This window comes from Peromyscus californicus, unplaced genomic scaffold (assembly GCF_007827085.1).
Source record: "Peromyscus californicus insignis strain IS unplaced genomic scaffold, ASM782708v3 Scaffold_3__1_contigs__length_106647218, whole genome shotgun sequence".
In the NCBI taxonomy this organism is placed as follows: Eukaryota; Metazoa; Chordata; class Mammalia; order Rodentia; family Cricetidae; genus Peromyscus; species Peromyscus californicus.
Genome location: NW_026294551.1, coordinates 2,005,441 through 2,062,594, shown reverse-complemented (window position 1 = coordinate 2,062,594; position 57,154 = coordinate 2,005,441). Strand labels below are relative to the sequence as shown.

Below are 57,154 nucleotides of genomic sequence, written 5' to 3'. Positions count from 1 at the left end.
TCTTCCCGTGGACTAGTGTTAGTGAAGTCTCGGTCCCCAGCTAGTGGTTCTATTTTGAGAGGTTCTAGAAACTTCAGGAAGTAGGTCATTGCAGGCATTCTTTTGAAGGTTGTGCCTGATCCCCAGTTCTTGTCCAACAGGATATGGAAAACCTCTACCATATGCTAGTATGCTCCAGCTGCTGTAACAAACATCCTGATCACATGGGCCAAGCATCACAATACTGAAACTGAGCAAAATAAATCAAGTTGTTCTCAGGTACTCAGGCCACAGCTGTGCCGGTGCCTTTGGCCTTTGGACCTACGTTATTCTCTGGTTTCCAGACTCAGTCTCAGGAACACTTCCACTGGCTACGGTAGAGACAGTCTCTGCTGCTGTGTCAGCCGCACAGCGCTGACCGCTCAAGCATGCTGTCAGTCCACTTGGGCTGTTGGGGTGGAATACTGAACCAGGGGATTTACAAAGAGTGCAAATGTATTCCCCACAGCCTGGAAGCCCAGAGGTTAAAGGTCAAGGTTTTGTACCGTGAGGGCCCTCCTGCTGAATTTTCATGGGGCAAGAGACCACAGTACAAAAGTTGCCTCAGCAAGGATCCTACCTTTGTATCCTAAGCACTTTAAACTTCCTCCTGGTACTCTTACTTGGAACCCCCGGTTTTTAGAGGGGCCACACTGAACCACAGCAAATGTCTTGGCCTCAGATGAGATCTGTTATTCCTTTTTGTTGTTTTTTTCTCAAGAAAAGGTTTCTCTGTGTAGCCCTGGTGGAACTCCCTATGTAGACCAGGGTGCCTTGAACTCAGATCTGCCTGTCTCTGCCTCCTGGAGTGCTAGGATTGAAGGTGTGCACCACCACAGCCTGGGCTATCTGTTGTTCCTTTGAGAACCTGAGCTCCACTGTTTTTTCTGCCTTGCTCTGCTGCTCCAGGGGCAGAAGCATGCATCCTGGCCTGGCAGCCCTGCGAACAAGCATAGCAGTGCTACAGCAGAACCCTTGTGGACAGGCACCATGTTCCAGTAGCCTGTACCAGGTGATCGACACCTACTAAAAGCAGCAGCTCAATTGGCAGGTGGAGGTACTGTCTGCCTCAGCACTTCTGCAGCTGAGTAGCAAAGCCCCCCTCCCGCAGGTCTGTGCCTTCTGCTGGAAGACGTCCCTTATCTGAAGGCTGTTGACAGAAGGGTTAGGGGGTTAGCTAGGAGGAAGGGCTGGGGGCAGGGACAGCCCTGCCTGCTCAAGAACACAAGTCAAGGGAGGGTATTCAAGAATATCAAGCTGTGCGAAAAACCCAGTTCCAGCAAGGTGATAAGAGTTCCAATCCAAGAGGATGGCCATCTAACCATCTAACCGCCAAATAATAGCTTGTTTGGAACTGTTTTTAGAAAGAAAGGCTGGGAGGAAGCCCGAGAACTGCCTTTCACTGGCACATCCCTTCTTTGAGCCTGTGGAAGCTTCCACTGCTGTCATTTTCTGGCTTTTCAAGCTGTCCAACGACATCTTTTTAAAAATTGTAACAAGGGCCTGGGAGATGGCTCAGTGTTTAAGGGCACTCATAGAGGATCCAGGTTTGATGCCCAGCACCCATATGGCAGCTCAAAACCATTTGTAACTCCTGTTCCAGGGTATTTGACGCCCTCTTTGGACCTCCAAGGGCACTGCATGCATCTGATGGCATACATCTGTGTGGCACTCATACACATAAATTTTAACTTTTTTTTGGTTTTTCGAGATAGGGTTTCTCTGTGTAGTTTTGGTACCTGTCCAGGAACTCGCGCTGTAGCCCAGGCTGGCCTCGAACTCACAGAGATCCACCTGGCTCTGCCTCCTGAGTGCTGAGATTAAAGGTGTACACCACTGCTGCCCAGCCTAAATCTTAACTTCTTAAAAAATGTAATAAAATATATTTCAAGAGGTGCAGAGAGAGCACACAGTGGGGTGTGGCCTGGTTCACATGACTCCACTGAGACTCCTGGGCCTTCCAAGTCCTTCATAGCAGGGCTTGGGGACAAACCAGGTTCTTGTCCCTTAATCTCACAAGTGCCTTACTTGGTAAGCGAATGAAGACAACTCAACCTCCCTACAACAGGGGTCAGCGTGACACACAGAACCAAGCTGCCTGTAGAGTCCCCAACTGTACTTACCATCTGAATCCAGCGATGATGGCTGGGGAATGTACCCCATGACCTGTAGGCCCTGTTTGGTACCAGGATCTTGAAGTAAGTTTATCCTTTAGGTAAATCAACTTGACCCACTAGATGTTAGTGATGTTTTATTTTTTGTTTCATAATCAATTTCAAAGAATGTGTATGATAGGAAACCAGGAAGGCCATGTACCTCCTTCCCCAACCCAAGTCAAGTTATACCCAACCCTGGGCCTCCCCAGGGGGTTTCCCACACCGTGGAGAACATGGGACAGTCAAGTCAGAGTTGTCAGTGCTGACCAGACAAGAGCTGTGGCGGTGCAGCAGCAGAGCTGGACCTCGGCACTACCTTTCCTGGGCTGGCTCAAGGCCCAAACCATACTTGGGCTGGCGAGTGCCTTGGCGAAGCCTTGGAGCAAGTGACACCACTGAGTGACAAGATGTCTGGGTTAGGCTTTCCCAGCTCATCGTGAGGACACAAGAGTGTGGCCTCCAGTCAATGCTGCTGTCCAATGCTGGTTCTCACGCCTCCTCCAGGTCTCCAGGCAACTGTTTAATCTGCCGGCTGTGTACCACCTGTAACGCGGCCCCTGCAGCCTGACGGAGCTGGGTGTCCAGGGCACCGCGGAGGTCGTTCCCCTGTACATTAGGCAGGGAGTTAAAGCTAATGATGACTCCATCCTTCGGAGCCAGCTCCTGCTCTGGATGAGAGGCAAGGTCCCGCCGTCTCCTCCGGAGGTCAGAGCCAGCCTGCACTTTCAGGTCTCGGTTGGGTTTGGCATTCTCTGGCTTCTGACCCCCAGGCACAGCTCGTCTGGGCCCAGAATTAGGATCTGGCCTCTTCTTTGCCTCCAGGACGGTGTCCTCCTCCTTCCCTGTGTGCTGCCCCTCGGCAGGTGTGCGAACCCCTCGGGGAGCCTCACTTCTTACCTCTGGGTGAGAATCCTGACCTTTATCAGAGATGGCCTGGGGTTCTTGCTGAAACCTAGCTTGGGGCTGAAAGCCTGTATCTGCTGGCCTAGCTGGGACCATGGTGGGTCCTGATTGCCTGGACTTTGCGCGAGAGTCCTCAGCCTCTGCCCCTGCCAAGGGCTGGGCAGCCTCTTTGGGAATATTGGCACCAGTGGCCATTGCTTCCTTTACAGTTTCCTTCCTTTCTTGGGAACCTCCACCAAAGGCATGTTGGTGCTGCCTGGCTACTTTCTCTGCAAACTGCTTCTCTGGACTCTTGGGTGCCAGAGCAGGGTCTGGCTTGAGCACTGGTTCCAAGTCCCCGGGGGCCAGCTTCCCCCCAGCTCCAGCCACCTTAAGCACAGCACCCTTCTGGTCTTCTCTTAGCTTAGTCTGGACCCCCTGGGGCTCTGTATCAGAGCCACCAACAGGAAGGTCAGCAAGGTCTCTGCCTGGCCCTGCCTTGGCTTCCTCCAGGGGTTGCTGGCCCATCTCTTGGGGTGAAGCAGGGCGACCTCTAGGAGCTCCAAGCACAGGTTGCAAAGGCTGTGGAGGTTCCTCTTCCACTGTCTCCCCAGCATGCTCATTCCAGGTCTCCTCCTCTGGTCCTCTGAGTGCTGCCATCCCAGGCTCTGGCTGCATGTCTGCTGCAAATGAAGGTGAGCATCAGTTTGGTCACAGAAATGAACACAAGCTGCTGATTTACTGACTGAAAAGAATCTTTCAAACATTTAAGACTGACTAAGAGCCGGGCAGTGGTGGGGCACGCCTTTAATCCCAGCACTCGGGAAGCAGAGCCAGGCGGATCTCTGTGAGTTCGAGGGCAGCCTGGTCTACAGAGTGAGAGATCCAGGACAGGCACCAAAACAACACAGAGAAACCCTGTCTCGAAAAACAAAAACAGAAAAAGAATGACTAAGAGCTGGAGAGATGGCTCAACAGTTAAGAATACTTGCTCTTCTTGCTGAAGACCAGAGCTACATTCCCAGCACCTATTCAGGCAGCTCACAACTGTCTGTAACTCCAGATCTAGGGGCTCTGACATCCTCTTCTAGCCTACACACACACACACACACACACACACACACACACACAATAAAACTACATAAATCTAAAAATAAATAAAAAGGATCACTCATCAAGACCAAAACTCTCCTTCCACACTTCCTGCCACCAAGCCTCAGCTCTAGCCCCAGGCCTGGCCTGTCTGGCCGTCTGCTCCCCGGGACTCTACCTACCAGGCTTAGCCTTGTCCTCCTCGTCCTCCTGCCGCTGCTGCCGGATCTCCTTGTGCTGCTCCTCGATCACAGCCAGCAGCTTCTCCTGCTGGTCCAGGAGGCGCTTCTGCTGCACCTGCTGCTCTTTGATCACCTGCAGCAGCACGGCATGGTCCAGCATCTCCGCCCTCCCAGCTTCTGGGGGGACACACACAATCAGATGGACTCCAGATAGGGTTGCCAGAAACCCGCCGTACCGATGGCCTTGTAAGGCACACAGTGACCCGTGGGGGAATTGGTCCTGCCATGCCCATATCAGCACCACTGTCTGCATCACCTCAGTCCCACTGGCACAGCAGTGAAGCACTGAGCTAAGGCTAGAGGCATAAGCCCTAATCAGGATGAGCCTCCAGGGCAGCCTTCCCGGGCAGCAACAGTGCCGCCCGCTTCTACTCTTACCTCAGTGGTTCAGACACACTGGCAGATGCAAGCTCCCTGTCTGTTGCTGGCTGAAAGTGCACGTGTAGACAAAAATTAAGAAGGAATGTACCAAAAAGTTACAGGTTCTCTGAGCTGGGTGATTCTCCCCTACTACCTCACATAGTTGTTCTAGGACTAACACAAGGGAAAATAAAACCTAAAAGCTATTTTTTTTTTAAAGTGTTAATATTTTAAGAAGATTTCTTCCAAGATGTAGAGAATCTTAAAAACAAAAAAAGTCTTCAAGTGGAGCATGCAAACCTATCACTGTGGCCCAGACACTTAGTGGCAGCCTCAGGAAAGAAGGGAGCTCCAGGTCAGCAGGGGTGAGATCAGGGGGTTAAGACACTGGACAGACAGGGAAGACGAAGGCCTGCCTATGCTATGTCCCATCCACGTGACACTGGTGGGTACGGCCCAGTCTCACCCCAGCTGCTGCTGGGGGCCACCAACAAGTGCAGCAGGGGCTGGCTGGCCTCTCACTACAAGCACCTCAGCACTGGGCCAGTTATCCACAGCAAGCAGCTAAGGCAGGTTAATTTTCACAAGTCATACATTTTAAAATTAGGCATCTTTAGAAGATGGTGGGTGAAGGACCAGGTGTCAGAGCATAAAAACATGTTGTTTAGGGGTGAGAACGGAGCACACCTTTAATCCTAGCACACAAGAGATATAGGCAAGCAGAATCTGTGAGCTAGCCAGGGCCACATAGCTCCCAGGTGCAGGGCAGGGCACACACTCACAGGCTCCGCACCAGTAACTAGCTGAAGCAGTTCATGGTCAGTGTCCTTTCAGGAGCAGTGACGAATGCCCATGAACACCTCTAGGGTCTCCCCAAAACCCTCAGTAGCTAATGCAAGGAAAGAAAGGCAAGTCGAACAGAGGTGAGGGTACTGGGGCCCACCATGAGGAGAACAGAGTTGACCAACAGGACAGTGCTATCCCTTTTGCCGATATCTAAGGTTCAGACACTGGCTTGGGAAGGAAAGGCCTCCTTTCTTCTCCCTTCACATGAAAAAACTCAAAGCAGTCTCCCCAACAGGCCACACCTCACCCTGACTGAATGATCATAAAACTACCAGTTATATAAAGACAAAGTTACACACGTTGCTGGCACTTCCCAACCACTAAAGCAAGGTTCTGCAAGAGCAGACCCCATGTCTCATGTACTCCTTAGTGGACTAGCTGAGTTGGTTCTGGGACAGAAAGAATGGTACCATGTCCAGCTGGAAGCCCCATGTGGCAAAGGTGAGACACCATAGGGACTGGCTTTTCCCAGCCAGAATCTGCCAGGACCAGATGGGATGGAAACCCCCATACTAGACACCGTGGGATACATGGATGCAAGCCACACACAGCATCAGCAGGTACATGCAGTCCCAACCCTGTCTCTAGCTCAGGTGGTACCTTAAGTTACTTATAGACACCATTTGGCTGTCCTCTGAGGACAAGGCCACAGGGGCTGAGAAGAAGTAAAGTTGAAAGGAGGGAGCTGGAGTGTCAGAGATGCCACCTGGGGGCTGTGCTGCATCTGGAAGGGTACCACTTCCTCGGGACTGACACATATTCATGCAGGGCCCTCACAAGTGGAGTATGCCACCTAGGTGCTGTTCCCACACTGTCAGAACCTCCACACACATGCTTCCCTTGCAACACAGTCCTGAGCCATACCTGCTACTAGCTTTTTAATCTCAGCTGTCCATCCCATTGAGAGGCACATGGAAGAGAGGCACAATAGGGAATAATGAAAAGTCTCTTCTTCAGAAAGAAAAAGAACAAAGAATCAAACATGTTTAAGTGATAGATTACAGAAACTACAACCAACAAATACAGTCAGACTAAAACCACAGAGAAAAACAGCAAGCGTGGGGGGTTTACCAAGCCACTTGTAAGCTCCAGTGAGGCAGAGGGAGCCTGTGAGCTCCGCCTCCCAGGCCCACACTGACGGTCAGCCTGGAGCAGTCCCATCTCAGCTGCAGTTGCTGGGCAGCTGCTGGAGTCTGGCCTGCAGGGCCACGTGAGAAGCAAACCCTGGATCTTTTCACACCCATTGCGAGGTAGGGTATGAACACTCAAGGCAGGCCCGGTTCAGAGATGGCCTGGGCAGTACAGAGAGTTTGATCCAGGAGAGTCACGCAGCCCACTGTCTGCTCCTCATGCCAGACCAGGGGTCAGACTTCAGGTGGGCTTTGTCACTGGAGGGCCCCTGGGAGGGCCACCACCACCACCTTCCCTGTACACTAAATACTGTGGGATCGACCATAAAAAGTCAAAATGAACACGGAAGTTTAGAGAACTCCGGGCGAGTCAGCCACAGTGAACTTCAGATGCCAGCGCAGGCCTTTACTTGAGGACACAGGGCATGCTGCTGACCACCAACGCTGCCCCAGCCCACTAATGCACAGCTCCACCTAAGGCACAGCTTTCAGATGAGTCTTCACACCTGGTGTCCTAGGGCCTCACCCCCAGCTGGCTTTACACACCCTGAGTTGGGGAAATAGCAGCATACATGCTTTAAGATGAAATAAAAATGGTAATCAAAAACCACATAAAACAAGCCGGGCGGCAGTGGCGCACACCTTTAATCCCAGCACTTGGGAGGCAGAGGCAGGCGGATCTCTGTGAGTTCAAGGCCAGCCTGGGCTACAGAGCTAGTCCAGGACAGGCTCCAAAGCTACACAGAGAAACCCTGACTTGAAAAAAACAAAACAAAACAAAAAACAAACAAAGAAAAGCCATGTAACTACGCGACACTTTTTAAGGGGAAAAAGGGAGATAAAAACGGTCCTGAAGAGGTGCCAGAGGAAAGCTACTGGTAGGAAATAGCCGGGGGTCACTGAAGGTGCTTCCTTGGCATAAAAACCAAGGAACAGGAATTGTGGAGCAGGAGGGATCCAGGAGCACCCACCCCATCCCACCTCACTCTGGGGCTCCTTCTGAGGGTCGGAGGCAGCCTCACCTTCCAGCTTGCTCCCTGCCTGGTCTCCACCTGGCTGCTCGGCCTCCTCCTGCTCCTTCTCCGCTGCAGCCTCTGGCCTGTGTGCAGGGAGGCCCGCCTTCCCACCTGCACACAGGGAGACTCAGCTGGTTTGTGGGAAGTCAGAAAGTCAGGGGTGGGGTGAGGGGCTGGCAGAGGTTCCCTGCAGTGACTCCATAGCTAGCCCCCACCCCCAGCACAGTTTATATTCAACCTGATGATTACCAGGGAAGTAATAAAAAAATATTTAACAATCTCACAAGCTGATGGCAGTGAGCCAATGTTAACTACCTTCGCCAATTAAAATGCAAGCACCGTCCTAACCAGCTCTTAGACAGCACTTAACAATGTGTTACCTGTCAAGCGTTCCTGCACTGTCCCCCGTGTGCGCCCAGACACAGGAGAACAGCATGGCACCTGACATTTAGTGGTCTGGCAAACAACTGTGCGACAGATATTACAGAAGCTGTCAGGCCACCAGGCTCTTCTTTACTCCACCAGCTGCTGAAGGGGCTACGACACTCACATGCTAATCTTGTGAAATGAGAGCTGGGGACTGAGGACGACTAACGGGTTCCTGCAGCACCTACCAAGGGAGCTTCCTCTGAGAAAATCTCCAGGAGGCTGGCACTCACCAATGTTGCTCTCCAGGTCACTCTCCACAGGCTTCTGTGGGACCCCTGCGGCCTTCTGCACGGCCTGGACACCTTCACCAGCCTCCAGAGCATTCTGCTCCACAGAGAGCCTGGACTGGGGGGCCGGATGCAGATCCCTATTGTCTGCTCTGGAATCTTCCTTCCTGGGCTGGACAGGTGGCTGGTCATTTGCTTCTGGAACTTTCTGGGGATGGTCATCTTCCCCCATTGCCAGGGCTTGCTCAGGTCTTTTCCCTTCTTCTCCTCTCTCAGGTTCCTGCTTTTCCTTCTCTGACTCAGGTGGAGGTGGTGCCACCTGCCCCCTGTCCCCAGGGTCCCCTTCATCTGTGAGCCTGGGAGGTGGCTTTTTCTCTTCTGGCCCTTCTTGGTCTTGACCTTCATCCACCACCACTTTGTCATGAGGAATGGGAGGCTCATGGCGGTGGGCCTCGCCCACAGGGACAGCAATACCTGGAAGGACACAAGGACAGGCTGAGATCAGGCTGAAGAGAGGTCCCACTTTAGCCTCCTAGGGAATTGGTCTCTGGCTCCCACGAGTGTGACATGGGCCACTGCCTCAGATCCCTCCACAGCTATCTGAGGACTGGCAGGATTCCTAGAATGTTAACGCTACAAGGGGGACAGCAGTGGGCAGTTGTATGGGCTGAGGGAAGACACGCAGGCCACACAGGGCTGCTGAAGCCTTTCTCTGTCAAGGCAGCTAGCGCCACTTACCTTGAGCAGGGCGGTCCAGCTGTGCAGCTTCCTGCTTCTCCTCAGGGATCTCCCCTCCAGGCACATCTACAGGACCCTTAATCTGGGCCTGCTCCAGTACCTCTTTGTCCTCTGGAAGCTTTGGCTTCTCCCGACTATCCTCAGCAACAACCACAACGGGATCCTGGACTGCAAGCACAGCACAGTGAGCCTCTAGCAACCAGTCCAGACTGGGTCATCCTCCTAAGATCAGAACCACATATCAAAGCCGAATGGCAGAGTGGGGGTGAGTCTCTTCCTGTCCAATCGTTATTACCAGCGAAGGAGCACAGAAAACATTCTTTCATTCATAATATAAAAAAATGTCAAAATTCAATTTATAGCTATAGGCAGATGACCACGCTATGTAATACTTGTCCAAAACCACCAGGTGGCAGTATGAGCACACAGCCAATGCCTGTCCCTTGGGTCTCCCAACAGGCACCAAACTGCCTGCCCTACTGCCTAGACTGAGGCCTTTAAGGAAGAGTACACCGGATGTGGTTGGGCAGGCCTGCCAACCTCTTGCTGTTGGTGAAGAAATGCACACCACAGGTGAGAACAAAAGGGGAGGCCACCAGCATCGCCCTTCACACACCCACACATGCATGGGATCCATGCTCCATCAAGAACAGTAGTGTCACAGAACTGGAGAACACTAGCTTCGTAGACTACCTTTGAGAGCTGGGGATGGGGATCTAGCACAGTTGGTAGCATGCATAGGCCCTGGTCAGGGCTCAGGCTCAGCAGGGCATAAACTAGTATCATCTTAGTACTTTGGAGGTAGATTCAGGAACATTATAAATTCAAGGTCATCCTCAGCTATATAGAGTTGGAGGCCAGCCTGGGCTATGTGAGATCCTATTTAAAAAAAAACAAAAAACAACAACAACAACAACAAGCTGGCAGTAGTGGCGCACGCCTTTAATCCCAGCACTCGGCAGGCAGAGGCAGGTGGATCTCTGTGAGTTCAAGGCCAGTCTGGTCTACAGAGCGAGTTATAGGACAGCCAAGGCTACACAGAGTAACCTTGTCTAGAAAAACAAACAGAAACAAGGAGATGCTGCTGGCCTCTAAGCTGTTTAGCACATCCAGCTCCAGACAACATGGGGCCCAATTGTACACAGTTCTGAGGTTCTGCTTCCCCAAACTCAACTGTCAGTTTGGCCACACAAGGCTGATTAACGCAGGTGGCTTTCCTCATTGTCCTCTTCCAAGGGAGGTGATCCTACCACATCACTATTCTGATGGGCCATTGTGTGATACCCTGCCCCCTGCCAAACACCGCCCGCCCCCACAGTCTTCATCCCATGGTAACTCCCTGGTACAAGAAAGATGCACCCATAAATCAGGGGGGAGAAAGAAATAGAAGCTCCCTGTCCAAATCACAGTCTACTCTGAGTGGTGTCTTCTTCATTTTCAGGTGAGGGGTAGCCTGCGCTCACTGTCTGGAGCCCCGGGGGAAGTACCACGGTATAAGTGACCATGCAGGTATGGAGTGGCCCTGAAGCTCCTCTGGGAGGCCTTCCAGGAACGCCATACCTGCCTGTAGTCTAGGACAGGAACTGGATGGACAAGGAGAGGCTGTCGAGGTTTTCTAGACCACACTACTAGCAGACGGGCCCCGCCAGATGGGCATGGCTTCTCCAAGACGGAACCAGACCTTTCATCATGGATGGATACTGACAATGCCCTCGGCCACAACCAAACAAACTTTCAAAGCTGGCAGCTCTGAGGAGCAAGAACACCCCCCTACCCCCGGCAATCTGCTTCCAATTTCAAGGCAACCACAGGGTGGAAACAGGAAACAAGGCAGTGGTGACTGGCTCACCTGCCCCATAGGCCAATTGACAACCAAAAAGTGAAGGTCTAGTATGGCTCCAAGGAAGCACACCAATGCTTCCTGCCCACCAATGCAATACCCTGTCCACCACAGACCCCTCACACAGTCTACAGGCTATCCCCATAGTCACCAGGCCTGCAAATAGCACTAGTAATTGGAGCCAGCAAAGAATCTCCTATGGTAGCTACTTGCTGCCACATTCCAGCCAGGTCTCGGGCTCCTCCTACACACAGGAATGGACCAATGAGGTGACAGGTCATGTGCTCACCTGCTGCAGTACTTCCCTAGGGGTCAGACAGGAGTCTTGCCTCATAGATAGCAGATGACAGCTTCATCAAAAGTGTCCTTCATTCAGTGAGAAGAGGGCCCAAAGGCCTGCCTCATGAGGCCTTGCTCATGAAGCAAGGCCTGCTGCGGGCTGTAAGCCTTCCCCTTGTCGTCCCCCTCCCTGTCCTCCTGCCCTCTTGGAGACAACCTCTACCAGTCCACCTGACTGCCTGGCTTGAGGCTGCTTCCATCTCTCAGGGCAACCAGGAGCTGGAGAGCAGGCTCTGCATCCCAGTGCAGCTCTGCCGGCCTCACCTGTTCTCCCTGGATGTCTTCTTGTTGGTAGAGATGGGAATGTTCACCCCTGGATGCTGGCATCCACCCCAGATGCTAGAACATTGTGTCCTAGAACATCCCCTCATCCCACCAGGGGATGAGCCCTGGTGGTGCAAGAGCAGCCCCACCTTTAGGGGCTCAGCGACCAGGGTTCCTGAAGAAGTAAGAGAAATGGCCTAACACTTTTCTGAAAGCCAGACCCTGCTCCAGAGAGCTTCTGCTTTGTTCTCCAGGCTCCAGTGAGGAAAATGTCACTTGCTGAGGTCTGACTTACAGCCCAATCTTCTGGGCTTAGCTGGATGGCTCCATAGCTCACCTTTCCAAATATGGCTCACACCATAAGCTCCTGGGAGCTGGAGGGCTGGGCTGATGGCCGGGACCAGCACTGTGGAGCCTTGGCATCAGCAAGAAGTCTCCCCTGTTCTTCATTGCTGGTTCTTCCTCAAACTGGCGTGTGTGGTGGGTGGCAAGGGAGAGCCAGCACTGTGCCTCTCGAGCAGCACCACAGCCCTAGACACTTGGATTTGACACAGGCCAGCAGCTACCCAAGGGGAGTCCTTCTAATCCAGCAGGTCCCATGAGTACCATCACCTCAGAGGAAGCTAGCGAAATGAGCCCATTGATGTCTCCTGGCACACCAGCAGAAAAACTGAACAAGATCATAGCAAGATGGTGGTGCAAGCCTTTAATCCCAGCACTCGGGAGGCAGAGGCAGGCGAATCTCTGTGAGTTCAAGGCCATCCTGGTCTACAGAGTGAGATCCAGGACTGCCATTTCAAAAAAAAAAAAAAAAAAAAAGATTATCGTATGAGCAAGGAGCAGGCGACGCAAAGAATTTTTAAAACCTCATCACAGCACAAGGGAGAGGTGACAGGACCCCCTTGTCAAGGAGTCAGCCCAGGAGAGGGGCATACAGTGGCAGGGTCTCTCCAGGACACATCTTGATACTATCAAAGGTGCTGGGGCCTCTGTCACCTCCACAAGAAGAGTGGCCAAGACAGGCAGCAACAGAAACCACGGAAGGTCCCAGAGAGGGAGTGACGACAAGACAGAGGGAAGGTCTACCACAGGAGGACTCCTCAAGTCACCGATACCCCATGGCTGTACAGCATGCCCCCCTAACTTCGACTTCCCACTAACCAGTGCTGCCCCCATGCTGCAGGAGAAAGGGGACCGGGATGTGGACTTGAGCTGTGCTGCCCCATGGTGCACGAGGTGGGTGGGCAAGAGGAAGAAAGGAAGCAACCACGGCGCAGCAGGGAAGGAGCCGCAACACCACAAAATCCAAATCCATCCCCAGGACCATCCAGGGAACCATCAGGCACAGAGATAAATGGCCTAATTAGACTTTTTAAATGGATAATTGTCTTCTTAGCTTTCACAGGGACTCGGCCAGGCTCACCAAAGGCCCACAAGACCAAGCATGGGGCCCCAGGCTGCACCTGATGGTCACGTGTGCCATGTGAGGGTACGACACAGTCACAGCACATGCTGGGCTCTCACCAGAGCAAGCAGATTCTGTCTGTGACCCCACAAGATCAAAGAGACCAATTAACGAGGCTCTCCTACCCTGATGGTGCAGCTGGCAGGACAGTCAGAGAAGCCCTTAGCCCTAGCCCTGCCCAAATGAGGCAAGCCCTCAATTAAGAGAGGCTGGGTGGCTAGAAAACAGAACTAGCTAAAAACAGACAGCATGTGGTTCTGAGAGGAGCATGTGTGTTGTTATAGCCTCGTGAAGAAATGGAAACCAGATGTGGCCTTGGAGAGCACAGGTGAGGAGCAGGCGGCCTGTACATGCTGTAGAGACGGGACACAGCTGCTGGCTATGACTTGAGGCTCCACACATAGGAGCCTGAGTTTGGACTGAAGAGAAACTCATTACTGCCCTAGTGAGACAGAACTGCAGAGTTCTGCTGGGGTGACCTCAAGGTACACAGGGTCATGATGTCCTTGCTACCCACAGGGCACCACAGCACAGCAGGGCACCACAGCAGCTCACCAGACACCACCCTCACCACCACACACCCCTTCCCTCTCATGCTGCCATTCTCATGTCAACATCTGTTCTTGGCCTGGTGGCACGGGCAGCGGCATCAGACTGGCTCTTCTGGAAGGAAGTGTCCATTAGCTAGGATGGGCATACATGGGCACCTCCTTCCTCAAGCAGACTTCTTTTCAATCCAAATTACCCAATCTACTGCCACCTAAGACATGGCCCCTGCAGCTTCTCAACATTCCATCTTCAACCTCTGAGAACCCAGCTGTGCCCAGGGTCCCCCAGTGACCTTGTCTGTCCTTCGCCTCTGGATTCCTGGGAGCTGGGAAAGGAGGACTCTTCTCTGCCTTTGCCAATCCAAGAAGACAGAGGACAGCATCAGCAGCTACTTCCAAGCCCTGGGCTGAATGAAGAGGGCGGCCCAGGAGAGCACCTTGGGGCACAGCTACCAAGGCGATGGCACTGGATGTGGAGCCCTGACAGAGATGACAGAAATCTGAGGACCTCTGTATCAAAGGTGCTAAGAGCTCCCAGCAAGTGCATCAGGTTGTGCCCTTCTCTTCTGTACACTACAGGCAATGTCTCCGGGATAAGTGACTGGCCAGCACCTACACAACAGCCCAAACTTCGCCAGGGAGGATGGGGCTCTTCCCTACCCATGCCTCCCCAGAGCCAGAGCTAGTCAGACGCTCCATAAATCTAGACCCAAACCTCACTGACTTTTAGTCTAATGTGTTACCCTTACAGCTATACCTGGGAAGGCCTGGGGGTGCATCAACCACCCCAAACAGACATACACAGAGAATGACACTCTGAAAACACACATCCTGTACCCCATCCCACCCACCCACCGCCCCGCCCCGTGGCACGGCCACAGATGGGAGTAATGGAACACCACAGATTCTTGCTGAGGTCGCCTGCCACTGTGTGACGAACTTGTAATTCTGCCAAGAGTGAAAAACATAAAACAGCAAACAACGCTGAGATAGACTAGCTGGTTTGTCAAGGGGAACACTGGCTCAAATTTACATCCTCAAAAAAAACCCCAAAAAACAAAAAACCCAGATGTGGGCAACACCCATAAATTTACATACCTTTCAGTGTCCACAATGGCCAGGCATGGAGATCTGAGCACAAGCTGGCACTGTGCCATCCCCCATGTCACCTGCACAGAGGTGGCAGCACACTGGCCAGCCTCCATGTAGACAGCACACCTTCACGGAATGGAGTTGGTGGGGCCCAAGGCTAGAACCTCCCACTAGCTCCGTCACTCACAGGACAGAGGCAAAATCCTTAAAGCAGAAATAAGGGGTTTCTTGGAAAGCACTACCCGTGACCCTGAGTTGATGCTGTGGACACTCACACCAGGAAAGTTCAGGGGATTTAGGGTGGGGTCTGTGTACATACCTGACAGCCGGGCAGACTCCACTTTCACCCCGCCCTCGGCATCTCCTCGGCGGCCACTTCGAGCTTCTGGTGTCAAGTCCAGAGGGGCTTCTTCGCTCACAGACAGGGTAGTGAGTGTGCTGACCACCAGGACGCCCAGGCCGACCCAGAGCACCACCTGGACCAAAGACCCCAAGACAGGAGGAATGATGACAGGCCTTGTAGCCAGCTGTAAGCTATGGAGATCGAAGCTTCCTCTCTTTTTCTTCTTCTGACACAGTCCAGGCTAGCCTCAAACTCACAATCTTCCTGCCTCAGCCTCCTGAGTGTTAGCGTTAGTTGTGTACCACAAGGCCAGGCTGAGGTCAAGTTTCTCAACTACTGTGGCAAGAGAAACAAGAACTCGCAGTGACCCCTGTGCATACCATTATTTAGGTGCATGCTCCCATACAACCCCAAAGAGTAGGGCTGTGCAGGGCATTTGGGTCACAGACTGGATATGCTGCCCCCATGTGACCCACAGCAATGCCAAATAATGGCTGGGCACATCTGAGCTGGCAAGGCAGGATGCCCTGTTGGGCTGCACAGGAATTCAGGGCCTCACCTCTCATCTGAGGTGGGGGTGATCATTGGCAACCCAGAGCTTCATTCGACCTGCTGCTGACTTTCCTGGGGCCTTTTCTTCCTGAAGGGCCCTACAAGTGATGATAAATTCTGTGGTACTACAACCCCTCATCATACCACCAGATACTGCCTGAATCACCTCTCCACTGTGCGTTTGGGATGATCCCAGTACTGCTGCTATTTCTAACTCGGCCTGGCCTCCTCAAGTTTCCTGAGAGGCAGTAGTTCCTGGTTCCACAGTTCTGTGACAGGAAACAGCGAGGTGGCCTCTTGCCTGGCCAGAGGACCTTTACTGGTTCCCTGCCTTGATGTCTAAGAGCCAAAACTCAAAAAGCTTTTCTGAATGGCTTCTGACTTGTAATATTTATTTATATATGTATGTGTGAGTGTCTACACATACATGTATGTGTGTAGCACATGCATGCCTGGTACCTGCAGAAGACAAAAGAAAGTACCAGATAGCTCTGGACTGAAGTTACAAGCAATTATGAGCCACCAGGGAATGGAACCTGGGTCCTCTCTAAGAGCAGCAAGTATTTTTAACCACTGAACCATCTCTCCAGTCCTGGCCTACTCTTTAAAAACAAATAAATAAAAATCAGCACCAAGGAAGCTGGGTGGTGGCGGTGCACGCCTTTAATCCCAGCACTCAGGAGGTGGAGGCAGGTAGATCTCTGTGAATTTGAGGCCAGCCTGGTCTACAGAGTGAGTTCTGGACAGCTGTCAGAAAAACCTTGTCTTGAAAAAAACAAACAAACAAAAGAAAAAAATCAGCACCAAACAGCTGAGAGATGCCCAGGTCCATCCAGGGCCAGGGGGAGAGAACTACCACTCTCAAGTGTGAGAAAAAGCCCATCTATGGCCAGATACCTCAGCAGGCTGGAGCCTGGTGTACCTCATGAATGTGTGGGGCTCTTTAGGAAGCCCTGGCTCTTCTGGCAGGAACCATGGCTACCTAGTGTGCCAAGTGGGGATGCTATCTTATCTGTGTCCCCTTAAGTCAGTACATCCATCCTACGACGGGACTCGGGCTCAGAGCCCCTTGTCCCCATCACACCCTAAACTCCTTTCTTAAGCTCTTTGGAGACCCAGTCCTGAAATTCAGCACACTAATCCTTCTCATGAAGGAGAGATTTAGGGGACAATGCTTATGGGGGTGGCATACTAAAACAGGTATGGTCACAGTCTCCAGGGGCATCTGCTCCCCAAAAGGCAGTGGTGAAAGCTAGCACAACTGAGGAGGACTTCCCCTGCTGTGCCCTCATGGCCTGTCCTGTATCAAGGTTCCTGTCCCCTAGCACCACCATGGTAAAGAACAGAAACCTGGCACTGGACACAAAGGCTAGAGGATCCGGATGGAAGTTTAAATCAACCCCTGAAGGAAGCTAGAGAGGCTTTACATCATGGTCTGCAGGCCCAGATAAGTCCTTCTCAGTGTGGGCACTAACTCTTGCAGGGTAGCAGAGCCAGCCTCCCAGGCCACTTTCTGACCCGGCTCAATGTATTCTGTATCTCTCCAGCTGGTGGCAGACATGACCTTTTCCAGAAGCCACAGAAAAGTCACTTCTCCCTAAATGCACTTCCCACCCATCAGTGGAGAAGGCCTTGGAGAGTGCTGAGTGGGCTGGGAGACAAAGGGCTGCTGCTCCATCGTGGAAACAGAGCTCCCTGATGAGAACAGAGCCCAGGGGACGCTGACAGGCCCTGGTGTTCTGTCCCTAGGGGCCCAGTAAAGTAGGCTCTCCTAAATGCTCTGGACCAAAGATAAAGACATTTGTTGGTCATTTTATGTCAGTTATTTTCAATGGGGATTATCATTTACCAATTCCATGGAGACTGACAAGGAAAGGCAACACCTCATCCGTGACTTTGAATGATTTATTTCAACCTTCAGCTTTTTCAGCTTAACAACAACAACAACAACAACAAAAATCACCCAGAAACATAACTCTGCTGATGCTGGGAGACAAGCTTCCTGAAAAACTCCCATTAAAGGCCAGGTATGGTGGGGCACACCTTTAATCCCAGCACTTGGGAGGCAGAGGTAGATGGACCTCTGTGAGTTTGAGGCCAGCCTGGTGTACACAGTGAGTTCTAGGACAGCCAGGGTTACGCAGAGAAACCTTGTCTCAAAAACAAAACCAAAAGAAAAATCCCCATTATGGTCTGCCTTGGAAAACGAGTTCCCATTACAAAGTTCTCAAGACAGAGTGGAGCTGACAACAGGTCTCCAACCCCCACTTGCCCTGAACTTCCTGAGCACAGGTGGGAAAGCCAGCTCAGACCAGACAGGCACACTGAGAAAGACAGTAAGGAGCAAGTTCTGGTCAACTTACACGGGGAACTGTACAGTAAAGGACAAGTGTGTATTCCAACAAAATCTATGGGACCCAGAAAACAGACTCAGCTCCACCTGGTGCTTGAGGGACCTCTTACCCCAAGGTACCCCCAATTTCCACTCTGATAACAGATGCTGGCTCCTGTACCCCAGAGCACAGGCCAGTGGGATGTACAATCAAATTGTTTCTTGAGACTGGGGAAAGAACTCTGCATGCTGTAAGGATGTCTGCTGGAGACCATGTACACAATGATACACCACGCTGCAAGCTGTTGGCTCTGTGGGCATCGGCCTCTGTCTGCGCAACTGCTGGCCAGGCCCGCCTCACCCCCAGTCCTGCACCCACCCTCTCCTCCGAAGCAGCAGTGAGACCCAGGTGAGAGCACTAGAGCCACTCAGCTTGAGAGAGTGGAGGGAACCAGGCTAAGGCCTGAGACGGTCCTCTCACCTGTGTGACAGCCTGAGCAGGGAGTGCACCTGTCAGCAAACACCTATTCTGTCAGAGCCACAGCCAGAGCAGAACAGACCCAAACAGCACTCAGTGCTGCTGACCACAGGCATGAGGCTTGAGGCTTCCATTAGTGAATGCAACCAAGCGGGAACTAACTTCCTGGGGTAATGTGGGAGATCAGGGGTCCCAGACTCTCCCAGGGCTGTACTAGGTTGAAGGTCGGTATCCCGACTGCCGACCATGTGCAGTAAAGTGGTAGCAGCTCCTTTGGAGTTCTGAGCAAGGGAGTCCAGCCCTAACTGTCTTCTAACAGTCAGCTGCAAGGAAGGCCAGAAAGTCAGGGAGGGGTATCCATCCCACCAGGGTAGCCTCAGGCTCAGGGAGAAGACCAGCACGGCCTCAGAGTCAGGCTAGCTCCCAGCACTGTGCCACAGCTTCCTGCAGCGGAAGAGCTACTTTTGAAGCAGGGATCTTGGTCGATAAGCAGGATCCGGTGTGCCAGACATCTGATTTCAGAGTACCCTGCTGACTACAATTCTGGCATCGATCCATCTTAATGTAGTCCAGAGGCAGCCAGGAGAAAAGACACAAATCCACCCCCTACAGTTCAGCTCAGGCTTGGGAAATACAGGGGTCTGACTAAGGCCACAGTCCACAAACATCCTATAGCCCCTCCCCCAGCTACCCGAGGTTGTGGCTCCACAAGGGGCCCTGACCCCTAACACAGTAGAGTCCGGACAGGCAGAGAATGCACTTTCTGTTCTCGATAAAGAATTTCAGAGACAGAACAGACACCCGAGGCCAGGCTCCAGCTACTCTGCCATCAAGCACCTTGCCAGGGCAGACAGTGTGTGTATCAAGGCTCCCTCAGGCAGCCTCATTCTGGCTGGCTACAGGACAAAAGCTGACCTGCTGGTAGCTCACTGCTATACATGCAGGTGTACACCACTCACACTTGCCCAAGATCCGCTGCTTCCCGGAAGGGGCCAGCAGGCCATCTACATTAGACTGCTCCCTGTGGGGCCTTCCTTGCTAGAGGAATCCACCCCTCTTGAAAGGTTCCTTAGAGCTCCAGCACCCCCTGCTGGCTTCATGGCCGAAGAGGACAAGGCCACCCAGCCTCATTGAGGATTAGAGACAAGACATGTTGTCCACTAGAGCCACTGTCATGCTTTCTAACTAATCTTACTTCAGCCACCTTCACGCCAGCTGCCCAGCAGGCATGGACTCCTTTTCTGGCTCTTTGTGAGGTCCCTGAGCAGAGAGCAAACGATGCACCAGCCAAATGCTCAGTTGAGCTGAGGAGCTGACTCAGCTTGTCCTTTCTGGAGGAGCAGCTAGAGTTCCTGGGACAGGGCCCGGCTCCCAGAATGTGTTCTTCACAGTACAGAAGCTACAACATGCCCTAGCCTGGTTGAGAAGGGTATAGAGGTTGTGTGGTGGGTTCATGGCAGTATCTTCCTACCTCAGTCAGAAAGCAGTTCAAACATTTATGATCCTAAGAAACAGTTAACCAGGCCCAGATCAAGCCTTGGCATGATGCAGTGTGTTTGCATCTGTAGCACATCAAGCTGTGGCCATGCTTGCTCATTCTTATACATGAACTCGAAAGGCTAGCCAACAGAGGCAGTCCCAGCTGAGCAAAGACAACACCAAATTGCCCACTCCGGCCACAGGCACCATGACAACAGGCACACAATGGCGTACATGACAAAAGAAACGGAAATGTAGCGATGGGAAAGAAGGAAGTGAACCAAGAGATCCAGGGAAGGCTCCATGAGGTGAACAGGAAAACATTACTACAGGAAACCCACAACTTCCCTGCACACAGACAGCTACTGTCAGCATGCCAACGCAACAGACCCACACAGAAGCCACGTCCAGAGACCTGAGTGACAGCTGAGTCATCAAAGCCGCGGCCACCTGCTGAATAGGAAACTCATAATGTGCACTGCAGAAGAGCTACTATACAGGTACACACTCTCTATTTTTTTTTTAAAGTTATTTATTATGTATGCAGTGTTCTGCCTGCATGTATGCCTACAGGCCAGAAGAGGGCACCAGATCTCATTACAGACAGTTGTGAACCTCCATGTGGTTGCCGGAAATTGAACTCAGGACTTCTGGAAGAACAGCCAGTGCTCTTAACCACTGAGCCACCTCTCCAGCCCCCAGGCACACATTCTTACGCTCATCTGTACTATTAATGAATTCCAACGAGAACAAAAACAAAAGGGAAATTTAGGTTTCTTAGATTCAATGATTCAAATATTTATTCATAAAATAAATCAAACAGCATCCAGAACACTATTAATGAGAACAATGAGGAAGGTGGAGAATTTAATGTTAAAGAGCCAAGCATGGGGGCGACCACCTTTAATCCCAGCACTTAGGAGGCAGAAACAGGCAGATCTCTGTGAATTCAAGGCTAGCCTGGTCTACATAGTGAGATCCAGACCAGCCAGGGTTCCACAATAAAACCCTATCTCAGAAGAAAGAGAAGGAGGCTGGGTTAGGCAATGAATAACAGATCAAAATGCAGAAAGTAGGGCCAGAGACATGGCTCAGCTGGGAGACATCTTGTCTAGCATGCATGGAGCCTTGGGTTCAGTCTTTAGCACTGTGTGAACTAGGCATGAGTGTGCACACCTGGGAGACAAAAGCAGGAAGATCTGAGGTTCAAGGTTATCTCTGGTTACATAGAAAGTTGAGGTCAGCCTGGGATATGTAAGACCCTGTCTCAAAAACCAGAATATAGAAAACAAACGAAAACGCAGCAAGTGCTAGGATGCCATAGCGATAGAAACAGTACAGAAGGAAGAGACCAACCAGCAAATAACGTAAGTACCAACCAGGGCTAGAGAGACGGCTCAGTGGTTAGGAGCGCTGGCTGCTCTTCCAGGGGACCTGGGTTTAGTTCCCTGCACCCACATGGCAGTTCACAACTGTCTGTAACTCCAGTTCTGGGGATCTGACACCCTCACACAGACATACATGCAGGCAAAACAACAATGCACGCAAAAATAAATATTTTTTTAAAATTCCCAATTAAACCTATACACTAAGAATTTATTATATGACACAAAGATCTTTCTGTGAGCCACCCATGTGGGTGCTGGCAATCAGGGAACCAGACTCAGGTCCTCTGGAAGAGAAGTAATACTTTTTTTTTTTTGAGACATGGTTTCTCTGTGTAGCCCTGGCTATCCCAGAACTCGCTCTGTAGACCAGGCTGGCCTCAGACCCAGATTCACCTGCCCCTGCCTCCCAAGTGCTGGGATTAAAGGCATGTGTACCACCGCACCCAGCTGAGAAGTAAATACATTGAACTAACTCCCTCACTCCAAGAAAGTCTTTAATTTTTAGATTTTTAAATTTTATGTATGAGGGCTTTGCCTTCATATATGTGCACCATGTGCACCATATATATGCACATGCCTGTGCCCTCTGAGGTCAGGTTACAGATGTTATGAACCACCATGCAGGTGCTGGGTCATCTGCAAGAGCCACAAATCTTCTTAATTGCTGGACCAACTCTCCAGCCTCGAGAAAGCCTTTCTAACTAGGATTCTCTCCCACCCCATCCTACCCAAAACACAGGATGGGGTTAAAAACTATGACTTGACAAACTAGGAAAATCATTTGCAATCCAACAAGCAATGGGCTAATCTCCTTAACCTCACTACCAAATTGCTACATCCATCTAGAGCAGAAAAGCTGGTGTCACACTGGTTTTCCCAGATGAAAACACTAGGGTAGGCCAGTTGAAGACATGAGCAAACACTCAAGGAAAGGCCAGACTTACCGCCCAGGACACTGAGTCAGTTGAGCCAGACAGCACAGTCCACAGTCTAGATTCCAGAGTGACTCATCAGTGGGTACTAAGAACTAGGAGCATGGGCTCCAGCGGCCACAGCCTAAAGAAAGGAACAGAACCCCACAGAAGTATGCTGCTCCTATGTAACCCATTCTTCTGAGGTACAAGCCAGCAGAGGGCAGAGCATGTAGGGAACAGAGTAGTTACAAGATGAAAGCTAAGTGAGAATTAGCAGCATGTCCTAGGAATGAGGGCAGACTGAATCCATGTTTACCCCAGCTAGCTACAGCCCCTGCCCATGCTGTCATTGGGCACACCAGGAGTTACACCACTCAGAACTTCCATAGTTTCTTATTAAAGACCATGACTGAAAAATACCAAGCATGCCAGCAAACAGGACGAAAGGACAGAAAACCAAGGACCAAAAATGGAACCTCAATCAGAATTGAGGGCAGCCGTTCCTAGACTTACAGTGGGGTTATACCTTGATAAACCTAACATAACTTGAAACTACCTAAAGCTGGAAATAGTAGCTAATGCCCTTGGGTGACCATCTATCTGCCTTAGCTTCTTTTCTGTTGCTGGGATAAGATACCCTGACAATAGCAACTGAAGGGAGTGTCACTTGAGTGTCACTGACTTCTCTGGTAGTGGGCTAGGAGGGAGCTGCAGCTTGCCATTGTTGCCCAGTGCTGTTGCGGGATATTTGATCACAGCGTTGGGATATAAAAGAAAAAAATGGGGATGAGGGATGAAAAGAAAGAAAAGGGGGATATAGAAATGACAGGATAAAAGGATAGATTATTGAATTACCAAAAAGCAACTACCAGTCTCAAATATTTTACATTGGTATGGATTTTTATATATTGATACAAGTTTAAGGTTATTCTTATTATACTGTATATATATTTCTATGTATATCTTGTTTAAGGTATTACATCTATGCACCTCATTTAAAATTGTGAAGTTCTAGCCCTTGAAATCTACTATTACAAACTATTTAGGATAATTAAGAAATGAAGGTTAGTAGTTAGTCTTCTATAACAATCAAACTTGTAGTCATGTTAGGTATGTTTTCAAGGTTAAACAGATACATTTTAGATGGATAGGTGGTCTTCAAACACTTCCGAGATCTACAGAATGTGGCATTTAAAAAGTTTTAATAACATAGGCATTTAAAAAGTTTTAATAACATAGGCATTTTAAGACAATGGATACATCTGCTCCTGGCGGTACCAATCTACTTCAAAGAAGATGATGGCCATTGAAGAACCTCCATATGGAGTTTGCTTTCATTGTGACAAAGGTAGCCACTGGGCAAAGAAACTGCCCTTGCCTCAACTGCTGACAGTATGCTGTCCAAATTGGACAAGAGGACACAAAGGAAGTCGACTATCAAACTTTGTCAAGAGAAGGCAGGCCAGTCCTTCAAAATCCAGCTTCACAGAAAAGTCTGTCAGATATTCTAGGCCTGTAGGCTAAAGATGGATGCCCAATGTTGCAGAGGAACCTTGGGGTGACTATCCAGGCAGCCAGATGTCTCTGTCATTTTTAAAGTTTTGGAAGTCGCTTGCTCTGCATTCTTGTTTACTTAGGTAATATTTTAATCCTTCTCAGGTCTCTGATGGGGTTGGAGACTAGACAGTTATAGTTTTACCATTTTCTTTATTACCAAATTCAAAAAAAGAAACTCACAAAAGAGATGTAAAGTTCATAAAATTAAGAGACAAAAAAACTTAAGTTGTTTATCTAAGAAAATGTTTTAAGGTCTAAAAGGATATTTTTAGGTTGGTAATACAAGTTATGATAGAAAATGGCTTAGGTTTAAAACTTGGACTCACCAAGATAGGATAGATAATGGAGTATTTTCTCTGAATCTTCTATATACAAATGGACTGGACACTGTGGATGCAATTCTTACCTGATAATTGTTCCTTATTGTATATAATTTTACTGTGGTAGAGTTAAAACCTTTCCTTTTTATTTAGACAAAAAGGGGGAAATGTTGCAGGGTATTTGATCACACTGCATGAAGATGTGTCTCTGTCCTTCCTCGCCTGCCTAAGGCACCTTCTGATTTGTTGAATAAAGAGCTGAATGGCCAATAGCTGGGCAGGAGAGGATGGGGGGACTTCCAGGGAGAGAGGGAAACTTGGGGGAAGAACCTGAGAGGTGGTGATCCGCCAGTGAAACACAGAGGAAACGGCACATACAGTTGTAGGAGCGGTAACAAGTCACATGACAGAATATAGATTAATATAAACAGGTTAATTGAAATTATAAGAGCTTGGGAACAAGCCTAAGCTAAGGCCAAGCTTTCATACTTAATAAGAAGTCTCTGTGTCATTATTTGGGAGCTGGCAGTCCAAAGGAAGATCCGTTACACAGTGCCAAGGATATTACAGATCACTGATGTCAGAATACCAAACTTCCAAGTACAGCTTCTCCTGAATGTGCATGAACTTCACACCATTGTAAAATCAAAAAGCTGTAGGGGTATGTTGTGAGAAACCATCCATAACAGAAACAATAATACTATTGAAGGGTTGTGAGATGGCTTAGTTGGTATAGTGCTTGCTGCACATCCATGAGGACCTGGGTTCAAGCCCCAGCAAAGATGTAAAAAGCCAGATATAATGGCACATACTTCTACCTGCAACACTGGGGAGGTAGAGATAAGCAGATTCCTGACCAGCCAGCTAGCATCCCCAAATCAGTGAGCTCTAGATTCAGTGAGGGAACTGGTCTCAAAAACAAGGTAGAAAGCAATTGAGGAAGACACCCAATATCAACATTTGGCCTCCACACATATATATGTACACACAGACCTGTGAACATGCACACACATACATCAGTGGGTAAAGTGAGCTGGAACTTGGAGATTTTGTAAAAAACTGAGCATGGTGGCATGAGTTGTGATCCTGGAGCTCACTGGTTAGTTATTCTTCCACAAACAACAAGGTCCAGGTTCAGTGAGAGAAAAGGTAGAGGATGACAGAGGAAAAGATACCAGAAGTCAATCTTTGGCCTGCATACACACAAGTGAACACAGTACACGTATACGTATAAACCCCCACCCTACTACCCACATTGATAAATAATGGCCTGGTGTGGTTGGAGCTGCCTTTAATCCCAGCAATCAGGAGGCAGAGGCAGCCTGATCTACATAGTGAGTTCCGGGACAACCAAGGCTACATGGTGAAACCCTGCCTCAATGAATGAATGAATGAATGAATAAGTAAATAAATAAAGCTGGGCATGGCTGTACACCACTTTAATTCCAGCACTCGTCAGACAGATCCCTGAGTTCAAGGTCAGCCTGATCTACAGAGTGAGTTCCAGGACAGCCGGGACTACAAAGAGAAACCCTATCTCAAAAAAAAAAAAAAAAAAAAAAAGGAAATGAAAATCCTTGCCTAAATCAGTGGCTGCACCAACAGTCAACAACCCTGACTCTGTAGGTAGCAGGCAGGGTACCCACATTCGCCCTTACACGTCTGCCCTTGCACACCAGAGCACGAGTAGGAAGGACACACGGAGGTCGCTGGCCACTCCACCTCTTGTGGCTGTGACAAAGCACCAGACAAAAGCAGCTAAGGACAGAGGCGTCCTCGAGGCTCTGGGTGGAAGGCAGTCCACACGGAAGGGGCATGGAGGCAGGGTGTGAGGCAGCTGGCCACACTGCATCTGCAGTCCGGAAGCAGACAGGTGAGTCCTGACGCTGAACTCACTCACCCTCCCTAGTCAGTCCCAGACCCCAGCAACAGATGGTGGTGAAGAGCGGCTCCTCCCATATCAATTCAGTCTCATCCAGGCTTGTGTCCTGAGTGATTCTAGATCCTGTTGACAATCAACTGAGTCATCTCAGAGACACCCACGTCCACACCCAAAGAGAAGAAAAGGCTAACCTGAGCAGAACAGAACTGAGACACCTACGTACAACACCACCTTCGGGGAAATGTCTCCACAGACAGACGGGACACCTCACAAGGTACAGTGTCAGTTAACAACACAGCTCCAGACTGAAAAGCAGAAACTGAAAGAGCTACAAGGAGACATAAATCAACAATTAGGAATTATTTTACCTTTCTCATAACTGATAAGATTTTTTTTTAAATATCAGTACAAAAACGTTAAATCTCAAGTCCTCGGTTTGTGACCTTAGGCCTAAGCATTCACAGAACAGGCCATGTACAGTCCACAAGCTCACTTCAACCAATAGTAAAGGGCCGAAACTCTCCAACGTGCATTCAGAGTTACCGAAAAAACACCAAATATCTAGAAATCGTTATGATTTGGATTTGAGGTATCCTCCAGAAGGCTCATGTGTTACATGCTTGGTCTCCAATTGGTGAAGCCGATCACCAAAGGAGACCAGGCTCACAGAGGCTTTGCCTTTATCAGGGAGGACGCGACCCACTGACAGACACTGGTGGAAACACTGGGAGGTGGTGCCCTCTATCTCCATTGCTCTCTCTGCTTCCCCCAGATGCCACAAGGTGAGCAGCATCTAGTTCACACAGGCCACCACTGTAACAACTGTAACTCACACCTAAAGATGAGGCAAGGGACCACAGCCCAACTCTGAGACTGTAAGACAAATGCATCTTCCTCCTCCAAGGCTGCTCTCTCAGGCACCTGTCACAATGATGAAAGCCTAAGAGGCTGTGGGTGAGAAGACTCAGCAGGAGTCAGAAGATACTGTGAGGAGCTAGAGAAGGGGCTCAGCAACTATGAGCACACACTGCTCTCTCAGAGGCCTGAGTTCAAGTCCCAGTACCCATGTCAGATAGCCCACCACAGCCTGTAACTCCAGTTCCAGGGGAACCAATGCCTCTGGCCTCTGCTGACTCTTGTACTCAAATACACACAAACCCACATATATGTACATAATAAAAATAAAATAAATCTTTAAAAATAGAAAATACTGTGAGATGAAGGATAATGTCACCTCTTCGACCTAGTCTTGATGCAACCCCCAATGAAAATGTCAGCAATTATTCTGGAAGAAACCAAAAGGCCATTCTGGGAGTTGGTCAAGCATGCAAAGGACCACTGATGAGAAGGAACACCTTGAAGAGGGAAGAGAGAGGTGTGTCCCCCACGACCAGCCACGGAGGAAAGCACAAAGGCCCGGAACATGAAGCAGGCAGAACTGGTGCAGGGGACCAGCACACCCGTGAACAGAGGCGTCCCCAAGAGCCTCAGACAGACGGACAACAGGGGCCGAGAAGGAGACAGCAGGGGACAGTGTGGATCAACTGGACAGCCACATGAGTCCTGCCTCACTTAAGCTGATCCCAAGTGGGGTGAAAGATAAAAGCTACCAGAATAGATCTTCAGAACTTAGGGTAAGCAGACATTTCTACTTTTCTTAAATAGAACCAAAAAAGCACTAAAGGGGAAAAAGTCAATAAACTGGGCCAAAGTAAAATTCACAACTTCTGTCACCAAAAGACGTCCAACGCCAGATGAAGTAACTAACCCTGTAACCCAGCACTGGGCTACAAAATGAGATGGTACCATCGAGATGGCTCAGCAGTTAAGAGCACTGGCTGATGTTCCAGAGGACCCAGGTTCAATTCCCAGCACCCACATGGCAGCTCACAACTGTCTGTAGCTCCAGAGTCCGACACCCTCACACAGACACACCACATGCAGGCAGAACACCAGTGCACATATAATAAAAATAAATAAATTATTTGGGAAAAAAAAAAGAGAGAGAGCTCAGTAGGTTAGGGACCCACATGGAGGCTCACAATTGTCTACATCTCCAGTTCCAAGGAAACTGACACCTTCTGGCCTCCGTGGACACTTGGCACACCCATACATATACATTAGTTAACAATACATTTTAAAAACTTAAATGGGGCCAGTGAGATGGCTCATCATGCAAAGGTGCAAAGCCTGACAACTTGAGTTCAATTCTGAAACTCAAATGGTGGAAAGAGACAAATGACTCCCACCAATCCTTCAGCCTCCACGTAAGAGCATGTGCAACTCATGTAGACAAACAAGATACATAAATGTAATTAAGGGGAAAAAGAGATGTTCTTAAGAAAGAAAACAAAACAACAAACCCAAGTATGAAGTACATGTATTTGAAAAAAAAAATACATGTAGAATCCATTAGAGGAACTGTAGTTGGTATGTAAAATGAAAAATAAATAAATAAATAAAAATAAGAATCCATTAAAAACCCCTACAAATCAATAAGAGGACAACAAAACAAGAAAAGCCTGAACCCCACCTAGAAGACGTCCACAGGGCTCATAAGCACACCAACAGTTCAGAACACCACTCACCTGGAGATTTAGGGTGTTTGGTTAAGACCTCCAGGTGCCTCCAAGCCTTCAGCTGGAGTGAATATGTAATGTACATATGTAAGTATGTTTGTATTTAGAGACAGAGTCTCACTATGTAGATAAGCCTGGACTCAAACTCACCAAGATCTGTTTGCTCTGTGTCTGTCTGAGGGTATGCATGTGAACCACATGCGCATAGGTGCTCAAACAGAGGCCAGAATGTTACGCGTTAGGAGTCACAGGGGACTGTGAGCTGTCGGATTTGGGTCCTCTAAAAGAACAGCAAGTACTCTTAGCACCTGAGCCATCTCTCTAGCCCTGGCAGCTGCAACTCTTTTTGTTTGGTTTTGGTTGAGACAGGGTTTCTCTCTGTAACAGTCCTCGCTGTCCTGGAACTCACTCTGTAAATCAGGCTGGTCTTGAACTCACAGAGATCTGCCTGCCTCTGCCTCCCAAGTGCTGGGATTAAAGGCGTGCGCCACCACAGCCCAACTGGCAGTTGCAATTTTTAAAAGGGATGGATGGTACATGTGAAGTCTGAGGACACTCTTAATGCTACAACTAGAGGCACCACTGTTTAAACCCCAAAACATGCAGAATCTACAAAAGCTGACTATGACACCCCAGGAGCCAAGTGCCTCCTGGAAAGCATGGAATGACAGAGCTGCTCACTCGTGGGCACCTAAAGGAACATCCGAACATCAGTATTGGACTAGACATGATCTGTCACACCACAGGGAGTAGGTGCGATGGCCGATCTTGGTTGTTAGCTTGACTACATCTGGAATCAACTGAAACTTAAGCTTCTGTGCATTCCTGTGAGAAATTTTCTTAATCAGATTTGAAGCAAAGACCCACCCTAATCTGTACCACACCTTCTGGTGGCCCACACAGAAGGACACACAAAAACCTTTGCCTTTTGCCTACTTGCCCTCACCCTGATGGCAAGTCCATCTGTCCATCTATTGCTTTGGCATTCCTTCACCAGTATCAGAACCCACTTCTTTGGAATTCGAACAAAGACTGAAGACCAGCAGCTCTCCAGGACTCCTCAGGACTCCAGCACCAGACTGGGACTGCTGAGACACCCATCCTCGTGGACAGAACAACCGCCAGATCCTTGGATTTTCCACAGTCAAGACAGTCATTGCTGGACTCCCCAGCCAACAGCCTGTAAGCCATTCTAATAAGCTCCCTTTGACTATACATATTACATATATATTACATATATATTATCCTATCAGTTCTGTTTCTTTGGATAACCCTCGCCAACACAGCAGGTTAACGTGGAACAAGTGAACAAGTGCAAAGTCCTCATGCAGTGACTTTAAGCACCAGACAGGACAGGCATGAGACCCCACTCCATCACGCTGAAGCCACCAAGAGACAACAGTAACCTTTGAGATGCAGGGTTAGATGATTGGAGGGGCTCACAGGGCGCTCTGGGGTGGCAAGATATTCACTTTGTCCTGGATGGCGGTTTTGGCTAGAGTCACACTGCAAAAATATATCAAGTTGTATGTAAGGACTGTGTTTTTCTACATACATATTGTACTTTTTTCAGTGTGTGTGTATGCATATGTGCACGTGGAGGCCTAAAGTTGTTGGTAGGTGTCCGCCTCAGTTGCTCTCTACTTTATTGAGGCAGGGTCTCTACTTTATTGAGGCGGGGTCTCTACTTTATTGAGGCGGGGTCTCTCACTGAGCCTGGAGCTTGCCGACCCAACTAGTCTAGCTGCCCAGTTTGCTCCCGCGATACCGCCTCTGCCGCCCAAGTGCTGTGATTACCAGCTGGCCACCATGCCCACCCAGCTTTTCTATGGATTCTGGGAACCCAAGCTCCAAGCCTCATACTAGAACAAGTGCTTTATCCACTAAGCCACTGTCCAAGGCCACCCTTTATTTCTTCTTCTTTTAATATATAATTTATTTATATTTTATGTTCTTTGGTGGTTCTGCCTATATGTATGTCTATATGAGGGTGTCGGTTCCCCTGGAACGGGAGTTACAAACAGGTGTGAACTGTCAAGTGGGGTACACTTAAACATCTACCGGTGTGCATCAGTAAGGAAACATTCAACAATCCCCTAAAAAGGAAGCAAAGACACAGGCAGTTCACAGAGAAAAAACATTAAATGGCATTTGTGCCTTTGAAACAACCTTTCCACTCACTCTGAGGAGGCCAAAAGTACAGATGAAAATGTTGGCATGGTGACAGACACACCTTGGAGCCGTGACCTCACCAGGCACAAGGTGAAAGGCTCCCATTCTGACCAGGAATCTCATTTCTGGAATACTTTCTATAGACACAGTCTCATGTATATGGAAACACCTGTGGGCTGCAATAGCAAAAGGCTGGGGCTGACTTCGTGGGAGACTAGGATTATGGAATTTCCCCGTAGTGAACTCCCAGGAATCAGCTAAAACAGAAGGCAGTACCGGATGCTTGCACCTGTGGTCGAGGAGCAACCTGCTATGGATGTTAAGCAAAGATAGCAAGAAGCTGCATTACCAAAAAAACAAAACAAAACAAAACAAAGAAGCTGGAGCATGCCCACGCATGTGCACATACATTATCTTCCTGGGACATCCCGCTAATCCAGCAATGGTGTTCTCTGTGGGAGTATCTAGGGGAGGGTAGACAGTCACAGTATGAACACACGTCAGTGTTTTGTGCTTAGGTAAGGAAGAGTAATCGTCCTCTCTGGGGAGAGTCCTGATACACAGGGGCAGAGACTAAGCCACCTGTTTGGCCCACTTCTCACATCTCCTTGACCAAGTATTCCTTGTGATAAAACACTGAAAATGAGTGGACAGAACCTGTCTAAAGACCCTGGGGCGCTGAGTGTATTCTGCTACTTCTCCCTGACTAGAGTGACTGGCCAAGGGTCAGGCCATGTGGTGGACAACACTCACCTTCATCCAGAGGATAAGTGCATATGGCCTAGGGGAGGGACACACTCACCTGGGCTGAGGGAGCATTCTTGTGGGCTTTCTTATAGATCAGAGCCGGGCAGATGAAGCAGATGAGGCTCCCCATCGTCGCCCCTGTGAGGCCAAGGATGGTTTCCACTACAAACAGATAGACAGCAAGGTGTGACTGGGAGACTGTGCTCACCTGGCATAAGGGCACACAGGGCCACTGTAAGGCCGCCTGAGTGCCAGTGAGCAGACATCCACTATACCCAAGGGGCTCCACTACCACCTCCACTTTTCTCCTCCTCCTCATATACTAAGATGTGTCAGAGCAGAGCAGCCTGGGAAATTCTGACAGCTCATCTTTAAATGGCCAAGCACAAACCAGGTGGTGATGTAGAGGCAGGCAGATCTTCGAGTTTGAAGCTAGCCTGGTCTACATAGTGAGTTCAGGATAACCAGGGCTACACAGAGAAACCCTGTCTCAAAGACCCAGTAAGTAAATAAGTAGACAGATAGATAAACAAATAAGTGGCCAAGCACAGGGGGTTTCCTACCAAAATCAGATGTTGGCTCCATGTGGCCTAGTTCACTCTATCATCACTTGTCAAGTAACCTAGTGCTTTGTCCTAAGGTATGTGTGGAAAAGGCTACAATGTGTTGGCTGGCTAAAGCCGTTTACTCCTGTGTGTGGTGATAGCAAGCCGACAGCAGGTCTGCTGAGGAATGGGTATGACCTTGAACTTTTAGGCAGTTTTTAGGATACCAGAGAAAATGGCATGAGACTTTGGGAGTACTCTCAGCTAAATGCTAAGCATGGGCTAGGGACATCCCTGGGTCCCCCATGCAACAGGAAGAATGGAGGACAACTAAGGGCAGAAAAGAGGCAGCAGAGGCTGCCCACCTTACCATTGGGGATCAAGATTCCACCGACCATGGTTCCAAACACCACCGAGAGGGTAAGGACTTTAAACCGGAGTGGGGGCATGTAGCCTCCTGCAGCAAAGGTTCCATCTTTTTGCTACATGAAAAAAAACAAAAACAACCAGTTTTGAAATGACTACTTTCCAGTGGCACAAGGCCACATGGGGCTCTGCCAGCCAAGCCTATCTCTGCATGGGTCCAGGCGGGAGCTCCCCTGGCCGGTGAATGTTGCAGCATAATCAGATTTGGCTGAGCAGCTTTAATGGAAGCCTGCAGAAGGCCAAGAAGCTGTAAGCTTCCCTCCAGGTGTGGGCTGGACAGCTTACAACTTTGTTTTGAAATGTTAGTATTATGCCCTTCATTTTCATATTTGCTCTTGGGGCAAAGACAAAACAGAGACTTAAAAAGACACACAAACCAGACAGCAGAGTAGACAGAGGCTCCAGAGGGACAGCCCTGTGAAGTGAGTCAGCTTCTCCTCAGTGTGCAGCTTCAGATTACGTGCTGAAGCCCTACATACACACATGTACACATACATGCATTCACGCACACGCATGCGCTTGGTTGTTATCGCCATTCCCAACAGATCCATGGTGAGCACTTAACAATTTCAAAGTCCAGGAAGGAGGAAAGTGGAGAAGGATTTGAGGTGGCATAGCCCAGCACCCCACCCCACCTGGCACACAGGACACTCATCACAGGTGTAGCAGCACAAGAGGAGGTGAGCCCCACACTCTACATGCCTAAGAGTCCGACACAGCCCAGTTCAAATCCGTCTCCTCTCTGACAACAGAAGTATCTCCTCCTCAAGCTGCTGACCCTCCTGTAAACTGGCACACAGCAAGGTTGACCATAATGATCATTCCTGGGTTAGGAACAACGGAACCTTCCAGAACTAGAATTTCAAAGCAGCTATTTTCACAATGGACACTAACGCAAGATAGACTGAGGTAGCTGGAGCTGAAATCTTTTGTTGAATAGGGATGACAGTTTGTCCATAACCCAGGAATCCCAGTCACAGCCCTGGAAGTTGACCAAGAAATTATCTAAAGGAGGAAGTGGGAAGCTGTGTGCAGACAGGCAGAAAAGCCATCAACAGAAGAACGTCTACAAGAGCAGATGAGCAAGAGCAGAGATGCTGTGGGTTTCCATGGATGCACATACAGGCCCCCAGTCAATCTACTGGAAACAGAGGAAAGGGAAGGGAAAATCACTGTAAACAGACACAAATATGGGGATGTGACCACATGCATGTAAACAAGAAGCAGGTAAGCTAACTTTCTTTCTCTTTCTTTTTGGTTTTTCCGAGACAGAGTTTCTCTTGTAGCCCTGGCTGTCTTGGATCTCACTATGTAGACCAGGCTGGCCTCAAACTCAGAAAACCCCCTGCCTCTGCCTCCCAAGTACTGGAATTAAAGGCGTGCATCATTATCACTTGGTGGTAAACTTTTCTAATACTTCTCTTTGTTCTATTATCGATGTTTAACTTTACAAAAGAGTTAGATGCTAGCACTTGGGAAACAGAGGCAGGCAGGTCTCTGCGAGTTCAAGACCAGCTTGGTCGAGATAGCAAAGGCCAGACCAACTAAAGTTACATAGTAAGACCCTATCTGAAAAACACAACAACAACATAACAAAAAAAAAAAAAAAAACCACTTTGCAGAAGAGGGGGGACATTATGCAAAAAGCACTAACACTGCTTCAGTCTGAAGCACATGGACACACCAAGCTCACAAGAAGCAGTGAGGGGTGGTTTTAGCAACCCACAAAGTGGAGGTGGTACAGCATGAACCAGGGTGGAGGAGGGTGAACCTCTGGCCACAGAGCTGGTCTCATCTTTGCCCCTTGTGGCAGTTTGAATGTAACCAGTCCCCATAAGCTCATAGGGAGTGACACTATTAGGAGGTGTGGCTTTGTTGGAGTAGGTGTGGCCTTGTTGGAAGAAGTGTGTCACTGTGGGGGTGGGCTTTGAGGTTTCCTATTTCAAGATATTGCCCAGTGTCTCAGACCACTTCCTGCTGCCTTCTGATCAAGATGTAGCCAGCATCATGTCTGCCTGCACATCACCATGCTCTCCACCATGATGATAATGGACTGAACCTTTGAAACTACAGTTTCAAAGCCACCACCTCAATTAAATGTTTTCCTTTATAAGAACTGCCATAGTCGGGCGGTGGTGACGCATGCCTTTAATCTAAGTGCTAGGGAGGCAGAGGCAGGTGAATCTCTGTGAGTTCAAGGCCAGCCTGGTCCAGGACAGACTCCAAAGCTACACAGAGAAACCCTGTCTGGGGGTGGGTGGGCTGCTGTGGTCACAGTGTCTTTTCACAATAGAAATGCTAAGACACCCCTCAAGGGACAAAGTCCAAAATCCTACTTTGCATGGCATCCAGGTACATAAACACTAGCAGAGAGAGACCAAGAGCTAGCCTGTGAGAGGCACTCAGCCTCTGTCACTGGGCCTCTACTGTCACTGGCAGCAGAGTCCATAGGAAAGAGACACAAACAACAGCACTGCCATGACTGGGCAGACAGGGAGCAGCTGTGCCAGCTGTTTCTCCTGAGTCGACACTCTGGGACCACTGCTGTCTCCCTTACTCCAAGTGCTTGTGACCTTGTATTTCCGGCCACTAGGTGTCCTGGCTGATCAGACAAACCAGGTGCTAAGATGTCAGGCATTGGAGCCAAAGAATCTTGGTCTAGATAGCGAAGGCCAGTCATCACAGAAAACAGCCTGGACAGTGGGTCTATCTTACCAGACTCAGGAGAGGGTGCCCTGTGAACAAGGGTGGAAAGAAAGCTGAGATGGAGAAGCGCAATAGATATGAGGCAACCCAGGGCAATGGCAAGCAAGGACCAGACAGCTTTTGAGTTTCAATCCCTGTATCTTAAAATTTCTTGTGGGGATCTGGAGAGATGGCTCAGCGGTTAAGAGCACTGGCTGCTCTTTCCAGAGGACCTGGGTTCAATTCCCAGCACCCATATACACGATATCTCACAACTGCCTGTTAACTCCAGTTCCAGGGGATCTGACATTTTCACACCAATGCACATAAAATAAATTTAAATATATTATTTTAAAAAGTTGCGCGTGCGCGCGCACGCACGCGCACACACACACACACACACACACACACACACACACGGGCTCTACCAACACACTATACTGAAGTCACTACAAAGTACAGAAGCAGCACAAGCCTATCCCATGATTCCAGTTGTGATCAATGTTGGCCAGTGAATTTGTGCCCCTGCTACAGCCTCCCCAGGACCGCTTCCACAGCAGCCCTCATGTCTCACCATCTCTCTGACTTGAGGTTGCAAGCATCAATGCTGGCAAATCCCACAGATGAACGAAGTTGCCTACACAGCTGGCATGGCCCAAAGGGCACTCTTCTGTGTTCTTTAGGTTAATGCAAGGCATGCCTAGTCAGGGGGCTGGGAGTACATGCAGCTCAAGAGCAGTGGGTGTGCTTTAGCATACACAAGGCCTTAGGTTCAATCTCTAGCAACAAAGGAAAGAAGAGGAAAGGAAGGACGGATGATCTCTATTAAAAACTTCCTGCCGGGGCCAGCAAGAAAGGCTCATTAGGTAAAGGTACTTGTCACCAAGCCTGACAACCTGAGTTTGATCCCGGAACCCACACGGTGATGGGACAGAACTGGACCCCACCAGTTTCCTCTGACCTCCATTCGCACAAGAGCCCCACTACCACACTAAATAAAGAAAAAATTTAAATTACAAACAATGACAAAAACCACTTCATTTCAGCTGGGTATTGTGGCACACACCTGTGATCCTAACACCCAGAGAGTGGTGCTGGGAGAGAGAGGAGAGAGAATCCTGAGTTCACGGCCAGCCTGGAAAACACGGCAGACTCCCCTCAAAATAACCCAAGACTTCAGTTCACTTGAAATTTGTTTGGGTCAGCAAGATGGCTCAGCAGGCAAAAGCACGTGCCACACAAGCCAGACAACCCCTGGACCCACAACAGAAGGGAATCAACTCCTAAACGTTGTTCTCTGACTTCACACACACACACACACACACACACACACACACACACACACACACACACCCCACCCCACACACATATATACACACACTGTTTATTGTTAACTAGGAAAAGCCCCACCTACCACTGTCATGGAAACAGAGCTAGTCCAAGAGAATGAAAGATCATACCTGTTGCTCAAACAGCAGTGTGTTCAAGGCCTGTCTGCATGGCAGAATCATCATGGGGAAGCCCACAGCCACGGACATGACAAAGCCCACTCGGATCATCTCTGTCACCAGGTTGGAGGGGAAGTGTATCAGCACGTTGCCGGCAGTGGCATCAGTGAAGCTTACATAGCCAAAAAACCCCACCTGTCAGAGGAGGACAAAGAGCAATGTGGCCGGTCAGCTGTCTGTCAGTCTGTGCTGACTGCCTGTCTTTGTCCCAGATTGGCCTCAGAGCACCTCCAAGGAAGCTGGCACAAAACCCACCCACCCAAAAACAAAAGCCCTCCTCATCTCCTCAGGCATAAAAGTCTTGATAACCAAAGGCTATCAAGAAATGTTCAAGTGTAACTTCAACAGAACTATAAATGAGGCAAGAAAATGGAGTTGCCAATATGGAAAGGAAGGTTCTAGAATGCCTCCAAGCCTTTCAGAGGAGCCTTTTTTTTTCTTTTTGGTTTTTTGAGACAGGGTCTCTCTGTGTAGCCCTGGCTGTCCTGGAACTCACTCTGTAGACCAGGCTGGCCTTGAACTTATGGAGATCCTCCCGAGTGCTGGATTAAAAGGAGTCACCACCGGAGCCGGGCTCAGAGGAGCCACTGTTAATCAGGAGCTGGGTGTAGGGCACAGGCCTGTGATTCCAGCTTTCGGGAGGCAGAGACAGGAGGATGGAGAGAGTTCCAGGCCAAACTAGGCCACACAGTGTGACCCTGCCTCAAAAACCAAACTGAAATAAAATACAGCCAGTCAAATAGCCGCAGGCGAAGAGGATGGAGGAAGCTCCAGGACTGGATGATGCTCCAATGACCACGTTGAAGACTGATGCCACAGGCAAGGGCAGGAGCCGAGCTGCAACCCCAGCACATTCACATCCTCTTCAGACAGCATCTGTCCCCTCCACGGTTCTGGGGCTCAAACCCAGGGAGTCACGTATACAAGGCACGCTCTCTCCCAACTAGGCTGCTTGTCTAGCTCTGTATTCTTTTTTTTTTTAAGACTTATTTATTTATTCATTATGTATACAGTGGTCTGCCTATATGTATGCCTGAATGCCAAAAGAGGGCACCAGATCTCATTATAGATGGCTGTGAGCCACCATGTGGTTGCTGGGAATTGAACTCAGGACCTCTGGAAGAACAGTCAGTGCTCTTAACCTCTTGAGCCATCTCTTCAGCCCTAGCTCTATATTCTTAAAGACAACAAACAGAAGCCAGATGTGGTATAATCCCAGCTCTTAGGAGGAGGCAGGAGGATCTGAGTTCAAGGCCTAAGCTACATGTGAGCTTCAGGCCAGCTTTGGCTACACAATGAGAACCTGTCTCAAACAAACAAACAAACAAATAAATAAATAGGGAAAGAGAGAAAGGGGGAAGAGAGGGAAGGAGGAAAGGGGAGGGAAAGGATGGGAAGGGAAGGGAAGGGAAGGAAGGAAGAAAACAGCAAGTATATTAATAAGAAGAGCCAGGCAGTGGTGGCGCATGCTTTTAATCTCAGCACTCAGGAGGCAGAGGCAGGTGGATCTAAGTTCAAGGCCAGCCTGGTCTACAGAGCGAGTTTCAGGGCAGCCAGGCCTACACAGAGAAAGCCTGTCTTAAGGGGATGGGGGATGAGAAACTACTGAAAAACGTTTCTAATGTTTGTGAATTGGGATATTCTCTCACACTGGCATCTCGTGCACCCTCATTTCTTTTTAATTGGAATGCTCCTCTGTAGAGAATTAACAATGGCCATGGAGAGGGGAAAGCAGGCCCCCCAGTTAAAGCAATCTGGAACCAGCCCTGGTCAAGATGCCTGAGCTCTTAAGACTAGATAATGTTCACAAAACTGGGCATTGTGGTGCTCACCCACAATCCCAGAACTTGGGAGGCAAAAGCAGGAGGATCGCCCCAAGTTTGAGATCAGTCAGGAATACTAAGTAAGACCCTGTCTTAAAAAAACAGGAAGAAAGCCGGGCGGTGGTGGCGCACGCCTTTAATCCCAGCATTCGGGAGGCAGAGCCAGGCGGATCTCTGTGAGTTCGAGGCCAGCCTGGGCTACCAAGTGAGTTCCAGGAAAGGCGCAAAGCTACACAGAGAAACCCTGTCTCGAAAAACAAAACAAAACAAAAAAAAAAACAGGAAGAAGATGCAACATGGTCCAGGGCAGAAGCAGCTCCCAGGTGCCCAGGCCTGGACTGCCTGGGGCTGAGGAACTGAGCTGCTCTGGGTCACCGTGAACACAGTGCACCTACAGACACTGGCATGGAAAAGGTAACACGGGGTCCTGAGTGCAAGAAGCAGTGTGCTGTGCTGTGCTGTGCTGTGCTGTGCTGTGTGTGCATCAAGGAGGAGGTGTGGGCGGCTCCTACCATGACATAGAAGGCAGTGACCACGTTGAGGGAGGAGGCAAATATGGAACTCATGGTCTTCACCGATGGCTCGTCCAGGCTGTCATAGGTAGGCAGGACCTGGCTGTGTAAAGACAATCGAGTCACACAGACTCTAGACAAGCAAACTCCAGAGCCTTCCCCACCCCTCCTGACAACTCCTAGAACCTCTACCAAAATGGCCCAGGCAACAAACCCCTGGCACTTCTTTCCCAGACCATTCTCCACAGACCATGATTCATGGTGCCCAGGACAGCAGCTGGGTGACACCACAGATGGCAGCACCATGAGACCCACAAACCTACCCTGATAGGTTCCATGTAGATCCCTTCACAACTAGCACCATGCTGTGGGAGTGCAGGTGTGATTGGGCAGGGAATGAAAACAGGTCTGAGGAAGAAGCCAACAGGAAGCCAAGCAGCACCACTGCCAGGGACGGCAAGTTCAACAACACAGGCTGGCTGGCTGCAGCCCCCTCAGCACCGTCAACAGACACGGCGGTGAGGACAGACAAGGAGACAGCCTGCGCACATTTCCTGACTCGCAGCCTCTCTCCAGTGATGAGAAAACTGGCTTCTGTCCTAGGTCTGGTGCCACGAGTGTGCTGCTGCTGGACATGGGGGAGGGACCCAAGTCACTGTCAGGACAGAGATATGACAACCTCACGAAGGTGCTCTGCAAACAGCATGTCTGAGGACTTGGGACAGAAAACCCGACTGAGGAGAGTATGCAGGGCCTGGGCACCAGGTGACTGTAACTAGCAGGGGGAGGTCCTTTGCTCCACCCCTTAGCATCGTTGTAAATAGGCCTTTGGAATAAAGCTCTGGGCCGGTGGATAAGGATCCAGGCCCACCCGAGTCTATCCTGCGTTTTCTCTGTTTCTCTTCTCTCTATTTCTAACTAAGTCTCTTATCCCTCATTCTTCAAGAGTTCCTGGGGTAAATAAGTGTGGGGGCTGGTCCCCCACATTGCAATTGAGATGGTTCAGATTAGAACATGAGTTAAAGAACTAAGCTAGAACAGGAGGGGAACCTGGTAGTCACCCTTAAGTACTTCCCAGGTGGCTATAACTTCCAGGACAAAATCAAAGGCACTAAGGAAGCCAGACTAGGAACAACCAGGCAAATGGGTGTGTGTGTGTGTGTGTGTGTGTGTGTGTGTGTGTGTGTGTGTGTGTGTGTGTGTATGTGTGTGTGTAACCACACACACGTACATGCTGGAAATCAGCAACCAATAAACAGATCAGCACAAGGATCAGTGGAGCTATGCACAAAAATGTCTTTAAAAAGTTCAAGGAAAACAAAGAGACACACTACTTGGATCAAAAAGCAGGCACCGATACTGGGAGGGCTGGCAAGGCAAAACCGCAACCCTGTCCACCCCATTCTCACCAGAGGAGTCAGCCACACCCTGCACAGCCTCAGGGACGCTGAAGGGAAGCTAGCATGAGCCCTGGGCTCAGCTCTGAGGCCGGCAACAGCTTCTCAGGCTGACCAGGACTCTAGTCAAAGCAGGGCCCACCTGGAAGGGAACTTGAACCAGATACACATGCGCACACAGGCGCTGCGAGTGCTGTGAAGAGGCGGGATGTGCCTGGACACAGTGGAAAAGCTGACTCCATAGGCTTCCACGCAGTCCCACCTGCCCTCCCACCTGGCCCCCACTTCAGAGAGCAGCCCTGTGGCATCACACAGCTCCTGAGAGTGAGCTCTCCAGGTGCACGCTCTTCTACCGAGGCCCTCTATGTGCCATGTGGCCATTTCTCCGGACCAGGATGACAGTTCTGTATAACACAAGATCTATCTACCACGAAGTGAGATCGAAGGGGCCAGACGATCACAGCAAGAACTACTCCAGGCACCAAGTAAGGGGCTGGCTGCCATCCCAGCAGGGACAGGCCACTCACCTGGCAAACACTGCATGCTCACAGCCTGGGGACAATATGTGACCAACCCAGGAGAAGAGGGCACATTTACGGCCCCCAGGTCTTCATGGAAGGGAGATGAACCCAGCACTTAGACAGGGGCATGCTTCCACCCTCCAGGAACAGTAACTTGCACTAAGAACCGACCCACAGAGGTGAACTGCCTGCAGGCGGCTACTGCCAAAGAAGCCCAACCACAGGCTTGTTTTTTAAAAAGCAAACGCGCACGCAGAAAGGACAAACGGTAACTAGGTACGCCGCCGCACAAGAATGTAACTTCTGTCACCGACGATAATGGGGACATTAAACAGCGAGGCTGGAGCACGTTCTGGCGGAGACAGAGCTGCCAAGAGGAGCCGGTAAGTGGGAAACGACAATTTGGAACTCGCATGTGGGTGTAAACACAGCAGTGTGAGCAAATCTTCTGTCACACTAGTTTACGATTGGCACAATACATGCCCACTGACACCACAGGAGGGGGGCTTCTCTGCCAGCCCCCCTCACACACATGCTGATGGTCTTTTCCCATTGATGTCAGGTTTACGCTTACTGTTCCCACCCGGGCGTGCATCACAAGCTCCTGCCACCCTGATGGAGAAGGTAGCGCTGCTGTGAAGGGGGAGCAGCCCGTTCTGTGTTCACAGAGCCCCGCACGCCAGAGAGCCCGCCTGCACACACAAGCCTCAGAGGCATCTCAGCAGCAGCCTGAAGTCAATGTTTGTGCAACTTCTTTTTAAATATTCTCAGAACAGCTACATTCTGGCAAAACACTCAGGACTCTGCACAATCAGATGGCTGGGTTGCTGCTGCACCCCACAGCCAACTCTCCTCTCATGGGATCTGGGAAACTAGGTGCCCTTGCCAGTCAGTCCCAGCAATAGTTCACTTCCCAGTTACAAGAGATCTAGCCCCTCATCCTAGAGGGAACAGCCGTACTAGAACAAGCCATCATTCCTCAGTGGCCAGGAACAAGCAACTCAAGAACCGAGAAAAGCAGGACTCTCATCCCCACCCCTCTACACCCTCAGCCCCACTCCATCCCCCTGCCACCTCAGGAGTACTTACGACTGGCAGGCAAAGGACATGCCGAAGATGGGGACGCAGCGGAAAATGCCCTCCCAGCGGATGTAACTGACTCGCTGCAGCCACTGCCCACTGAAGAGGCCGTGCTTAAGGGAGGACAGCACAATCTGGACCGGGAGAGAGCAGGGCAAGGGTCAGGAGTCAGTGTGCAGCGTGGACCACTAGACACCTTGCCACAGAGGAGGTAGAGGAGACATGCAGTTCTTCTCTACATCAAAGGTGGCTTACTCCTTCCTACAGCCTGGACCCTGGCTCATACTCAGTCCATACCTGAAGCTGCCTGAACACTACTGAGGGGTATACCCGGCTGCAGGCGGTTTTCTACACAGGATGGAGCAGCTCCTATATAGGGGCCCCTTAGTGGAGACAGAAGCAAAACCTCACTCACCATCCCAGCCCTGATGCCTGTCTCAAATTACAGAATGCAGTCAGTCCCCTTGATATGGCATGTCCTTCCTTGCCTCACCCTGGCCCAGGCAGACATAGTCATCTTTCAGCAGCTCAGCCACTGAGGATGTGGCTACCTGAGTAAGGAGTTAACTGTCACTGGGCTGGTCCTCAGAGAGCTGAGGGGCACTGGCGGGGCACTGACAGACCATGGCTACAGTGAGAAACCTGCAGCCCAGACTGTACAACCTCCTGCAAGGACACCTGGCCCTGCTCTCAGGAGGGGTCACTTCTTCCCTAGACAGTGAAAGTGATTCCAAGGGTTCAGCAGGCTCAGGCAGCGAAGGGTGAGGACCCTCTCGGAAGTCCCCACACCTCATCTTCTAGACTAACCTCCAAACGCTTTTAGAAAATGACAACTGGCACCAAAAATGACAAGTGTCACCATGGTGGCACCATGAACCTGGTCACACACTCCACATGAAAGACCTTCCCACAAAACACACAGCTGCTATGTTTGCTTTTTCTAGAGCCTTGGTAAAGGGATGATGGTCAGTCCCTCATCCTGCTATTCAACTGTCAGACGTCTGATACCCACTAGTCAGACACACACATGGCCTTCATGACATTACAGACACTCAACCACAGTTGTAAGACTCAGAGCCACCTTCCCCTAACCCCCCCAAGGTAGCTAATGGCTACACCAGACTCAGGCATGGACATTTATGGTTATGGGAAGGACTAAACCACAAACAACCCCTTTAACCGTGCATGTGGCACTCACCACAAACATGAAGACGGTGTAGAAGAGGAGTGCCATGGCACTGAAGGACTGGATGGAGGCCATCATGTTCCTCTGCAGGCTGAGTGGGAGCACGATGCACAGGGACACGGCGAAGAGCAGGAACACACGCAAGCTGTTGGTCACCTGAAAGGGAACCAGCAGAATCCTCACGGTCTGCAGCCCTGAGTACTACTGCCAAGGCTCAGCTTACCAGTGTTGCCAGGACAGGAGTCGCAGCAGGCTGGGGAGCACCTTGAGGCTTAAAACAGCAGGAGGCGGGGTCAAGCCTGGCGTGCTCACTCTGAAAGCTCCCCTCTCAGCAGCTGTGCCACGTGGATCAAAGTACTAAACACCTCTGGCCCCGGTGTGGCCCAGCCAGGCTCCACAATGAGACTAGTCAGGACAAAAAGGTCAGCTACCCCCTTTAAGCAGGGAAGGAATGTGACAAGAGCGGGTAGGAACCGTCCTGCTCTGGCATACCCTGCTCTGGCATACCCGCACAGCTAGTGCCGGGGGCTGGTAGGAGGAGCCACCACTTCTCCATACGACTCAGAGCCAACTCTGCTGCAGAAGGAAATTCTGATCCAGAAAATTCATCACAGAACTCCAGACTAGCATCGAGGAGCAAGCGAAGGTCTGGGGCTGTCTACCATCTAACTCAGCTGCAGCCAGCAGCACTCTGACTTCCTGGACCTTCTTCACAGCTGACAGCACAGCTGGAGGCCAAGAGCGTCTACTGCCCAGCTGCAGGTACCTGCACACCTACAGCAGCCCACCCTGCTGAGCATGGGTGCACTGGACACCATGGAGGAAGAGGACAGACAGGCTCTGTGCACACCGGCTCACTGCGTGGGAAGCCCTCACAAGGTGCAGAGGCCAATGCTGTCCTGCAAGTCTCTCAGAACTGCAGGTAAGATGCCTGACCCTGGCACCAGTCAGTAAGTTTTGAGAAATGACCCAAGAACCTGTGTGAGGGACTGACCCACAGCTCTGTGAACCCACAGGAAGAGCGAGAGATGGAAAGCAAAATTACTGGTCAAAAGCAGGCACGGCACCACTGAGGCCTCTTCTGCCTGTTGATGAGCAGCACTGGAAGGCTGAGGCCTGCGTGCTGCACAATGGTGTGACGCGTCGTGCCCTCCTCCTTCCTGCCCCTCACAATGCAGGCTGTATCACAGCCTGCTCTCCCTCTCCTGGTATCTCTCAGACACTACCCCAGCAAAGTCCCTGAAATCCAAGGGAACCTGAGTGGCTGGCAAGCATGGGAAGCTTCTCTGGGCCAAGGACACTAGTCTCAGCTGGCTTTAGGAGAGGAGACACCGGGCGGCAACACAAGCATTACAACAGACCAGACAGCTAACAGAGCCTTACCCGTAATCCAACCAGCGGGGCAAAGAAGTTGGAGCCCAAGTCACCAATCACGACGTAGAAGGCAATGCAGGTCCCCAGCATCAGCCCAATCATGCTGTGAAGACAGACGGACACAGGGCTTTGGAATCAGATTTGAAAGAAAGTGCTGCTTTGTGATTAGAACATGGCACCTTTGCGAGAATCACGACCCAGGCACCCCCAGTCTGACACCCAGGACCAGATCCAGTCCCTGGGCTGTGCCGACACAGCATTGCCAGAAAACTGGCGGAGAGACAGACAGTTTTCTATGTCCACACTCATAGGACTAGATGTTTGGGGCTCTCTCCATTGCACTTGGGGTGAATACTGAGCCACACTTAACTATTCTCTGTGGGGTAGCATATCTTCCTTCCACAGGAGCTTCAGAAATTCAGGTGCAACAAAAACTCACAGTAATGTTAGACAAGTTAAAGGAATAATCAACTGCTTCCAAAGAATGTTTTCTTCTGTTTTCACAATTCCCTGATTTAAAAGCCTAAAAGTGTAATTCCCAACAATTTTTTCAACTCATAAAATTTTACTTTCAATGACAACAATGTGACATTTTGGTTTAGTGCATCCCTTCTGCAGTAGAATTGGGGACCATCTAAAGAACAGCACTGAGATTAACTGTCCAAGGGAACTATTTGCTGTGCTCCCCAAGTTCCCCATTCTCATGTACTAAGTCTCAGCAAGACTTAAACAGGCTTTCAGCTTTGACAACCGTCATTTTAAGGGTACAATAAACCGACTTCCAGCTATTCTCTAAGTAACTCTTCAGAAGCATAGTAGGCGTTATCAGCCAATCCACACGTGAAATGCATCGTTCATTCCCACCAGGCATCAGCTCCTCCACTGCTGCAGGAAGAAGGGTGGGACCCAGCAAGGCTGTGCCACTTACCTGGTCTCCACCAGCATCTTCCCCGCCTTGCCGTAGGCATGGAACGCTAGGAAAGGCAAGAGAAGAAAGCTCAATCCAATGGTGAGAAAAAAGGCTGCCCAGGAAAGCTGTGAACGGCAGTTTGACAAGCATCCATTTGCTACAAGTTTCATGGATAAGGAAATACTTTAAAACTCCGATCCCTCGACTTTCTTTAGACCTACCAGCCTCAAATGAAACAACGTGAAACAAGGACAAAGCAAGGGAAGAAGGGAAACATGGGCAGGGGTTCGTTGTCGTTTCATATGAAAATTTAAGAGGGGAGGATCCAGGACCCTATAAAGTAGTGTTCTCTGCCCACAACAGCGATGAGCAGGCCTGCTTGGAGCAGTACCAATACAGCAGAGGTAGCCCCACTTAGGGCAGGGGAAGAGGGAGAACTCAAGAGGGATCCAGGAGGTTCAACCCCTGCCCCAGAACGCTGAACTCATGCCCTGCACCACACGGACACTGCTGAGGGTTTCATATCTGTCCTTTGACTGTGATTTATAGAACAGAACAGGATCTTTGCAAGAATGGCACTCTGAGAAAGGAAGGGACAAGGGCTCTGAGCCTTGCCAGTGCCCAGGACAGCCAGTAAAAGAGCGCTGATAATGGCTGGCATGCATGGCCACAGCAGGGTCCGACCAGGAAACGGGTCTGTCTTTCACTTCTGATCCAAAACTGTTTCCAGCAGATGGGAAGTTAAAAGCTGACTCAACAAGGTTCTTCACAGGACCTTAAGAGTTATCCGGTCAGCCAGTGTTTTCCCCCATAGTTCAGCCAGATGAGGGCAAAGGGAAGTTCTGGTCTTCTGGGAGCAGCCAAAGGCAGTGCACGTGACAGGATGGCCTCAACCTTGTCACAGCCCCAGCTTCCTGCCCCTTGTTTCCTCCCTCACTCTGGGCCAGCAGCCCTCTGAGGTTGAAGAGCAGGAAACACACATCCACTGGGTATGAATGAACCAAACAAAATCCTTGTTACTTTTAACTGAGAAAGAGGCACAGAGTTGGCAAAAGCCAGACAGTTGGCAACAGCCTCAGCCTGGCCTGAGAACAACAAGGACTCCAGCCTCCAGGGGTCACTCTGGTCTTTCCCAGACTCAGTTGCAAAAGGAACCAAGCATACCCCTCAAGTTCATCTAGCAAGGACTGAAACCCAGTTCAGAATGTTACCTAAGGTCTAGACTGAGAACTTCAAAAAAAGAACTCCAGAGGCAGTATCAATAGCTGCCTGCCATGTCACCAAAGGATACCTACCCTCTGAGCCCTGTGCCAGAACACGTAACATAAAACACAGAGGGCCTAAGCACTGACCCATTCCAGCTCCCACTATTATTCCTTTGTACTCTCTAAAAGGAAAGTGGGCCTACTGCACACTTCAAATACAGAAGAGCCTGCCTGCCCTAGAAAATTCCAGAACACACATGCTTCCAGATGTGAGAAAGTGGAGGTCATCAGCTAGCCAAAAGACCAGCAGGAGGTAGTGCTGTCTTCTCCCAGATCACTCTCAACAGAGCCCGGGCCAAGACCAGGCTTTCCACCCACCTAGGTGCCTGTCCCTATCTTCCCTGAGCCCTGAGAAACAGGGCCACAGGACACCAAGCAGAACTGACTCCACCTCCACCTGCCCGCAATACCCAGCAACAGCAAGGCAAGGAAGGAGTGCTATTCAAGATGGGACACAGATGAGGCAGGGAAGGGGTTGCTGTTCATGACTAGGGCAATACAAGGTGGGGAAGGCTGGCCAGTGACTTCAGTTGACCACTCCTGGACGAGGTGTAGGAGGAACAGCCCTGGGATCCGCACTGCAGCATGGGCACAGGGCCAGCAGACTGGGCAGGTGCATAATATACACATCGTCAGCTCCGGGAGGCTGGGACGGCATAAAGAACAGGTGTCAGAGCTCCACTTCAGAGTCTTGCTCACCAAACCTAGGCCACACCACTCAAGGACATGGAAGAAGAGGCATTCAGCCAGCATGCCCCTGCAGGTACTACTCTAGGCCCATGAAGAGTGAGGCACACTGACCATGAGCCATGGTGAGTACCAGCAACATCCACTATTCACAGCTGAAAAGACAAGAAGCCATGGGGCTGTCATACAGTCTCCATTGCTAGAGAAGGTGGCTTCCATCCCAGAGCACACACTCCTAGAGCAGGGTCTGAAGCTCAGAAGAGTTTCCCAGGAGTCACTGATATGTCTGTGTTACCTTCTATCATGGTTTTTTTGGTCAACTTGACACAAACCTAGATAGATATATTTAGGAGAGGGACTCTCAACTGAGAAAACACCCTTATCAGATTTCCTGTAGTATGTCTGTAGGGCATGTTCTTTATTAGTGATTGATGTGGGAGGAACCAGCTCACTGTGGGTGGTGACACAACCTGGACAGGTGGTCCTGAGTTGTATAAAAAAGTGGGCTGAGCAAGACATGAGGAGCAAGCCAGTGAGAAACACTCCTCCATGGCCTCTACTTCATCCCTGCTCTGACTTCCCTCAGTGACAGAGTGCGACTTGAGAGTTGTAAGACAAAATAAACCCTTTCCTCTCCAAGTTGATTTGGCCATGGTGCTTTATCATGCACTAGAAACCCTAACCAATACACCTTCTGAAATGAAATGAGGTTTAAAAAGGCCATGTGAAATATAAGCTGGGCATAGAAGCAGGAGGTGTGGAGTTTATAAAAACCAACAATCACAAGAGCAAAAACAAACACAGCAAACTGGTACCCACATTCACCAACAACCCCCACCATGCTGATTCTCCACCCTGTAGACATTCATTCTCCAGAGCTGGGGGGAGGGAGTCTGTCAGGGAAAAGAGACCACTGCCACAGCTAGTGATGCGGTTAAGACTTAAAGGCAAAGGGGCCAATGTGAGAAAGAGGTTCCCAGATTCCCATGGAGTGCAAAGGGTAAACAGGCTCTTTATTGAAGACATGACTACCACCCTGGAAATTCTTCACCTTCTTCCATGGTCTCCAAGTGAGGACATACACTATCTGCACATTTCATCTACAGAGCCCCAGTGTCCATGACCCAACCCAGGGTCCTCTCATACATCCATAGACACAGGCCATCTGTCAGGTCTGCTATATCTTGAGGGAAAGAGGGCACATCTTCTGAACATGCTGATGGGCTGCAGCAAAAATAGACAGTGAGTCCTGGCCCATCAAGAGGACAAAGGACAAGGGAGAAAGGCAGGTGTCTGTCTAGCTACAGAAGAGGGCTCCACACTACCTGTAGGGCCAGACCATGGCAGGTGGCACAGGAGACCCTCCTCTCTACCGCTCTGGCTCCCATATAGCTAGTCACCCCAACTTGTAGACAAAAGAAAACTGGTGCTGAGCTGACAGGTCCAGAAGACTATCTGGGGACCTGAGAGATGGGGACTAGGGAGACCAGGATTCCAAGAAATTGTCTAGGGGTTCGAAAAGCTCTGGGGACCTGGGAGACTGAGGGCCCAGAAGATTATCTGGGGGCTCAGGAGATTGAGAGTCTAAAAGACTCTCTGGGGGCCCACACAACTAAGCCGTCTTGTTTAGGATCCAGGCAGTGGTGGCACATGCCTTTAATTCCAGCATTTGGGAGGCAGAGGCAGGTAGATCTCTGAGTTCAAGGCCAGCCTGGTGTACAGAGTGATTTCCAGGACAGCCAGAGCTGCACAGAGAAACTCTGTCTCAAAAGACAGAAAAAAGAAAAGGGGGGGGGGGGAGCATAAGCTAGACTACCGGGAATTTTGGGGAATTTGTTGTTTCCAGTAAGTTACTACATTCAGTTAAAGCTGGAACCCCAGGCAGCCAGCATTCAGAGGTGTTCATTTGACAATTTTCTTTCCATTGCTCAAATCTAGACAAACCAGTTTGACTTCTCAGGGACTTTCGAAGAATAACTGACTGGCCAACCAACTACAAGAAGCCATGGCTGCCCCAGCCCAGGGCTGAGCTCACATCTTCTTTCAGGACACAGGACACAGAAGCTGGAATTTCAGCTACAAAACATGGACAGGTCTCAGAGGAAAAGGACCACACACAGCAACATGGCTCCACACCACCAAGGGCAACCCCCAACGACCTCACCTCCTGCTTTCTGGTAGGGCAGAACGACGCTGTCTCAGTGTGGATCAAGTTTAACTGATAAACCTCACTTCTTCAAATGGCAGTAAAAGACAGAACCAACCTCATCACAAAAGAAAGAGAAGGAACTCATCCCTTGGGATCTGAGGCCAGGAATGAACATCAGGGTACTGGTACCACCGCAAAGCAGACTGGGAAAAAATAAGAGGCCACACTGCAGAAGCCCATATGTGCATCTCTAGAGGAGGGCAAGGCGGAGGTGCCTTTGCCCATCACTCGAATTCAGGCCTTAAGAACTACTTTATCTTGCACTATTCCATCTGCCCCCAAATGCTGCACCAGTTCCCTCGCTTGATGGTGAGAGTCAGGATCAGAGGCTAGGCGCTATGCAGGTGAGAGCAACATTCCAGCCACACACTGGCTGGGGGAGGTCAGGAACATCCCTGGAGGCTAGAAGTTTTCTTTCCACATTCCCCCACAAGGCTAAGTAACAAGAGCAGAAGAGTGGCATTCTGACCCCCATGCCAAAGAATTCCAGAATGAGCTACACAGCAAGAAAGTCCAAACCTGGCAGGCAGAAACAACCAGATTCATATGCCGACCTGAGGGGAGGACAGGAGAGTGAGGCACTCTCCTGCTCTTGAAGCCAAACTACCTAAAGACAAGCACAAGCAAGCGCTGCATTTAGTCCTTGTGGCTGAACTGAGAAGAACTAGAGGGAACAGCGCTGCAACCAACAGTCCTGGGAGAAAAGCCCACCCTCGGGGCAGATGGGGCACCGAGTCCCAGACACAAGCTAGACTGAAGTGTTTCTGTCGTGGAGTTCCAGGGGTTGGAGGGGCTCCTTTCTGCAGCTCCAAGGAAGGCTTCAAGGTACTGGGAGTTAGCGGCAGCAAGTCAGCAGAAGGCTATGGGAGCGCAGGTCTATGGACTTGAAGGGCAGGTATGTGCATCTGTAAAGAGGTAGGAGCGCAAGGGCGTGAAAGAGAGGCCTGATGCTCTCTACCCTCCACCTCAGTCCAGTTCTGAGGCAGGTGTTCTACTTTTTTTTTTGGTTTTTGAGACATGATTTCTTTGTGTAGCCCTGGTTGTCCTGGACTCACTCTGTAGATCAGGCTGGCCTGGAACTCAGAGATCCATCCACCTGTCTCTGCTTCCCAAGTGCTGGGACTAAAGGTGAGTGCCACCAGGTCTTTTTTTTTTTTTGAACAGTGTTTTTGATTGCGTGTTTTAAAAATTATATTCAGCACTTAAAAAGCAGAGGCAAGTAGATCTCTGTGAGTTGTAGGCCAGCCTGATCTACATAGTAAGTTCCAGGCTAGGTATACCTACACAGTGAAACTTTGTCTCAAAAACAACAGGCCGGGCAGTGGTGGTGCATGCCTTTAATCCCAACACTCGGGAGGCAGAGCCAGGAGGATCTCTGTGAGTTCTAGGCCAGTCTGGTCTACAGAGCGAGATCCAGGACAGATAGGACTATTATACAGAGAAACTTTGTCTCAAAAACAAAACAAAACAAAAAACAATAATGTGTGTGCATATGTGTATGCATGCATTTGTACCCCACTGTGGCTGTGTAGCTCAGAACACAACTTTGTGTAGCTGGTTCTCTCCTTCTGTTATCACCTTTATGTGGGTTCCAGGAACTGGACTCAGGATGCCAGGTGTGTGCAGTAACTCTTACCAGCCCTTGTTTTGTTTTTTGAGATAGTTTCTTTTTTGGGTTTTTTTTTTTTTTTTTTTTTTGGTTTTTCGAGACAGGGTTTCTCTCTATAGTTTTGGTGCCTGTCCTGGAACTCTCTCTGTAGCCCAGGCTGGCCTCAAACTCACAGAGATCCGCCTGGTTCTGCCTCCTGAGTGCTGGGATTAAAGGCATGCACCACCGCCGCCTGGCTTGACATAGTTTCATGTAGCCCAAACTGGCCTCAAATTTGCTATGAAGCCAAACAGAGGCTGGCCTTGAACATCTTATCCTCCTGCCTTATCCATCCAAGTGCTAGGATTAGAGATAAACACCACCACACCCACCTTGCACCAAAATTTAAAAAAGCCAGGTATGGTGGCGCACACCTTTAGTCCCAGCATTTGGGAGACAGAGACAAGAGGATCTCTGTGAGTTCGAGGCCAGTCAGGTCTACAAAGCAAGCTCCAGGACAGCCAGGGCTATTATACAGAGAAACCTTGTCTGGGGGTGGGGGGATAAAAAAACCAAAAACCAACAACATTGCTCTAAAAACAAAAACAAAAGAAAAAAATCCAGAAACTTCCTTTAGAAGAAATAGAAGAAAAATAACTAAACAAAAGGAATAAGACCCCCCCCAGACCCTCTTCCTCCTCTCCCTCCTCCATTGATTCTCATTTTTCCACCCCTGCTCTCTTTCCCCCTCTTCCTCTTCCTTTTTTTTGTCCTCTCTCTCCCAACTCCCCTCCTCCTCCTTCCCCCCCTCTATTTTCCCCTCCTTCCCCTGCTTCCTCCTCTTCCTCCCTCCCCACCTCCTTCCACCTCCCCTTCTGTCTTCTTCCGTATCACCCATCCACACACACAAAAAAGACCCCCCAGACCCCTACAAGCAAAAGCATCAAACTTCTTGAGAAGGGGCCTATCAGCTCTGCCAGCATTCTGAAAGTCGGGGCTTACCCAGGCCAGCATAGGTTCTCCTCTTGCTCAGGCTGGCCGACTTCACCAAGAACATACATGACTGGTGTGTCATCCATGAGCAGAAGACCAACAGCAGGGCCCCCAGGATGATGCCACACTGTAAGGTGGAGAGAAAAAGACACATTTGCAAAACCAGACCTTCTTCAAGTCTCCACTTCGTACATCCACAGCACGAGGGGCTCCTGCAGGCCCTCACTGCTCCTTCTGTGACCATAGGAGGTCCTGACCTCCTGTGGATGGCACCTGAAAATGATGTTTCCATAAAACCGAAGCAGGAACACTGAGTGTCGTTTTAAAATGGCTTGTTAGTCCTAGGTCTACTGGGTGAGGCCATCAGCTAGCACCCCACATTCCCTACACCCACCTCACATGCAGCATCTTTAGCTACCTTTCTCAGTAGCCCTATGTGGAAACATGGTCTAGAAGGATTAGAAATGATGTGTGCCTTCCTTATAAACAGATGATGATCACGTGATCCTGTGACTACTCTTAGGTCTTTCCCCCAACAGACATGAAATATTTATGCACAAACCTGTACATTTACAGTGGGTTCAGCCATAACCCCCAAACAAGAAAGCAACCCCATGGCCTTCAAAGGTGACTAGAAAACAACTGTAGTCCAACCATGCAAAGAAATATTATTCAGTATTAAGGTTTAGAACTCCCAACCTTTCAATGGCACAATGCATCATGCTGAAGGAAGGAAGGGGCCATGAAGGCAGCATACTGTGTGTTGCCACATACATAGGAAAGACTAACTGCAGGGCTAGGCAATATGTCGTATGGCTGAGGGAGGGAGAGCTGTTGACTACAGAGGGGCAGAGGAGACTTTTTGGTATAAAAGAACTCTTTACTCCATGTCCTGACCACAGTAGCAACACAATTGTATACACATATCAAAACCCAGGGAACCACACCCTAAAACGGGTGCATTTTATTGCAAGAAAACAGCTCCTCAATAACTCTGACATTTAAGGCATCAGTGACTTGGGCAAGGCATGATGATCCACAGACTTTTTGGGTTTTTTATTTTTCCGAGACAGGGAAAAACAAAAAACTGTGTTGTTTTGGTGCCTGGCCTGGATCTGGCTTTGTAGACCAGGCTGGCCTCGAACTCACAGAGATCCTCCTGGCTCTGCCTCCTGAACGCTGGGATTAAAGGCGAGCACCACCACAGTCTTAATCCCAGTACTCAGAAGACAAAGGCAGGTGCGTCTCTGTGGGTTCAAGACCATCCTGATCTATATAACAAGTTCCAGGGCTATATAGTAAAAGCCTGTCTCAAAAAAAAAAAAAAAAAAGCCAGACAGTGGTGGCATAAGCCTTTAATCCCAGCACTCGGGAGGCAAAGGCAAGAGGATCTCTGTGAGTTTGACGCCAGCCTGGTCTACAAATCAAGTTACAGGACGGCCAGGGTTACCCAGAGAAACCCTATCTTGACGTTAGTGGTTTGAGGATACAGCTCAACAGTAGGATGTTTGCCTGGGATTTGAGCCTCAGGACTACAAAAGATTAAAAAATAATAAAAGTAAAAATAAACAAAACAAAATATTAGCACCACTAGACCAGTTCAAAATCTGCTACCAAAAGGGGAATTGGGGGGAGGGACATAGGGGCTTCCTGTACTTTCTACACGGTTGGCCATAAAGCTAAAATTACTAAAAATAAATAAACAAACATATCAATATAAAACACAAACCACAAGATAACATCAAATTCTGATCAGAATGGTTCAAAGACCCATGATACCAAACGCTGCAGAGGACACCTGTGCCAGCAGGCTCCCCACCCCCTCACTCCCTAGATCCCACAGCAGGGTCTGCGTGTCTCCCGAAGGAACACTGGCACGGTCTACACACAACATGGAATATCAACCAGATGCTGATTCCTACACACCGTGATCCCACCTCCACCAGGTCAGACCAGGCCATACCAATCTCTGGCACAAGCCAGCAGTAGGTGGTAGTCCTCTGGTGAGCAGGAGCAACTGGTAAGTGTGCCAGCACTATGAGATTCCTCTGCACAGTAAGGTGCTATATGCTCCTTCACTTCATGAAAATTCATCAAGAGTACACTTAAAGTGTATGCAGCTTTCTACACACTGAATCACAATAAAATGTTTCTCTTTTTTAAATTGCCAGGATCACTAAACAAACTAGCACTAAACCCCAAGTTTTTATTGGTACGCCTGCTAAACACTTGCACACACCCCAATACTCTACTGGATCTGACCCAAGGTCCCTAGAGGAGACACCAGTGACAGGAACTGACAGGCTTTAGGCACATGGTGTGACTGTTTCTAGTTTGGCTTGCACATTGGGCTCCCCTACTCAATTCCAAGCTCTTCCCAAACAGATCTCCACCTGGCTCATCTTCACATGCTCTAGCAGAGGCCTAGCACCCATGCACAGCAATGTCCCAATCTCAAAACTGCTCAATCACCTGAGCCCAAACATCTATCTTCCCAGGCATCTACAACAGAGACCAGTGAAGGGCTCTTCACAGACAGGCAGCAAAGATGACAGGGTTCACACGAGATTTGAAACCAGCCAACACTCCCTATCCCAGGATGCAGTTCTGTTGACAGACAAGTTGCCATGGACACTGGGACACGTAGACACTTCAGAAACACCCAGAAGTGACTGACTCAACACTGGGGTTCACAACACAGATGTCACCCCAGAGGGTCTAGCTCTGTCCTGCCTACACTCATCGACCATAGCAGACCCCACACAGGAACCTAGATGCATTCTCAATCAGGATAGTATGCAGAGAATCAAAAATTCCCTGATCAAAAAACTTTTTTTTATTTTACTCTGGAGATGTGAAATATAAAACATGCAAAGTAGTTTTTAATCTAATATTAAATTATCAACAACCACTTTCACTTCCAAAATGTCTTGGGCGTCATCAGGTAGAAGTAGTGGGTCTTTGCCCTAAGGTCTCGCTGTCTCAGCAGCAGATGACAGCAGTACACATGGCATGAATAAGTGAGTGGAGAAGGGATGGGGAAGACCCACACTTCTTTTGTTAACAGTCATTACCCAATTTGATGCTTCCATCGGCTTCCGCAAATCATTGGTAGAGTCAACAGAGCCACGTAGAAATTGCCATCTTTTCATGTGGCATTCAATGTTGGAATAACACCAAACTTTTTTGTATGCCGGTTTTTCCAGCTGGGATGGTATATGCACAGATCGGACCAAACGTACAGTGTTTGTGCAACACAGCTCTTAGAAGTAAAACCTAGACAATGCTTTAAATCACTTTGATTAAGCCTTGTTGTAAGCCAGAGCTGAAGACCGGCGTGCTTTCGTGCAGTCGGTCAGAGTCAATAACAGGATGAACACTATCAATTCGCTAATTTCTCTTTCACTGTGCCCTTCCTTAGGGTGTTGTTAGTGTACATGGAGGGCGCAGATTCAGACAACACGCTGTGAGGACGTTGCCTGGGAGCCTCTTCCCTGCCCGCTGGGTTCACATACCCTTCCCACCAGCCGAGCACTTCAAACTGACGCCCCTCGCGACCCCGACTCACCTGTTTGAAGCAGAAAGGCATGGTGAGTACGCTGACCCCCACGATGCTGTTTACGACGTTCGTGACTAGCCCCCATTTGGAGGTGGAGGCTGCGGTCATTTTGAGGGTCTGGGGGCCGGGACAGCGCGACCCTAGCTAACCCTAAACTCGGAGCAAGGGGCCCGTGGACAGGCGTCGAGGATGTCAGCCCCCAGACCCTGCCAGGCTACGCAGCTGCCTCACAGCCATGGTTCCAGGTTCCCGCCTCCACCTCGCGGGAGTGGAGCAGAGACCCGGAAGAGCCGCAGGCAAGGCTAGCGACACCTCAGCTCCGCTTCGTTGCCTCCGGCACACAAACTTCCGCCTTCCAAGTGTACGCTACCAGGAAGTGACGGTATCAGGGGCGGGATGAGGTGGGACGACATCCAACAAGAAGCGGAAGTGTCTGCCTGGAGGAGGCGTGGCCTGAAACGGGGCGAGGCGGAACCCTAGCCAATAAGAGGTATGTAGGGGCGGGGCGGTGGGGTGTGGTGGGCGGGGCGGTGGGGTGTGGTGGGCGGGGCGGTGGGATGTGGTGGGCGGGGCGGTGGATGTGGTGGGCGGGGCGGTGGGATGTGGTGGGCGGGGCGGTGGGATGTGGTGGGCGGGGTCGGAGTCAGGGCGGGGCCCACACATCTTGTTCCCCGGCTTAGTCTGTGAACGTTTGCTCCTTTTCTGGAGTGTGGAGCCGCTGGAGGACAAGTGATTTTCAGGGTACAGCCTCTAAACTGGAAGAACAGGAGAGAAAATGAAGCACTAACCTTCGGGTGAGGAGTGGGATTTTAAGGGTTTATTTTCAGGTCTTAGCCCACAGGAAGGATTTTGGGTCGCAATTGGCGGGAACCATAACTTTCTAGACTGAAAGCCAACTTACTCGGACAAAATTGGCATTTAGGGGTTTTTTTTGGTTTTGGTTTTTTTGTTGTTTTGTTTTGGGTTTTGTTGTTTGTTTTTTTCGAGACAGGGTTTCTCTGTGTAGCTTTTGGAGTCTGTCCTGGCCTCGAACTCACAGAGATTCACCTGCCTCTGCCTCCCGAGTGCTGGGATTAAAGGCATGCGCCACCACTGCCGGACGGCATTTATGTTTTACTAATGAATCTCCGGGACACCGAGAGGTTCAGAGACTCAGCCAAAGTCACACAGCTTGTGGGAGGGAGCATAGAGATGTGTCTGCTTGGTACCCAAAGCAGCAGGAGGAAATAATCTACTGCCCTAATATGAAAAAAGCAAAGAAAAGGAAGAGGGAGGACCCAGAGAAAGCAAGGAGGACTTCAAGAGAAGGTGGCTTCTGGACTTGAAGGACTACTGATAATTCTTCCTGGAGTAATGGACGTTAAGGAGATTTAGAGAAGAAAGAAAGGTCCAACACATCAGAGGGTTACTGACACCTGGCAGTGTCTGTGGTAAATGAGAGGACCTGAGATCTGAAAAA

The 57,154-nt window shown here is 49.9% G+C and overlaps 1 protein-coding gene across 14 annotated transcripts; it reads right to left on the bottom strand.

Moving 5' to 3' along the window:
• Window positions 1-2,252: 2,252 nt before the first annotated feature.
• Window positions 2,253-56,058, bottom strand: Slc38a10 (solute carrier family 38 member 10). 14 transcript variants are annotated; one of them, XM_052759837.1, is made up of 17 exons: window positions 55,705-56,058; window positions 52,146-52,263; window positions 45,413-45,458; window positions 44,494-44,587; window positions 43,123-43,266; window positions 41,934-42,058; window positions 38,927-39,029; window positions 36,544-36,726; window positions 32,343-32,454; window positions 31,483-31,589; window positions 15,004-15,160; window positions 9,137-9,304; window positions 8,402-8,872; window positions 7,749-7,853; window positions 6,461-6,547; window positions 4,331-4,507; window positions 2,253-3,739 (listed from the first exon to the last, which is right to left on the bottom strand). In XM_052759837.1, the coding sequence occupies exons 1-17, from the start codon at window positions 55,801-55,803 to the stop codon at window positions 2,664-2,666; spliced, it is 3,372 nt and encodes a 1,123-aa protein (XP_052615797.1). In that variant the 5' UTR covers window positions 55,804-56,058; the 3' UTR covers window positions 2,253-2,663. The 14 variants fall into 14 exon arrangements, with proteins under 14 accessions (XP_052615797.1, XP_052615799.1, XP_052615798.1 ...); XM_052759839.1 differs by having other exon boundaries at window positions 2,253-3,736; XM_052759838.1 differs by having other exon boundaries at window positions 4,331-4,504.
• Window positions 56,059-57,154: the final 1,096 nt, after the last annotated feature.

Coding starts and splice junctions, on each gene's coding strand:
- Slc38a10 (XM_052759837.1), bottom strand. CDS start 55,803: ATGACCGCAGCCTCCACCTCCAAATGGGGGCTAGTCACGAACGTCGTA. Junction 45,459..52,145: donor GAGAACCTATGCTGGCCTGG/GTAAGCCCCGAC, acceptor TGCCTTTCCTAG/CGTTCCATGCCTACGGCAAG. Junction 7,854..8,401: donor TGACCTGGAGAGCAACATTG/GTGAGTGCCAGC, acceptor CCCTGTGTGCAG/GTGGGAAGGCGGGCCTCCCT.